This window comes from Amblyomma maculatum, chromosome 6, assembly GCF_055883805.1.
Source record: "Amblyomma maculatum isolate TAMU_Amacu chromosome 6, ASM5588380v1, whole genome shotgun sequence".
In the NCBI taxonomy this organism is placed as follows: Eukaryota; Metazoa; Arthropoda; class Arachnida; order Ixodida; family Ixodidae; genus Amblyomma; species Amblyomma maculatum.
The window spans coordinates 57,698,842-57,770,930 of record NC_139349.1 but is presented as its reverse complement, the minus strand read 5'-3'; the positions used below and the strand labels follow the sequence as shown (position 1 = coordinate 57,770,930).

Sequence of the window (72,089 nt, the reverse complement as noted above, 5' to 3'; positions counted from 1 at the left end):
ATGCTGCAGTATGTCAGAAACCGAGAAAGAGTGCCTCTTCTTCACTGGGAAATCAAGATTTTTCTTGTTTCAGCCACACATGAATGTGATGCCAGTGGCTGAAACAACGGGAACATTTTGATTTCCCAGTCAAGAGGAGGCACTCTTTCTTGGTTGCTGACATACTGCAGCATAAAAGGACATTAATATGGAAGAGAATTGCTTCAAGGAAATGTAAACTGCCACACATACAAGCTGATACGAGTGGGCTGCATCGCATGAGCGTATCTGATATATGTCTCTTTTAAATAGTAAAGAATTTATTCTAGGGACCTGCAATAGTTGTCTTTAGTAACAGAGTGTCTCTTATAACCATGTCTCGTGTAGGCAATGCTGTTAAAATGGCAAACGTAGGCAAACCAACCAAATCATTTTCAAATGTCTCTTATAACCCAGTGTCTCTTGTAATCATGTCTCTTGTAACCAGATTTTACGTTATTTCAAAAGCATATGAGGGAGGCATAGAAAGAAGCCTTCACTGGCGGGTAAGAGGAAACTATAGTAAATGCTGTTGCCAGTAATCGTATCTTGGCATCTAAAATATGCAGCGACTTTGACATCGAATTAGAACGTCTACGTGCTCTTCGGCGGCGAGGAGAAAGACGATACAGGCGAAGCAGGTGCTGTTACATTTGGTGGTCGCGTGCTCAACCCACCGCTGACGCCAGTTGTTAGGTTTGGGTCGCGAGCGCCGGGGTAGCGTACCGCTGCGGCGCGCGGCCTCTCGGTAGCGTTGGCCTGGCGGCTCCGTGGACGGCGGACGGCATCAAAGGTGCCAGCAAAGACGAGGCGTCTTTTAACGAAACAACCTTTACTGCAACATCATGAAGAAACGGGCAGTGAAGCTGACCCGGAGAGATTACAGACACTCTCACACAGCTGGTGTCTAACGTCGTAACAACGGCGCGTCAAAGTAGTCTCTGTCCCAGCGGAGTCGGCCGCTGCTTTTTATAGTTTTTCCAGTTCACAGGGAAAGGGTAAACCCTCACAGGAAAGGGAGAGCCAAACATGTTGGTTCACGACGAATGACTCAATCGCAGGTGTTCCGACCTCATCTCCTCCACTTCCTGCAGACAGGAGAGGGCGACGCACTTTCCCTCGATCTCCAGGCTTGGCCAGCTTGTGCACACACACGCACGCACAGGAACACGCTGAGACTTGTCGGCGGGAGGAAGCGTTGCGCGGCCGATGAACGGCGTCGAAATGGCCGATCCGCTCGCGGTTCTGCCTGTTGCTATGCGGTGGCCGCGTCAGCTGTCCCACTTCTCGGTGGAGAAACGTAACAGACTGCCCCGCCGGGGAAGGGAGATCCCGAAGGGCAGGGGACTGCATCCGCTGTCCGGAGGGATCGGGATGTTGCTGCTAGCCAGGGTCGTCCGACTCTGTTTCTCTTGAGCCAGTCAGCCTGAAGAAGTCCTTGGCAAGTCCGGGTTTCCAAGGCACTCTGCAACTTGTCTTCAGGAGAGATTTCTGACAACCTACAGCATCACAACCACGCTAAAAACTCAACCGGTCAGCCAGCAAGCACGGCACAAACTTCACTAAGTTTTGCCAGACTATTTCCCTCTTATGCCCCCATCAATATTAAAGGGCAGCTCAGCAGCACTTGGAACGCGTCCACAAATTTGAAAATCGCATTTTCAAAAACAGCACTTCAAACAAAGATAATGCAATACAAATGTTCAAAATCCTATGCCAGGAAGAAAAACACCGACTAGTGAATAAAGGCTTCTTCTCACGTTATGGGCTTCGACTTAAGCCATCGGCGTTACCGTTGAGATCACCTTTTTCACTAAAGCTTCGGTTGTCCGTTTCACGGAGCAACCTTACCTTCCTGTTTCTGTGCAAAGAAACGCATGAGCATAAGTCACTAGCTTTGCTAAACAACCTATCCCTCTCCTTACGCTTGGCGCACCAGTCACGCATTTTCTGGGCACGGGCGCATTTCTGCCTTTGGGATAGTCGCTTTCTCTTTCGCGATAGCTTCAACTTGTTCCATTCTTTCTCGCGCCTGCCTTTCCGCTTTTTTCTGCGGCAGTACTGGAACACATGCTTTCTGCTTTCTTTTTGCAGTCTTTGGAGTTTGCTCTCCTTACGATGGTAGCATTCTTCCTCGCGCCTGCCTTTCCGCGTTTTTCGTCGGCAGCACTGGAATACTAGCCTTCTGCTTTCTTTCTGCAATCGTTTGAGTTTGCTCTCCTTACGATGGCAGCATTCTTTCTCGCGCCTGCCTTTCCGCGTTTTTCGGTGGCAGGACTTGAATACTCTAGTCCTACTTTCTTTCGGCTCGAGCTCTGGCAAGCTAGCGGTAACCGGAGCTAGTAGGATACCGGTGTCGTCAAAGTGGTCAAAGTGCGGCGCCGCGTCTGATTCGCGGCCAGCAGCGCATGACTCACTTTCTGTCAAGTTCGAACAACAACCGCTAATGCCAGTCCCCAAGCTAGGCATTTCCTCTGGCGGCGCCGCGGCTGCATCGCTTGACTCACTTTCATTCAAATCCGAACAACAGCTCATGCCAGCCCTCAAGCTAGGCATTTCCTCTGGCGGCTCGCCACTCACGTTACACGGGTCCTCCGATGAGCCGCATCGCTCAGCGTTAAGCGGCGCACGATCAAGCTCCTTCGACAGCTGGGGCGCTTCGGATTGCGTGAGGGTCATGTATGCCACGTCCGCGTTCGCACTGGGGTTGCTTTCGCGAATACAACCTAGCGTGGTATCAGGGCACGAACGATTCTGACTCTGCTCTGGTCGCTCGCTGTCGCCTTCGCAAGTCTCGCTCTCTACAGCGGACGCACACTCCTCGTCGGTCTGCCCTGGCTGATCACAACTCGCGGGCTGCGCAGTTTCCCTGATCGGCACTTCGTTTTTCTGCGTGCCCTGCTCTACGATGAAGCTGATTTCGGAAACCGAAATTCTGTCATTTCCTAGCTGGTTTCCTTCTCCGCCACGCTCTACACAAGCTTCTGCACTGAGAGGCGGTTCAGCTATTACCAGTTCCCCACTCTCATGTGATGGAACTGTATCTCCTACAGCTACTTGGGTCGGCATGCAGTTCACCTCGCTTAACGGCGTCACTTCGGACTTCTCGCCGATTAAGCATGTGCTAACCGTCTCAGCTAGTGGCTCGACCAAGGTAACACGATGCTCTTCTGTTACAGCCTCGGTCGGCTCGCTACTGCGGTCACATTGCTCGGCCGCTTCCCCAAGCTGTTTCTCACAGTCCGATGCAAGTTCGATTTGCTCCGGAACTTCCGCACTGTCTAGCCATTCGCTTACAGCGGCTTTCAACTGATAGGCCAAATCAAAGTATGCCTCGTTACAATGTTTCTCGCTCTCATATCTCTTCCGAAGATCCTGAGGCGTTATCTGATATCGTATCAGCAATGACTCTTTTAGTTCATCGTAATTTTTCAAGCGGTCGCCAACCAATCGCTTGATTTCTTCCGACGCTTCAGCGGAGAGAAGAGCTACCAACATCTGCGCCCAACTATCTCGCTCGAAACGTTTACTTCTGCAGACATTCTCGAAGTCTGCCAAATACTCGGCCACATCCTCGGCAATGAGGAACGGTGGCGGACCATCTCGCGGTATTGAACCGTTACACTGAATGGCATTGCAAGCTTTAATCCTTTCCACGCTCATTCTATGTGCTGATATCTCCAGCTGCATCAGTTTCCTTACGCGGGCGTCCTCTTTCTCGAAACGTTCCCTACGTTCGCGCATCTCTTTCTCGTGACGTTCTCTACGTTCACGCATCTCTTTCTCGTGACGTTCTCTACGTTCACGTTCCTCTTTCTCTTGACGTTCCTCTTTACGTTCGTCAATGATCTCAAGGCATTCCAAAAGCTCGTCATCTTCAGCTTCCAACGCAAGAATAGCCTTTAACACTTCTGGTTTTCTGAGTTTGTCTGACAAATCCAGACCCAACTCCTCCGCAAGCTCCAGCAATTTCGGTTTGCGCAACGACTTCAAATCCAAACCCATGGCTGTTCCGAGTGCTGCCTTCTCTACTGCCCACTATTGCCTTGCTGCACTTAACCCAGCAACAACGACAACACAATTACCAGCTCTGTTCTCTACTTAACAAAAGCCTGGCAAAACTCAGTAGAAGAAAGTCCCGCACTCACCAACCTCGCAGCCAAGAATCCAACGCAGTCGTTCCGCTGCAGGCAACCAGTCATCACACAGGGCTCGTTGCACTGCTCCCGCCTTTCCGCTGAGCTGCTTTGATTCACGGGTCACGCCTGTGACATCTCCGCTCTTCCCACCAGATGTTGCACCTCGGTCAGGCCTGGCTCGTTTCACCGACCACGGTCACTGCTTGGTCGTCCTCGTCTCTCCGCTTTCCGCTGTTCACCAGTTGTTGGACGACGGTATCGCCTGACTCGTCCCTCCGACCACGGTTACGGCTTGGTCGTCGTCGTCCCACCGCTGTTCACCAGTTGTTGGACGACGGTATCGCCTGGCTCGTCCCTCCAACCACGGTTACGGTTTGGTCGTCGTCGTCCCACCGCTGTTCACCAGTTGTTACATTTGGTGGTCGCGTGCTCAACCCACCGCTGACGCCAGTTGTTAGGTTTGGGTCGCGAGCGCCGGGGTAGCGTACCGCTGCGGCGCGCGGCCTCTCGGTAGCGTTGGCCTGGCGGCTCCGTGGACGGCGGACGGCATCAAAGGTGCCAGCAAAGACGAGGCGTCTTTTAACGAAACAACCTTTACTGCAACATCATGAAGAAACGGGCAGTGAAGCTGACCCGGAGAGATTACAGACACTCTCACACAGCTGGTGTCTAACGTCGTAACAACGGCGCGTCAAAGTAGCCTCTGTCCCAGCGGAGTCGGCCGCTGCTTTTTATAGTTTTTCCAGTTCACAGGGAAAGGGTAAACCCTCACAGGAAAGGGAGAGCCAAACATGTTGGTTCACGACGAATGACTCAATCGCAGGTGTTCCGACCTCATCTCCTCCACTTCCTGCAGACAGGAGAGGGCGACGCACTTTCCCTCGATCTCCAGGCTTGGCCAGCTTGTGCACACACACGCACGCACAGTAACACGCTGAGACTTGTCGGCGGGAGGAAGCGTTGCGCGGCCGATGAACGGCGTCGAAATGGCCGATCCGCTCGCGGTTCTGCCTGTTGCTATGCGGTGGCCGCGTCAGCTGTCCCACTTCTCGGTGGAGAAACGTAACAGTGCTTAACTGATCTGTGAGCGGCTAGACGTATGCAGAAAGCAATCAAGCGAAGAATGAATAGACTGGCGGATCAGCACTGGAAATATTTCTGCCAGCAATCGAATCCCCGAAAGCCCATGTCCCTCCTCTGGCGGACTGTTCGAGGCCTTCGTACGTCTCCATAGAAAAGACAGCCATTCTGTGTGTTGGCTTTTTATCAAGAACGTGAAAAGATTGAGTTAGCAGTTGACTTCGGTAAGAAAATGCGGGCGCAACGACTACTTCGGTTTCCCAGCGTGTTCCTTCTGCCTCACGGAAATCAGCAATATATGTCATTTTTTCTCGGGAGAAACTCAACTCTGCTCTTGCAGGATGTCTTCACCAGGGCCAGATGGAATCACATACGCTGCGCTGTCTCATCTTGGCAACGACGCGCGAAAAGAGCTCTTAAATATTATAACCTTTGTTGGCTCGACGGTGTTGTTTCACAGGAATAGAAATCTCGTCGGCTGATACCCCTACTAAAACCTGAGAAATCTCTGCTCGAGCTCACATCCTACAGGCCAAAAGCTTTGGCCAGTTGTGTGGGAAAGGTGATAGAAAGAATGGTTTTGACGCGCCTTGAGTGGTACCTCGAGCACTATAAAATATACCCCAAAACAATGGCCGGCTTTCGGCGGGGTCGCTCCTCCATTGACAACGTCGTTGACCTTGTGTCCACGGTTCAAGAACAGAAACGATTGCAACGTCTGCCAGTGGCGCTCTTTCTTGATGTGAAAGGTGACTACGAGAACGTTGGCATGAAGCCATTTTTGATCGGCTGGAAACTGTGGGCATTGGCGGTTGGATGTTTGCGTAGAGTTATCTGAAAATAAAATACCTTTTTATTTATTATAAAGGTGGCCCGACTCCAGCGTATTATACCCACCGCGGTGTGCACCAGGGTGGTGTGTTCAGCCCTACTTTGTCTAATCTAACACTCGTCGCCCTCCCAGAGAACCTTCCTTCCACCATTTAGATATCATTGTGCGCTGATGACATCTGCATTTGGGCCTCCTCCTTGATGAGTCTCCACAACAGGAAGCACCACTAACTCCGTCTTATTTTCAAAAGCTAGGTCTCAGCGTTTAGCCGGAATAGTGCACGCTAGCGGCATTTACACGCAAATCTATGAATCAACATCCGGTATGCATCGATGGTCATGACATTTCTTACTAGCAAAACTCATCGTTTTTTAGGGATTCTGATAGACAGTAATCTAACATGGAGCCCGCATTGCACTCTATTTAAAAAAAAAAAAAAAAAACTAATATCCATCACTCATTTACTCTGCATTCTTGGCGGAAAATCCTGTTGCTCGTCGGCACAATCATGTTGCAGTTGCACAGTGCAATATGTTTAGGATTCCTGCGGTACAGTATGCCAGTACTTTCAAATACGTGCAAGATGTTTTTGCCTGCCCTCAGGGCAGTACAGGGTCAGGCCCTTCGCACATGCCTGGGTCTCCCTCAGAGCGCAAAAATACTGGAAAGTATTGCACTCGCCAATGACCACCCGCTTTCACCGTATATTGCTCTAGACTCTTTGTGAATGCACATACGACTTATTTCGAGGGTTGCACAACATCACCTTGCGCAGATGCCTCTGCAGAGACCACATTCTGCATTTGCAAAAATCAGAAACTCAACAGTCTTCCATCTTCGAACAGTTCACTCCAGCAGCACGACCTCCGCCGCCATTGTGGTGTCTGTAGCTCCCATGTGCGCGCCTTGCTATTCCGGGGATTTCGAAGAAATCAAAGTTATCAACGCTATACACCTTCAGCAACTGACACTATTCATGCTACACAATGACTATTCGGATCGTGTTCACATCTATATAGGTGGCTCGGTAACCTCTACTAGTTCTGCATGCGCCGTCGTCGTTTCTGAGAGACAAGCAAACATCATCATCATCATCATCATCATCATCATCATCATCATCGTCATCATCATCATCATCATCATCATCATCATCATCATCATCATCAGCCTGATTATACCCACTGCAGGGCGTAGGTCTCTCCCATATTTCACAACTTAACCCGGTTCTGTGCTAGCTGCATCCACTTGACCCCTGCGAACTTCTTACTCTCATCCGCCCACCTAACTTTCTGCCGCCCCCTGCTACGCTTTCCTTCCCTTGGAATCCAGTTTGTTACCCTCAGCGACCATCGGTTATCCTCTCTTCGCACTACATGTCCTGCCCATGTCCATTTCTTCTTCTTAATTTCCACTAGAATGTCGGTAACTTGAGTGATTTCTCTGACCCACTCTGCACGCTTTCTATCTCTTAATGTTACCCCTACCATTTTTCGTTCCATAACCCTCTGGGTTGTCCTCAACTTAAGTAGAACTCTCTTGGTTAGCCTCCACGTTTCAGCCCCATAGGTGAGTACAGGCAAGATGCAACTGTTGTATACTTTCCTCTTGAGCGATACCGGTAAGCTGCTAGTCATAATCTGCGAGTGCTTGCCAAATGCGCTCCATCCCAATCTTATTCTTCTTGTTATTTCCTTTTCATGGTCCGGATCTGCGGTTACTACCTGCCCTAAGTAGACATATTCGCCTACTACTTCCAGTAATTCGCTACTTAATGTAAACTGCTGTTCCTTCCCGAGGCTGTTAAAATTACCTTAGTCTTCTGCATATTGATTTTCAAGCCTACCTTTCTACTTTTTCTGTCTAGATCATCAATCATTATTTGCAGTTCATCCCCCGAGTTGCTTAGCAAGGCAATGTCATCAGCAAATCGCAGATTACTGAGGTATTCTCCATCTACCCTTATCCCTAACTGCTCCCATTCCAAGTCTCTGATTACTTCCTCTAAACAAGCTGTGAATAGTACTGGGGAGATTGTGTCTCCTTGCCTAACACCTTTCTTTATGGGAATTTAGTTGCTTTCTTTATGCAGAACTATGGTTGCTGTACATCCACTATATATATCTTTCAGCACTTTCACGTACGGCTCGTCTACCCCCTGATTTCGCAATGCCTGCATCACCGCCGAGGTTTCAACTGAGTCAAATGCTTTTTCGTAATCAATGAATGCTATGTATAGGGGCTGGTTATATTCCGAGCATTTTTCTATCACCTGATTGATGGTATGGATATGATCGATAGTAGAGTACCGTTTGCGAAACCCTGCTTGATCCTTTGCTTGATTGCAGTCTAAGGTTGTCCTGATTCTATTAGCGATTACCTTAGTAAATACCTTATACGTAACAGACAGTAAGCTGATTGGTCTGTAATTTTTAAGGTCCTTAGAGTCCCCTTTCTTGTGAATGAGGATAATGTTTGCATTCTTCCATGGTTCCGGTACCGTCGATGACACCAGGCACTGCGTATACAGGGTGGCCAGTTTTTCTAGCACGATATCCGCCCCGTCCTTCAGCAAATCTGTAGTTATCTGATCCTCTCCAGCTGATTTCCCCCTTTTCATAGTTTCTAGTGCTTTCTTGACCTCGTCTTTCGTCACTGGTGGAACGCCTGACTGTTTTTCCCTACCGCCAACCTCATTACGGTCCTGACTACTTTGGCTACTGTAGAGATCTGTATAGAACTCCTCGGCTACTTTGACTATCTTGTCCATATTAGTGATGACGTTGCCCCCCTTGCCCCTTATCGCATACATCTGGTTTTTGCCTATGCCCAATTTCTTCTTTACCGCTTTAAAGCTTCCCCCGTTCTTTAAAGCATGCTCAATTTTCTCCATGTTATACTTCCTTATATCGGCCACCTTGCGCTTATTGATTAGCTTTGATATCTCGGCCAATTCGATCTGGTCTGTTGGATTGGAAGCTTTCATACTCTGGCGTTTCTTAATCAAATATTTCGCCTCCTTAGACAGCTTACCGGTATCCTCTCTAACTATCCTACCGCCTACTTCTACCGCGCACTCAGTAATGATATCTCTGAAGTTATTGTTCCTTGCCTCTAGGGTAATGTCGCCATCCTCAGTTAGGGCTGAATACCTATTCTGTAGTGAGATCCTGAACTCTTCGGCCCTCCCCCTCACCGCTAATTCGTTGATGGGTTTCTTTCTTACTAATCTATTGCGTTCCTTCTTCAGATTTAGGCTAATTCGGGACCGCACCATCCTGTGGTCACTACATCGCACTTTCCCGATTACCTCTACATCCTGCACAATGGCGGGGGTTGAACACATTATGAAGTCGATTTCATTTTTAGTCTCTCCGTTAGGACTTTTCCATGTCCATTTCCGGTTCTTCTGTTTGCTGAAGAAGGTATCCATGATTCGTAAGTTATTGCGCTCTGCAAACTCAACTTGTAACTCCCCCCTGCTATTCCTAGAACCAATGCCATAGTCACCTACTGCCTTGTCTCCTGCCTGTTTTTTCCCTACCTTGGCATTGAAGTCGCCCATTAGTACAGTATACTGCGTCTTTACTTTTCGCATTGCCGATTCTACATCTTCATAGAAGCTTTCAACTGCCTGGTCATCATAACTACATGTAGGTGCACAGGCCTGTACAACCTTCAGTTTATACCGCTTATTAAGCCTAATTACGATGCCTGCAACCCTCTCATTAATACTATAGAATTCATCTATATTACCCGCTATATACTTATTGACTAGGAAACCTACTCCTAGTTGTCGCCTCTCTGGTAAACCTCGATAACACAGTACATGCCCATGCTTCAGTACAGTATATGCCTCATTCGGCCTCCTATCACTAAGCCCTATGACATCCCATTTCATGCCCTCTAGTTCCTCTAACAGCACTGCTAAACTAGCTTCACTAGCTAGGGTTCTAGCATTAAACGTTGCCAGGGTCAGTTTACCATCTAATTGCGCATAAGACTATACATATACTGATGCAGAACTGGCCGTAATATGTGCTGCTGTAAAGTATATTTCTGCACAAGCTCCCAAACAATGGGCTGTGTTGTGTGCTTCCAAACAAGCCCTAAAATGTCTTCAGTCGGTTTTGAGCCATGGCGATCATGAGCAACTCGTAGCGAAGGTTCGACGTTTGCACCACCAGGCATTATAAGAGGGTCACGAAATAATCTACCAGTGGATACCAGGCCATAGTGGAATTCTTGGCAACAACTGAGCTAACGGTGCTGCTCAATCGGCTTATGATAGAACCAAAATAGTCGATATACCATTGACAAGAGCCGATGAAGCAAGGCATCTTCGACGGATCGCCCGAAACCTGACTTCATGGTCTACGCCTGGAGGCTCCACTTTGACCAATTACTTCAACTGCAGGTACCATTCAGCCTCTCCCGCTGTGATTTTACAATGTTGTGTCGCTTGTAGCTAGGAGTGGCATTTATAAACGCCTATTCTTGTTTAATCTGAATGGCAGACTATTCAATGTGTGAGCAGTCCGGGTGTGTAGAAACTCTTGTGCAAATACTTTGCGACTGGCCTCAGTTTACGCGTGTGAGTGTCTTTCTGGCTGATACACTTCGCCACTTATACTCTCGCACTCAGTGTAGCTACAATTCTGGGCCCTTGGATGACTCCTTCATCACAAAGGAAATCAGTGAAGGCGCTCTTTTTTTGAAGGACTCGGGGTTTAGTTCCAGACTTTAAGTGTACGCTCTTATAGATCTTTTTAACAAAACTTGAGAGTGGGCTAGATGGTGCATTGCTTGACTAAAAATAAAGCGGACAGGAAACACACACAAGAGAAGCAGACACAGGACACCCGCTTATAGTCACGCGCTTAGTCTTATAAATCTCTAGACATGTGATAGCCTCCTTTACTTGACGCTCTTTCTTTTTTCTCCCTTTGTTCCCCTCCCCCCGTGTAGGGTAGCCTACTCGGCATAGCCTGTTTAACCTCCCCGTCTTTCTATTCCATTTCTCTTTCGCACTCCCTCTCTCTCTGTCTCTAGAACATTTTTATCTATCATTCCAATGTTCTGTTTTCAGGATGGCTAAATGTATTAGCCGCTCTAAATGTGTACTATACTGCGTTAAAAAACCGTCAACGCTAGACGTTAACAAATCATTCCACAAATTTCACCAATTAAAATATCAATAACATAATAAAATACTTGAACGTTAAAAATACCTACGATAAAATACCTGAACGAAACGTTCAACTCTTCGTATTCGTAAGTTGTGGAGTTTTAAATCGTACTTCACGAGTGTCAAAACAAATCTCCTAATTGATTTCGCTGCACAAGGTTCCCTGATGCGTTTAGCATTTACCTAATCGTAAGGTAGCATGACTTGGCAACGCAGAAACCACTCTGCGCTGGCCGAGCTGTGACCCAAATATTTGGGGTCCTGATTTATCCGTACCAATTTCTATATTTACAAAACACCCAGAGCACCATCCTGTCAAAACATGATTTGTTCTTAGACTATATCTATCCTTACACGGAAAAATTTCACTTTTCACACCTTCTAGTCACTCAAGGCTATACCTAGAGAGGTTAAATTTATGGCACAATTCCTTGCCAGTAATACTTAAGGAACAATACCACGTTGAACACTTCCAATTTTCAAAGTAACGCAAAGTTATTGTTTGCATTAGCTATTGCGTATAATAATTCGAGGTATAGCACAACGAATAAAATTGATAAAATATTTGCAACTTCTCCCTAAGGCATCTTTAGAAATTTGGCAAAGCATAGTAAAGAATAATATGGTGAAAGCTAAGAGCACGCCTAATGCAATCTAAAGCTATAGATGCCCCATACTAAACGTCGATATGCGAAAAACGTGTAGTGTAGAGTGCTTTTTTCTAGCATCAGTGTGACGGCACAAAGCAGAGTTTTTTAAGTAAATAAATTACCCCCTATTGCACTTAAATAAATTGCTCCAAGTTTGGCGTCTAAAACTGCGTAGCTGACGATCAGGCTCACATGGCAGGCACAATGTATTACCTGTATTGTGCAGCCCGCAGTTTGGTCAAAAGAGCGAAGAATAATGCATCTGCAAGCCAAAAAGAAAGAATGTGACAGGCATGTGCCGAGAACGTGAGCGGTATTGAACAAGTGCCCTCTTTCACTAAAAGCATTGCGCCTAAATGCACACACGGGCAGCGCGGCCACGATTTTCCCACGTGTGATACAAGGCATGAAAGTGTATGCGTGGTAGGAGCATTATGAGCACCTAAGTGTACTTTTATCTCAATCTATGACAATCTCCTTTCTGTCAATCAAGAATCGCCTTGTGATATTTTTCGCACAAGTGATGCGGATAAATCATATAGGATCATGGATGTAATTAAGCTGGTAGGGTAAAACTCATGATCATGCCTGTGTTTACCCTATCAACCGTCTAGATGTGCGACCTTCTATCGGCTCCACTTCACGCAAAATTCCTGTCTTATACAATCGAACTTGTATGCAACAATGTAAGCGAAAACAAGGTCGTGGAAAATATATTGAGAATAAAGGCGTAGTTGAATATTTAAAATTTAGTCATTATATTTCGATAAACATAACCATCATCATTATCAACAAATACGCTCTAATTTTATTGCTACTACCATCTTTATCACTAACTGAAGCGTCACTGTCATCGCTGTTGTCCTCACCGTACACAAGAAGAATTACGATCGGTTTCTCACGAGCCCGGTGTGAGGTAGCAATTTGCGGCTCGGCTAGGGATTCAGGGATGGTTGTTAGATTCTCAGTAGCGGCAGATTTCAAATGCAAAAGCCTCACTTGGCTCACGTTAAAATCTTCCATGGGGATGTCTATCCGAAGGATTCCTCCGCATATTGGAGGGATTCTGTCTAACCTTTAAGAAAAGCAAATCATTTACAAAAAAAAAAGCGAACTCCTGCTCTTCCGATCACTAGCCGGGCGTCTTAACCGACTACGCCATGCCACACCCTGCATGCGAAAAATATCTTAGTTCACCTTGTATAGAGTTCTGACGTCTCCAGGGCAACGCATGGGCGCGACGATGATGCCTGCATCGCGCTCTCCAGAAGGGTGCGTGGCCCACGCCATCCGCCGCCAGCTGTGGAGACCAAGCAGCGCGACAAGCGCGCGCCATGGGCGCCGAGTAGAGCTACTCACCTTGAATCGGCACGGAATGAGCTGCTGTGCTGCAATGTGTGATCGGCAGGGTTCTGTCAAATAAACACTACAGTTGAATCAGGTACAAAGTCATTCGCCTCGTCGCTTTTGAAGAGACTTAAGTGCCTCAAATAATTTTTGTTTTGTGGAGTGTAAGTTCAAGCGAACATTTCCTGCGAACATTTCTGCAAACACTTCTTGTGAATATTTCCGCAGTCCATGAGCCATAAAAGGCTTTCCCTTAATAACTGGATTAGTGTAGACTATATATTTGCTCTCATTACCATCTTCGGGATCGACTTCCAATTTCGCTAAAATGGAAGTGCTGATAGCTACCATGTTCACATAGTAAAAAGAGCACCGTAAGAGGATTAGGGCAATCACATTTAAAATTCCGGGGAAAGTGTAAAGCAGAGGTTAACCGAGATTTTGTCGGACAAAGAACCCATTGCCAAAGCACTTTCAGAGGTTATGGTTAGTACGCAACAGGAGCAGTCGCTGCTTGCCGCTTACAATACAGGTATAGTTAGAAGTCCTCTTATGAGACGGCACGCGGTATCCCTTTGAACAGGTGGCTGCAGATGGACCGTAATTCGTGCAGCAGCCGAAAGCAGGGGAAGCACATTCTGATATAGTGCCTCTACTTTGTACATCCGCGCTCGCTGGTAAGGTTAAAAGATGAGCTTGCCTTATGGCTGAAGCTAGTTAGTAACTCTCAAAATTAGCATTCATTAAGCAGCGGCAATAGTAACCTATGAACTTTACTCGCTTCAACTATCCTCCACATCTCCATTAAGACTTGAACTCGGCTGGGCCACAAACTTGCTTGCACCTAAAAATCCTCGCCCCTGTGAAGATTTAATTTATAGGAGCACTTTCGATGCCTCTACAGCATGAGCGCTTTGTGTAAAATTAAGAGTTTTTTAGCAATCTTACTTTCATTAAAAAGGAAAGGAGTGACCTACAAATTCGACTAAGAAACGCGTAGAGACAGACAGATAGACGGGGGGAAAAACAAAAGAAGCCCTTAATGGCAAAATCAAAGACTTTTAACCGGCGTTAACAAGTCGCTGGCATGCTAATCTGCATGGGAATTGGGGTTGGAAAGAGAAAGATGGTCGTAGGGTGGTGTAGAAAATAAATGGGTGAATATAAAATGCTGGTAATAAATGCGTACTAAGATGCATTGGCGACTAACGTTATAACATGAACTGATGAAGTGCATATTCCGGAAGATGGGCTGACAGAGTTCAATGCGTGCAGAAAGCATGAGAAAACATGAGAAATGAAATAAGAACTTGTTGATATGTCGCATGTCCTTTAACTATGGATATAAATATTCATCATATGTCTATGTTTCCCAAGGAAGGCTAAGCAACTTAAAACACTGTTCATTATTAGAGGCGCTAGGAAGACCTTCTCCATGCACCGCGTATTGTATGCACGCTCGTCAGTATGCATGCAGGGCCCTCAAGCAGGATGGGCTCCAGAGTGTCGATCAAGCCGCACTTTTCACAATGCAGATTGTTCATTTAGCCTAAGCGGCATCCCGAGTCGTTGTAAATGCAGCGTTCGGGTGAAGATATCGATAAAGACTTTCCAGATGGCGAGGAATTGTGGGTAGGAGTTTTGGTCTAAGATATGGGTGGGCCAAATGAAAAAAACAATTTCTAGCGATCTGTCTACAAGCTCCAGAGAAAAAATGTTTCTGTGGAAGCAAATCTGTCGGCCAGTTTGGACGCATCAGACTTTGTGAAGAGAGTCAGAATGTATCTCTGATGCTGGTAGCATTTATGGGTCTCCTCAGCTGCGTTTTCATCAGCCCGAACGACACGCAGTTAGCAGGTATATACACGGAAATATTATGCAGTCTACTGCATGAAACGAGGAGAATAAATGCTCAAATAAAGCGGGCTATAAGTAAGCTGGGCGCACACGCACATAAAGCACTTATAATTGGTCCCATTTAAAATCGGCTACAGATTATGTGAAAAGGTTATAAATGAAACACATATTTCCTTTTTTGTTGTTATGGTGACATACGTCAATCGGTACCAAGGGAAATTAATCCGAAGAAAAACAATATTATATCAAAGATTTAACAAGTTGGTAAGGAATATGATATGATTCACATAGAAACTCCAACCAAAAAAATAAAAATAAAAGCAGGCAGAAAAACACGCCGGGTGAGCTTATTTTCTACCTTCATCAGATTTGAGTGCGGGCGAGTTGCAGCTTGCCTTTTTTAATTTTCCATTAGTCATCCACATCATCACTGAACGTAGTCCATGGATGAGGGTGTGGCAATGGGGGCCAGGAATGCTAGGGACAAGTTTATAGCAGTAGACGCCAGACGCCGGGGAACATAAACCTGTCCCTAGGATCAATCCCTCGGCCCCCCTCCTCTCCCCGCTCCCCCCCCCCCCCCTTCCGCTCCTCTTTGCTTCCATGAGCTTCAGTGAGGGGTCCAAAAAAAAAAAAAAAAGCTGCAACTAGCCAGCAGTTACACCTGATGAATAAACCGAGTAGGTTCCAAGATGTGTTTTTCTTCTTTCCTTTTTTGGTTCAATGTTCAATAACCGGCTATTAGAGTTTTTCAGGGCATTAATCAGAGACAACTTGGAATTAAATACTGCGATCATGGAAACGATTCACTACAGAATAGGGTGTGCGCTCCTTTTTATGGCTTGCACACTACTTGATAGCCACCCCAGAAAAACACATGTATGTCTCTAAAAGAAAACAAAAATCAAGAAAAATAAAACGAGCAACAAAGCCGGAGAGCACTATCAATAGCGAGGTTTACATGAACTCAACAAGAGATGAGTCGCGTCCTTGTTTTCGCGGAAAAAGTTGAAACCAGAGAGGATTCTATAATCAGTGCTTAGTGCATTCTTGTTTGCATATGCCATCGTTTTGCTTTAACTGCGTTTGTACCACCACGCTAGAATCACCGCGTGGTGACTGAACTATATATAAATGAATAAATAAATAAATATTAAATGAAGGCAGTGAAGTACTAGTCAAGCATTTTCATCTCAAAAGTTGTGCTGTCCCTCGAATAACCAATTAGAACCGCATTCTTTTTTTCTCATATATAGAAAAATGCAATGGTAAGGAAGCAATAAATACACGCAGCATATTGCACGCTTAGAAAGGAGGTCGAGGGTAATAACTGAGTACTCGAGGCAATCAAGCTTCTAATTTCTATTAATATTATTTTTATGTGAAAGTTATTACAGGTGTTACTCAGTCGCAGTTGGTTTTACTTTTGCGGAACGCTTTAATCTACCAGTCACAGCCCTTCGCAAACTCATTTTGAACTAAAGCTCTGTCAGAATATCACCGCCAGTCAAGCTTCTCTTTACTCGCACAGATCTATGCGCTTGGACTGAAAAATACGGTGTGCCACTTGGTCAGAAAGAAACACGCAATTTTCATGGGTATGTATTCACGCTGTTTGTTTGCGTGAGATTCGGAGTTGGTAACTGTCACTCAACTTTACGATTATCGTTTCTGTTTTATTTCTAGAGTAGCGTTTTTCATCTAGCTAAAGTCCGAATAAAAGCCGAAGAAATACGGCGCTTTCTCTAATTATATTTTTTTTTCTAAATACAGCCTTATTAGTGTTAATTGTCAACCACTCCTCTCGGTTGCTATTCAATTTATATTTTAAGCGCACCTCGCTTTCATGCTCACAATTTTGCAGACTTACTGAAATAAACAGTCGAACGTAGAAAACCATAATTTAGGCTAGGATGCAGTATCGAATGCGCCGCATTGCGCACAAGTAAACGTAAAAATAAGCTTGAAATATAATCTGTGTCATCAAATAAATTTCGAACATACCTTTAACTGCCTTTGTTCTGTGCCCAAGGAAGGTTTTAGTTTTCTTTGTTTTTGTTATTGCAACCAGGAATATAATAAAAGGGTTCCGTGCGCACGCACGCTACACATGACCAGACAGTCTCGCTACTGCGCTTGAGTAAAACTAATTTCAAGCGTGCATTTCTGTGTCTGTGGTTACGAAGAACATTGTTCTTGACATCACAAGAGACCGAGCATTGCAGCAATTCATTAGTGGAAACATCATAATAAGGCACATCAATAAGGCACCGACCCGCCTGTTACACACACAAAAATAACTTCATACAAGAAACCCTCTCGAGCAATTTAGCAGAAAAGGTGTTTCTGATCTTCTTTTGTTTGTTCCTCTTAAACGACTAAACCTACAAGAAGAAACGTGACGACAGTCCCACAGTTGAAGGTGGCAGCAACGGAAACTTTACCTCATGTCGCTACATGCTTTCACCTCGGCAGTGATAATTGTTTAGTGAACCTCTCAGAGTGAACAATCGCGTCTTGATTTTTTCCTTTATAAATACGATAACACTGCATAAAACAAGTAATGTTTCGTTAAACAGGAAGGCGCGGGCTTATGCTCGAGGCTCTTGGTCATTGAATGATGCTTGAGCTTGGATTGTCTTGCATATTTCGCGCTGCGGTTGCGCCTCCTTGAGTTACCAAGCTTTTAGACATAAACACCAACCTAACATTTTTAATGACGACACCTACTGTATATGAGGCAAGGTCGACATGCGGAAAAGAACTGCATTGCTAAAATAAGCACTAATAAGGCCAAAAACATGCGTTCTACTTGATAGTGAGTGACAATGCCACATCTCATTACGAAGAAAAAACGCCAAGTTATTTTTTTTGTTCCATGTCTTCAAGGCTGACAATGCCTCCTCAATAAAGCGGGTTGGGTTGGGTTGTGGGGTTTAACGTCCCAAAATGACTCAGGCTATGAGAGACGCCGTAGTGGAGGGCTCCGGAAAATTCGGCCACCTAAGGTTCTTTAACGTGCACTGACATCGCACAGCACACGGGCGCCTTGCTTTTCGCCTCCATCGAAAAGGGGCCGCCAAGGCCGGGATTCGACCCCGCGTCCTTGGGAACAGTAGTCGAGAGCCGTAACCACTGCGCCACCCCTGCGGGGCTCAATAAAGCATTCCCATTATCCCACTATCACACTGCATAAGGTTTTAGGTAATCTAAGCGGGAACATGCCATGTGTGCTCCATGGTGATCACTGCGAAGTTTGGGTAAGTATTATAAATTTTATGCGAAAGTAAACAGGTTGGGCATCCCTGCTGATAACGATATAAATTAAATGTGTATTGACGTCCATGGTATACGCAGAGAACAGCAGAAGATCGCGAGAGGAGGCAGAATTCTATGAAACAAAGTATATATTTTTTGCCTTCATTATTCATCATTTCTTCATTCAGCGCTAATGACTTCAAGTATAAAGTAGTTATTTTCTATATTTTCTTCGACGCGCCGCAGTCAAGTAGTTAAAAGATGACTCAATAGAGCTGAGACCACGCGTTAGTCGATTGAGTGGTCTTAAGAAGCTTGGGTAAAAGTAAACGTTGTGCTTTTGCCGTTGCGTCCCTGTCTTAACCTCATTGCTGAAATGTAAGACAATGCAATAACTTTATAAAGCCTCTTCTATCAGTGCCTACAGCTGCGTTCTGTCATTAAGGTCAGGTCATTAAGCGGCAGATGACGCCTAATTGCTCAAAGCGGATTATAAACTCCTTGCAGCGACATGGAGACGGCTGCGCTGCTTAAAAAGAAGCTACACAATTCATTATTTGGCGCCATGGGGATCGACATTATCTGCTTTTGTAACTAGGTTGTCGACACAAAAAACGTATTACTTCATCGTCGAGCTTTAATGCTCTGAAAACATCACAGCCCCGATAAATGACGTTACTCTATGCGCGCCCTCTGCGTGTTTACGCATGCACGAGACATTTCACTGCCTGACATTAGCTCCAGGAATCCTAAACATATGCCTGCTTGGATGACCTTGCAAAGGGCGTTTCCTACTAAAACTACGGCTGCACCTTGATAGTTGGTTTTACGATACGTCCGCTAAGCGATGGCGTCCGTTTACGCTTATGTTCCCAGCTGTTCCCAGCTGTTCCCAGCCGGCAAGGATGAGATGGAGTACACCAAAGCTATTTCTTAGACTGGTTGGTAGAGTTTGCACACCTTCGGGAAGCCTGAAGCGCAAATAGGACACGGACGTGAGAGGCTCACAAGACAAAGCGCTCTGTCCTGTGTCTCTCTGACATCCCTGTCTTTTTTTCGCCCTTCAGGCTTCGCTAAATTAGTGACGGAGGAGTTCTTAAACATACAACAGCTGTGAAAAACTTTTTCAGGGCAGCACGAACTTCAGTGAACTTCAGGGGCTTTAGACAGGGGTTGTTTAAATTAAAAATATCAGTTTCACTTGCACCAGCCCATGTAATTTCGAGCCGAATCTTTTGGTCGGAATTTTACAGGTGTGATTGGAATAGATACTAAAGAAATCGGTGAGCGGATGAACGTCAATATATAGATTTAAAACGAGACATAAAACAGGATGGCCCTGCCGCGGTGGTGCAGGGGTTAGGACGCTTGATTTCTGTGCCCAAGGATGTGGGAGCGAATCCCGACCACAACAACCGCTTTTCTTTGGAGGCGAAAAACAAGGCACCCCTGTGCTGTACGATGTCAGTGCGAGTTAAAGAACCCCATTACGGTGTCTCTCATAGCATGAGCCGCTTTGGGACATTAGACCCAGTTAAATAACCCAACCAATAGCAGAGGATGACACTGGGGTTTACTCACAGAATACATTTCGTGCACGAAGCAGAGTATAACGTATATGTTTTATGCGATATGCGCTAAGGATATCCGTTTATATCCTTAGCGCTTTCTCGAGTTGCAAGCTTCAATGGGAAAGTTGGTTCGTGTACGTAGGTTAGAGCGTTAAGCCAAGTCCCCAGCTCATTTTTGGTTTAGTGTCGTCAATGTCGGTGTCCACGCCGGGATCCGCAGCGGAAATTGTAAAGAAGGTGATTCAGATGAAGTACTTGTCGCGCTTCTCAGATCGCCTGCGCATGATTATCCAGCGGAACATGTACCCATTTGTGTTTTCTGCTTGATCTCCATTATCTCCTCGGTATACTTGTGACCTTCTGATCATTGGTAAATTGTCAATTAAAACAAAACTAATTATAAAGACGATTACGATGCTCCCTAGTGCACAAGTTAAACGCAACGTTTTAAGCTTTGTGTGATATATTGAATAGTTTGATGATGTTTAACATCCCAAAGTGGCCCAAGCTCTAAGAGGCGGCTTAGTGGAGAGTTACAATTAAGTAAATAAAGTAAAACTTAGAAAGCTTTGTACCAAAGCAAATATAATGAATATTTTACGTTTTTTATGAATGGGGTAGGCAATTTTATTCAAACAAATAATTTTATTTTTAATTTTGCAGCACTCTTGTTGCGTCACCTTTTAATGTTGCATCGGCATTTGTGAGATTTCGTAGGCTTTGCTGGGTGCTTGCGAAGGACGTAACGAAGCAGTTTCTTATCGCTGCCCTCACGCTGTCTGCGATGGTGCTCCCGGTAATAGTATGAAGTTAGCTCGTTTGTATAAAAATAGCAGCGTTGATATGAATGCGACAAAGAGCGATCCTATTAACGTTCTGACACATCCCACTCATGTAAACCGGCATAATGATCCAGGAAAGCGCACCGTATTAATCCGATAGAAGGGGTAGATCGCGAGGGGGAATTCGACTTGCGCGATGCATTTACACCGAGTGTCGCATCGTATTTGCGGGCCAATGCTCACTTCCGATGAGGTCCGGCCCGCGCTGACGGCATACAGACGGGAAGATGCACGCAGGATGTAGGCGTACGGGGCGCGCGCTGGAGGCGTTCCCTTCTCTACCGAGGAAACAACCTTTGTCTCGATCATAAACGAGAATAACATCCGTCCGCTGTGCGATTCAAGACGGCAGCGCAACCAGGCGCATATTCAAGTCATCGAACAGAAAATGGAAGTGTTGGGTGGCAGCGTTGCGGTTGGCGCAACTGCGTCACATAACCTCCAAATTGTGCAAACAAAACTGGCTCAGCAGATGCGACAAAATGGAGGGAGGCATGAATCTCTCCAACACGTGGGGCATGCTCCGGCATCTGCTGAACCCAACAAATTCAAACATTCAATCGGGAATAAGATTGGCAAAAGTCAGACACGCCTTTGAAGGAGACGATGTGGGGTTTATGAATAAGTTAGTAAAAACGTACGTTGCTGACAACCAGCGCTCCCCCCTCCCGAGCTATGGTGGCACGCCCAACGAGGCGCTTGATGCCCCCCTCACGGAGGCAGAGGTAAGGGCGGAAATCGTAAGACTAAAAACTAGATCAGCCCCGGGCCCCGATGGGATCACCAATAAAATACTAAGAAATCTGGACGATGACTCTATTAGTCTTCTAACGGAATTCATCGGAAAAGTTTGGGAAACGAGCCAGTTGCCAGATCAATGGGAAACGGCAAACATAATACTAATACCGAAATCGGGAAAACCCCCGCAATTGGAAAATTTGAGACCAATTTCCCTAACCTCATGCGTAGGGAAGTTGCTGGAGCACGTAATACAGACGAGATTAACGTGCTCCATGGAGCAAAACAATCTGTGGCCGCACGAAATGGTCGGTTTCCGACCACACTTGAGCACGCAGGACGTAATGCTCCGACTAAAGCAAAATATCATAGACTCGCGATCGAGAGATGCCAAAGTGATCCTGGGACTAGACCTCACCAAGGCCTTCGACAATATCAGGCACGAGGCTATCTTAGAAGGGCTCGAAGTGCTCGGAGACCTCGTCCACAGGCCGCGTCAGCAAAATCGTGTCCGCAGCAGTTGTGAGTAATTGAGAACTGATAGAGGTTAATGAGTGGTGTCAATCGGTAGAGGGTGGCATAATATTGTGTCCGAAAAAATGATTAGGCCAATAAGTTAATTAGCTAAATAAATACAGGTGAAAAATGTAAACGTTGTCCGCAGCGCAGTTGTGAGTAATTGAGAAGCGGCAGTTGATGAGTGTGTCAATCAATAGAGGGTGATGTAATCTTGTGTCCGAAAAAATGATTAGGCCAATAAGTTATTTAGGTAATTAATTAAAGCTAAAAAATGTAAAAGTAAAGGCGAAAATGGTCACATTAGCCAATCGGTTGGCGCCACATTTGAATGTATAAAGTACTAAAATAAGTAATTTATACAGTCAGATAAGGTGGCGTCAAGGATGTGACGTCACGCAACCTGAAGTCGAGCCAAAAAAAGGGTATAGGAAGGGATTGGCGCGCAATATGAAGTTATCATAGACTAAAGTATTTAATTAAGGCAGTCAATTAGGGTGGCGTGAAGGACGTGATGTCATGCAACCGGAAGTAGAACCGAAAAAGGGCATAAAAAGGATTGGGGCACAATTTGAAAGTACCGAAGACTAAAATGGATAAACAAGAAGCGAATTAATGTGACGTCAAGGATGTGACGTCAGGCAACCAGAAGAAGGGCCGAGAAAGGGCATAGGAAAAGATTGGCGCGCAATTAGAAAGTACCAAAGACTAAAATGGGTAAACAAGAAGTGAATTATGCAACTAGAAGCAACTAGAAGCAACCAGCAGCAACCATCAGCAGCACCCATGCTTTGGCATTACTCCAATGCAGATTATGCACTGCTTTTTTTTTTTAGTCTAGTACTCTTCTAACACTAAGCTTTCTTCGCACTGTCGGGCATTGTTACAGCACTTTGGATACGCTTGTTCAAGCCTGCACTATATTCTTAGCCTGAATTGAAATCCATTCGTTGAATGTCCCCCTTAAAGAAAGACCTGTAGCACGCAAAGGTGCTTCGCCGCAAGCTCTCTATATCCAACGGCCCCGCTTTAGATTATTGTAGGTCATGGTGTATAGCAGGACGTGATCATTATTCCATGCCGCTAAAATAACAACAAAGGATAAGCGAAATGTTGTCGTTGGATGCATGAGCATGACGCTAGTATAGCAAGACTGACAAGACGTGCCGTCCGCTTCAGCGGGAGTTACCATTGTGCCGTGGGAACGTAACCGGAAGCTTTAGATCAGTTTCGATCTCACTCACAAATGCGACGCTCAGCGGCGCCCCCGACTTAACGCGGCACATGTACTAAACGTTAGCTAATTGGTTCATCGATATTCGCTAGGAAGTAGGATGCGAGACCGCTGCATATATATAAATGCGGCTAATGATCAGGCCGGTTGTTCAGTTATCGTCTTACATGCAAGTTACTTCTAAGTCATTGCTATTTGATAGGATGCCCCCCAGGCTTGTAAGACCACCGTGTTCTCGTTCTACGAACGGCCAGCTCTAGGCTTTGTTGCACTGTTGTGGCACTCTTTTCCTTTCTTTCAAAGTGCTTGGCGCCTACCAAACTATGCTTGAGGCATGTGGAGAACTGATGCGCAGCGCAGCAGTGAAGACTGTACCATCGGTGTCGCACTACATTGTTTCCTGCAGGACTTTCACACGAGAGCTACCGTCGGCATGTGTAGACTGCCTTAGTGCGCGTATTGATAGCTTACATATGAGGGGGTGTGGTGGCTTTGTTGTAGATTTTGTTGGTATTCTTTATCACTATGTTTGTTTGCGAATTGTGTGGTTGCACCAGCGCTTTACATTTCATGCTGTATAAGTATGCCGAGCCTGTCCCTTTGGAAGAGATGCTGGTTTGCTCCCTTCTTGTACCGTCTTCTAAGTGGCGGACTCGATTGCCAACTGTACTCAAACAGCAGGATTCGAACCTAATTGAAAGGCAAAGGTTGGCGATCTTTCAAAGGTGCCCTTCAAAAAGACGTCAGGGTACATCCAGAAAAATGCCACTTTATAATTCGCGAGAATGTTATATGTAGGCCTGACGTCATTCAACGTCACAACCTTTAGTTTGCCAGCCCCCCCCCCCTCCCTCCCTGCGATCTTTAGGGGGCACTGGAGCGCCCATGAGCTGCCGTGTTTTGAACGTATGGGCATCTATGGAGCGTTCGCTACCAGTGTACGTCTACCTCGGCACAATCGCCGAACGACTGCATAAGTATTAGGCTTCAATAATGTTTTGAGCGCCTTAGCTTTTCTTCCATTGGTCCTCAGTTCCAGCGCTGTTGGCACCTGGCCACCAGGACAGGGCTCGACACTACCCCCGTGTTGGGGTCATATTTCATAGGATAGCATGAAAGCCTTAGTGGAGCAAAACAAAATACACATTTAACCTTTAACCATTTCATAAAAAAAGCGATCCTCGGCTGGAAATTCCTATTTCTACCGTGGATCGTACGTGAAAGCGCATTTTACTGCGATGCGCAGATTGCTTGATGGGAAAGAAAGTTTGAACTAAATCACCTGCCTCAAATCGAAGTTCCAGATTCGAACCCACGCCGCCGCTGTTGGATCAGTTACGCTGGTCGCTGCATTAGACAGTCCCGAAATCGACGCCCTCAACTGCCAGATTTTAGAGCTCTGCTTTGATTTTGGTGTGTTCATCAACTGCTTTCTGCATGCAAGCCAGTCCTAAACCAAGCGTATGCGGGCACTTTTATACACGAGCCCAAGTTCTAACAAGTGGTCCGTTTAGTGGCAAGAAAGAAAAACCACAAGAAACGGCTTCTAACGAGGATACAGTGAATTACATAGAAATACACGCACTTAATATTGATGCGAACTGAGTTCAAAGATCTGCTGCAGTCACTCTATTGACGGGCAATGGTTATTAAGGGAGCTGCTATTGTTGACAGTTCTCCCGCCCAGCAAGCTTTCCATTTCGGCTGGTAGCTGCCCCAGCCTGCTGCGGCTGAATGTGTATAATATGAAAGCCGATAAAACGGCGCGTAAAGGGTATGATACATAAGGTAAAATGTGTTGCCGTGCATAGCTGTGTAGCGTAGTAGTTAAGCTTGTCCCCTTCAGAAAGACAAATCCGCGTCCAATGGCCTCGGCCGGGGAGTGACACATGTCCATCTTAAGTACGCAAATATACCGGTTCACTCAGCACAAACAAAAGCTTCAAAAGTTCCCAGCATGACAGGTACCGTCCGAGCGGTGGTTTCAGCTCAGCGGGTGATAGCATCTTAATATTCCCAGACAGAATAAACTTCACCGCGGGTGGGACAATGCAGCCTCAGTAAGAGCAGGAAGCGGAACAAAACAACCAGGTTTCCTACGTCGCAGCGATTCGTGGCAAACATATGTCTAATCTTCGATTAGCGCTTCCATTTCTCTATCCTGGTAAGGTTTCTACAGGATCGTCCAGTGCTAGCATGAACACGCGAGCTGGTGGTCGCCGTCTCCGAGTTTAAATGGCGTGCGGCCTGGCCGCGCACTAGAGTTAAGTGGCAGGCTTTGCGAAGCACCGCCTCCAGGCACTTTTGTGCCAGCGCCACTTTGCTTCTTCGGAACCAATGGTGATTTGAAAACGACGACCTTCTGAGATCACGTGTCTCACTGGAAGCGCATGATCCTGCACACAGCGGGAGCCAAAACTGGCCGCCCCTAACGAGACTGCAAGACTGTGTTCCCGCTGGAACTGTCACGTGCTTCGAATCTGCCGCTCTTATCAGGTCTCATATGAAGCGGCTCGTAGCCTGCAGATGGCACGCCCAGCGACAGGTTTCTAACGCACACTTACGCTGCAACCGCACGTGCTTAGATTGAGAGAAAGTACCATGCTCGGGAATTCGTAGCAGTTTTAAAGGCTCAGTAGTGCCGCCATAACCTGAGATTGTTTTGGAGAGAATACTGCAGAAACATTACTTGTTTTCACGCAGAGCCAACGCTGAAACTACATAACACACTGGCAACAAGCCTTGATTTCACACGGTAGATGGAAAGGCACTGTTTGACATATTATCAGGCGTCGAGGCCGTCGACGTTGTGAGCGAACAATCTTGGGCAGGATTCTGCCAGGTTGGAGTTGACAAGTGAACTCACGAAGCTATACAGCTTGGCCGAGTTGGTAGGCACTGCCAACTTAGTCTTCGTCTTCACGAGGAGACAATGAGTACGAAATCGAGCCTTCCAGGGCGCTTGGATCCCGAGTTAGACACGCTGGCCTGAATTCAGGCAGGTACAACGTTCTTACGGCTTGGTTAAAGCGCGGTTCTATATCTATATCGAACAGTATTTCACATAATACGGTAGAGAGAGAGAGAGAATAAAATTTATTTATATCAAGTAATAACGCGTGTCGTTCACCCAGGTCCCGGAAACCATTGGGGAACACGGCCCTTCAAGCCTGACCGATCAGCTGGTGCTTAAGGAGGAGTTCTGTGTGAGCCAGCTTCACCTCCGACTGCTCATGGTAAGTTTCTATAAACCGTATAATTTACGTTGTTCGCGACAGTTGCAAACCTTGTGCAGGATGTCGGACATCTCTCTGCAGGACAGACATGCATTTATTGGGTATAGATCGGGCCAAATCTTATCGTGTCAATGAATGTGGTATATTACAACGCTGCGTTGAGTATTTGTGGGAGAGTAGAGGGGCAATTAAAGGCTTAATGATTAGGAGGAAAGCGAAATCATGTAAAAGAACGGGGGTCCCCATTGAGAGCCACCAAAGAGAAACTAGCCTTAAAGGCCAAGCTGAAGTGTCCCTGTTTTTTGTTGGGATTTATATCTAGCGTAGCTTATTTCTGTCAATTAAGGAAACAAAAACGGCTAATAGGCTCCGGTTACGACTTCCATTTGTAGGAGCAGTGCCAGGTATTTGAAAAAAAAATTCCAGTAAGTTGCCAAGTGCTACGGTTCCGGTCTAGTAGCACTTGTGGTGATTCCGAAACTTTAGATCCGGCTTGTTGAGCGGCTGGTTTTCAAGCTTCGTACGTATAATTTACAAATACAAATGGACTAGAAACGTATACGTTTAACAAATGACCTTACTGCGGCCTGGCTACTGACAATTGTACTGAATTCAAACAACGCTTTTAACCTATTTCAGAAGGGTAAAAGCATTGTTAAAAACATTGTTCAAGTCTTATTCAACTAGGGGCACTTCTGAAATACATCTCGAAATTGTTATCGCCGCGCTCCAGTCAAATATTCCCGTGCGGCATTCTTCGACGTCGTCATGTTTCTTCCCTTTTGGTAACACTACACTGAACGTCTGTAGTGGTGATCGACGTGAAAATGATCGCCTTTCCTCGAATGTTTAGTGCTCTTGCGCTGACTCTAAAAAAATAAGCATCGCCAGAATACCATAAAACTTCGCAAGAGATGCGCTAAACCTTTCCCTGTTGCTTCAAACGGCGATGCCTAGAGGCCCGTAAAATCGCAGATTTATGTGCACAACGGGTCGCCGCCGAGCGTGACTACCGGGTAACGTCGGCTCGCCTAATTAATTTCGTGCAGCACTGAGAATTACAGGGCGCTTACGAGACATGTTCATCCTTATGTTTGACAAACATTCCCTCGTGGTAAGTCATTCAGCGTTATACAAAAGGCTGTTACGTAGAAAATACAGTTTTGCTAAGACCTTTCAACGCAAATACACGAGTGAGTGGTTAAAAAATCATATTCGGAATGCCTGTTACCCATTACGCTGAAAAAAGTCAACTATTTCTTGGTTCAACCATCCATTGCACTGCACATAAATGGTGCGTCGAAAAGCACATCCCCTCTTAGGTGCCTCGTAAAGGGCACCGAAGCATTTCCCGCACGTACGCTCTGTATACTACTCCGTACCGTGACCGGGCATTTATCGCATCTCACTACACGGGGCATGAACGGCATCGTTATGGTCGCCCCTAGCCACGTCGTTACAATCCCGCACCTAAATAAATTAAACGAGGAGAGAATACCGCACTTTCCCGCGCTTAAGGCACAAAATACAAAGCAGGGGCGCGTTCCACTCAACAAGTGAAACCTCAGGTGAAAGCCGATATTTAAGCCATACGCTATGAAAGATAATCAAGGTAGCCGAAGAGTTTGTGGCGTGTCATCGTTTTCTCGGCGAAGAAGACGACGACAGCCTCAGCGCTCTAGCCAAGCAAGGGTAGTTTGTTCTACGTGGCTACAGGACTGAATGCCGGCGGTTCGCTGTCCCTTTGCCGCCGGCATTCCTGTAGCCACGTAGAACAAACTGAGCGATCTTGGCAAGCGCGCTGAGCCTGACGTCGTCGTCTTCGCCGAGACGACGATGACATGCTACAAGTTCTGTACGAACCTATACAGTAGCCATAGTAGTCAGGGCAAGAATGAAATTCGTTGTAGTGAAGAGCAAGCAGGCATTCTGCCAGTAGCGAAGGACGAGGTTAAGAAAGCCTTAGAAGCTATGAAAATGGTGACAGCACATGGGGAGTATCAGGTAATTACATATTTGTTGAGGGATTGAGCGGATATCGTGCTATAAAATCTGGCCACCCTGTATACGGAAGAATGCTAACATTATAATAAATCTTTAGAAAGGGAACGCTAGGAAGAGAAAAATTGCAGACCAATCAACTTACTATAAGTTACGTTGAAGGTATTCGGCGAGGTATTCGCTAATACTATCAGGATAACCTTAGATTTTAATCAACAAAAGGATCAAGTAGGACTTCGGAAAACATCCTCTACCATCGATCATATCTACACTCAGAATATACACATCCCTTATACATAGCATTCATTGACTATATATATATTGTGAAAGAAGGCCAGGTCCAGACGACAAGGTTGTGAAGGCAAGGCAAGGTATGCCTTGTCAGCGTTTAATCTGCTGGAGAAAAACCCAAGCGCGCGCCGGAGCCGGCGCCGCGGGACAATTATGAGGGTATATACAAGAGGAAGAAGAAGATCATGGTGTGGACAAATGACAGAAGATCCGTGGAGGGCTCACTATATGTGTGTGTGTGTGTGTGTGTGTGTGTGTGTGTGTGTGTGTGTGTGTGTGTGTGTGTGTGTGTGTGTGTGTGTGTGTGTGTGTGTGTGTGTGTGTGTGTGCGTGCGTGTGCGTGTGCGTGCGTGCGTGCGTGTGTGTGTGTGTGTGTGTGTGTGTGTGTGTGTGTGTGTGTGTGTGTGTGTGTGTGTGTGTGTGTGTGTGTGTGTGTGTGTGTGTGTGTGTGTGTGTGTGTGTGTGTGTGTGTGTGTGTGTGTGTGTGTGTGTGTGTGTAAGACAGAGAAAGCATTTGACTACGTCGAAACCTCAGCGGTCATGCAGGCATTGCGAGATCAGGGTATAAGTGAGCCATATGTGAACGTACTGAGAGATATCTACAGGGGTGGCACAGCAACCATAGTCCTGCATAAATAAAGTGACAAAATTCCAAAGAAAGGCAGTGCCAAAGATTGTTCCAACTACCGCACGATGGCGCTTATTTCGCATGCTAGCAAGGTGATGTTGAAAATCCTCCAAGGTAGGCTGCAGCAGTATGTGGATCGGGAGCTTCCGGACGTGCAAGCTGGGTTTCGCAAGGGCCGAGGAACTAGAGACCAAATTGCCAACCTTCGCTGGATCATGGAAAAAGCAAGAGAGTTCCAGAAACCCATCTACTTCTGCTTTATTGACTACGCGAAAGCGTTTGACTGCGTAGATCACAGCAGATTGTGGCAAGCTCTTCAAGAGATGGGAGTTCCAATTCACCTCATCTGTCTCCTCAGAAAACTGTATGAAGGGCAAGAGGACACAGCAAGAACTGGGCATGGTCTTACTGATTATTTTCCGATTGAGAAAGGAGTGAGGCAAGGCTGCATACTGTCGCCTTGCCTATTTAACCTATATGCACAGTGCATGATGAGCGGTCTGGATGAGCCTTCAGCTAAGTGAAGATTGCTGGAAAACGTATCAACAACCTTAGATATGCGGATGATACCACTTTAATGGCAGAAAGTGAAGTGGAACTCAAGAGACTTCTGATGCGCGTACAAGAAGAGAGTGAGAAGTTTGGGCTTAAACTGAACAGTAAAAAGACAAAGATCATGGCGTCTTGCCCTATCAAGTCCTGGAGCATCAAGGGACAAGAAGTGGAAGCTGTGACAGATTTTCTCTTTTTGGGCTCCAAGATTACCCCGGAAGAAGACTGCAGCCATGAAATTAAAAGACGCCTGCTTCTGGGAAAGAGAGCCATTGTTAGCCTTGACCGCCTAGTAAAGAGCAGAGACATTAGTCTGCCAACCAAGATCCGTATAACTCGTGCTATGGTCTTTCCAGTTGTGATGTATGGATGCGAGAGTTGGACTGTGAAAAAGGCTGACCGCCGAAGAATTGACGCGTTTGAATAGTGGTGCTGGCGAAGACTCTTGAGAGTTCCTTGGACTGCCAGAAGATCAAATCAGTCGATATTGTCGACCATAAACCCTGACTGCTCATTGGAGGGTCAAATTCTAAAGTTAAAGCTCAGCTACTTTGGTCATCTGATGAGAGAAGAGGAGTCGCTGGAGAAAGATTTGATGTTGGGAAAGGTTGAGGGTCGCCGGAGAAGGGGTAGGCCGCGAACGCGATGGTTAGATGGCATCTTCGAGGCGCTTCAGATGAAGTTATGTGATGTTAGGAAGATAGTGGGAGACCGGAAAGCGTGGCGTGACATGGTCCATAGGGTCACGAAGAGTCGGACACGACTGAACGAGTGAACTGAACTGACTAAATAAGGAGACACAATCTCCCCAGTGCTATTCACAGCTTGCTTAGAGAGAGTATTCAAAAGCATGGAATGGGAGCAGTTATCCATCGGGGTCGATTCAGAATATCTGCGGTTCACTGATGAAATTAGTCTTTTTAAGTAACTCAGAGGACCAACTGTAACTAATGATAAATGATCTAGCTAGGAAAAACAGAAATCTAGCCCTAAAGATTAATATGCATAAAACTAATGTAATGGTGAACGGCCTGTGAAAGGAACAGCAGTTTAAAATAGGTAGCCAAGCATTGGAAGTAATAGGCGAATATGTCTACTTAGGACAGGTAGTGACAGCAGATCCGGACCACGAAAGGGAAATGACTAGGAGAATAAGAATGGGATGGAGCGCATTAGGAAGGTACTCAAACATTATGACTAGCAGCTTACCGGCATCACTGAAGAGAGAAGTGTATGACAGTTGCATCCTACAGGTACTGACCTGTGGGGCTGAAATATGGGGGTTAACGAATAGGGTTGTACTTAATTTGAGGACAACAGAGAGGGAAATGGAACAGAAAATGAATGTGCAACGTTAAGAGATTGAAAGCGTGTAAAGTAGGTTAGAGAAATAACTCAAGTTACTGAGATTCTAGACGAAATTAAGGTGAAGAAATGGACATGGGCAGGAAATGTAGCTCGAAGAGAGAATAACCGATGGTCTCTAAGAGTAATCAATTGAAATTCAAGTGAAGGTAAGCGTAGCAGGGGTGCAGAAATTTAGGTGTGTGGACAAGATTAGTAAATTCGCGGGGGTCAAGTCAATGCAGCTAGCACAGGACCGAGTCAATGGAAAGAAAATAGGAGAGGCCTTCACCCTGCAGTAGGTATAGTCCGGCTGATGATAAGTATAGTAAGAGTTCGCATTCTGCTTTTGCCTGCCGTACTGCTATAGTGCAAGGGATAGATTCCTTGTATTGGACACCCTTCACCTTTGTATGCAAGCATGCATTCGAATTTTTTTGATACGTGGCACTCCCAAATATCTCGTTTTTTTTTTCTACAATAAACTTTTTATATCATCCGGAGCGTCACCTCATAGCACGTATAGTTGTGGCGGTTTACACGTTTGAGGCAGTCACGGGGCGAGCCGAGTTTCACTCTACTCCGTCTCCTTTCTCAGTTTGCTCGCATGAGGAATCCTACTAGATTACATTGTCGTTATATACTAGACACGCTATTCATTACTGAATATTTTGCCTCACAGTCGTTCCGTTCACAAAACAACTTTATATTTATTCACATATTAAAATTAAGACAGCTCGGTATTTATTTATTTATTTATTTATTTATTTATTTATTTATTTATTTATTTATTTATTTATTTATTTATTTATTTATTTATTTATTTATTTATTTATTTATTTATTTATTTATTTATTTATTTATTTATTTATAGGTGCCGCGATCTAGTACAGATCATAGCAGGACGAGGGAACAATCAAAACAACATCACATAAGCTCACTAATATTCATAACATTTGCGAGCACTTTTCAAACATTAGTAGAGAATTCTGGGGAACAGTCTCGCTGGTAAGTTTATTCCACTCCGCATTTTCCTTAGGAAAAGATATTTAAAACTGTTATTTCGTGCGTTCAATAGAGTTTTTAGTGCACGTTTCTGTCTCGTGTTATAACCAGAGAAGCAAGCATATTAATTAGAAGTATTACCATTATATTGACCTTTTACAAACTCAGAGAGAAACTCATCGACAGGGACGATTGCGCTCACTCACTGGGGCAATCCGCTAAGTTTCGCGAGCTCACTGATAGGTAAGGATCTGGTTTCTGAAAGCCATTATGCGGTCGAAGCGCAGTACAAAGTGTGTTGTAAGATCTTGTAATGACCTGCACTAACGACAACTTTGCGTAGAAGGTATACCTATATTTGTTTTGTGTTTTTTTCTGTCAGAAAATAAGGTCATTGAACTATTCTGCTTTTGCTCAAAACATACGCCTTGAAGGCTGTGACTATTAACACTATTCAAAAGCCTGCTATTACTTAATAAATTAAGTGATAAAATGGGGCTAGAATTTCGGTTTACTCTGATAAACGCAACACGCCTAATAGTGACACTACCTACACGGTCCAGCTAACGAAACCGTGGAATTGCACGCCCTTCATACTACTGAGCTCCTTGGTCAAACAATATCAAAATTAGACGCTGGAAGGTATCAATGGCTCAAAAAAAAAGTCAGCAGTGCCGATTTAAAACAAGAGGTGACACGGAGAAAGATTTGGTGTTGGGAAAGGTTGAGTGTCGCCGCAGAAGGGCTAGGCAGCGACCGCGATGGTTAGATGGCATCCTCGAGGCACTGCAGATGAAGTTATGTGATTTTAGGAACATAGTGAGAGACCGGAAAGCGTGGCGTGACATGGTCCATAGGGTCCAGCGCACGGCATAGACACTGTCTTTCCTCACTCTATATGGGGCACTCACAAAGAATGTTGCCTATAGTCTCGTCGCAGCCGCGGTTTTGCCATACCTATCACAAAAGAATAACAGTTTGTGAATGCTACCCCAACCCACAGGCGGCACAGCAAAGTTTCTTCACGTCAGGGTAGTAGGCAAGGTGTAAGCCAGAACTTCAGGTCTAGGGTCCAGGGATTTTAAGCGGGAGTTCGCAAACTGGCCAGAATTCCACAAGGAGAGCGTGTGTTCCCACGCAGGTGCGCGAAGCCTGTCCGCTGCGTCTGCCCTGGAAAAGGGAATCAACACACTGTCGCTGTCTTGGTAGGCTGTTCGTGCAACCTCGTCTGCCCGGAGATTGCCCGCTATGCCGCTGTGTCCTGGAAATCATTGGCAGATGATGTCATGTCCATCATTTATGGCATAATGATGAAGTTGTCGTATTTCCGCGACTGGTAGCTCGTGGCCTCCACGGCGAAGAGCCGCTTTTAAGGCTTGCAGGGCTGCTTTTGAATCTGCGAAAATAGACCACAGCTGAAGGCTCTGCTGACTGATATGCCTAATTGCGACACGAAGAGCGGTTAGCTCTGCGGGTGTTGAAGAAGTCCAGTGAATTGTCCTAACTTTTATTTCTGTAGTAATTGCGGGTATGACCACGGAGCCCGAAGAACTCACGGAATTCACTGAACCGCCTGTGTAGACGCGCAAATGATTTGCATGGTGCTCATGGAAGTATTCAAGACTGACTTGTTTTAGTTCTGTCGACGATAGCTCGACCTTCTTCCTGATGCCGCGTATTGAAAAAAGCACGTGTGGTTGATGCAGGCTCCATACTGGAGAGGACGGTTAGATGCGGGTGTAAACTTGGACGGCAGAATAGCGCGATGCGCATAAACGGTCTCTGTAAGCGATGCACATGGCCTGCTAATAGGAATACTGGCCAAATGATGGCAGAGAATCTGGGAGATGTGTTGGAGATGTGCCCTCCGAGCGTCAACAGTTAGGTAGGTAGATATGAGATATTCCTGTGCAAATAAAATTGTAGCAGCCGTAGAGGCACATTTCGGCAATCCCAGGAAGGTTGCAGAGCTTAAGCTTGAACATTCTGTGCAATTTATAAGTTTGTTTTCCTGAACTTTCTAAGTGCAGGTAAGCTGTACCGAATAAATCCCATAAATAATGCATGGTACAGCTAGAGCATCGACTGCACGTACTCTCTCCATGACGTTTCCTGAATAAAGAAAAGTACGTTTGCAATTGCTGTCAGCCTCTTTTTCATGAATGAAATAGGGGGAGTGCACTTTCGGTCGATGATCACTCCCAGAAAGCGATGGCTGCTTTCGTAGGGTATTGTTTTACCATCAATGCATATGGTGTAAGGTGATATGTTCTTGCGTGTAAATTCAACTAGCGAACACTTTTGAGTTGATATCTGTAGACCTTGCAGGTGAAGGTATGCCGCACCTATAATTGTCAACTTTTGACGCGTCACTCAAACTTGTGTGCGCGTAACTTGTGTGCGCGGATACAGATGTCGTCTGCATATATTGAAAGTTGCGCCGACTGTGGATTAAGTCGAAAATCCCGACAAGAGTAAGATTTAAGAGCGTTGGGCTTAGTAATTCACCCTGTGGGACTCCACGCGAAATGAAATGAGAAGGTATTGGGCCATCTTCAGCCTGCATAAAGTGAGATCTGTAGGATAAATAACTGCATATCCAGCAAAAAACATCCCCGCCAAGCTCGACAGCTTCCAGGTCGTCCAAAATGGCCTGGTGAGTGAGGTTAACATATACGCTCTTTATATCCAGGAACAAGGCCGTAGGTAGATGCTTCAAAAAGTTTTGGCATTGTACAGATGATACCAGGTCCACCACGTTGTCCATTGAAGAGCGTCCACGTCGAAACCCGGACATTATATCCGTATATGCGCGGTAGCGCTCCAGATACCACTCAATACGTATAAGCAGCATTCTTTCCAGTGCTTTACCAAAGCAACCAGCCAATGCAATTGGACAGTGTAATGTCAAGTCCAGAGGCGATTTGCCACGTTTCAGGAGCGGAACTAAACGACTGCACTTCCACTCGTCTGGAACTGTACCCTCATTCCATGATTTGTTGTAATATTCCAAAAGACCGTGCCTACCGTCTTGTTCAAGATTTTCAAGTGCAGTGTGTGTCACACCGTCGGGATCCGGCGATAATGTCTGTCTGCAAGAAGTCAGAGCAGCGTCAAGTTCTTCCACGGAGAACGGAAGGTCTATTCATTATTTCCGTGAAGCTGGAACATCGTTAAAATGTAGCGTTGAAGTAGGCCTGCTACCATAGCACAGAAATCTTCAGCTACCTGGACCTCATCACGTCTTTGGTAGAGTGCGAGAGATTTGAATGGGTAGAGCTGTTGAGGGGATGTTCGGAGACCACGAATGGATAAAGGCTTGCGGGGATCAAGCGTTTCCCAGAATGACCGCCAACATTTTGCCTGGAGGGCTTGATTTCTGCGCTGAATTTTTATTTCCATGCGCCTTGCATCTCTGAGGTCGAGGCGCGACTTCGTGCGTCGGTATCTAAGCACTGCACTCCGTCGCAATGATCGCAGGCGCGGTAATGTCGTATCAAACTCTGTGTAGGTAGGCATTGGGGTGAAGAAATACATTGTGTAGAACAGCGCGAAAAAAACGACAGGGACGAAGGAAGAAAACAAGACTTTCGACTGACAAGTTTATTGCATGCCTGCATCCATATATATGAAAAAGTTCACACAATAAAAGAAACAAGAACAACTAAACAAACACCGGATGCAACATGCAATAAACTTGTCAGTTGAAAGTCAGCGCTCGTCTTGTTGTCTTCCTTCGTCCCTGTCGTTTTTTTCGCGCTGTTCTACACAATGGATTACCAACATGCCCAAGCTTCTGTTTTAAGAAAGACATCGCGTTTATCATGGCCTCCTTATTTTTCTCTTCAAAACCTGCAGAGAGGCCTGCTGTGCAAGCATCTTCCATAAGTGCTTGAAATACCGACCAATCGATGCGGCGCATTAAATCGTGACAGAATGCTCGAAGAAGGCACTTTCTTATAGGTGAACACTGGAGGCCCGCTGCAGCGGACGCATTCGCCTATTTTGTTGTGCTTTTACATATCCCAGATAATTTAGGTTGTAAGCAGTGATTGTTAGGAAGCTTCTGGTGAAGAGCTCGTCGAACTACAAAGCGAAGAGGTATTTATCACACAATGTGCAAGTTTTGCTCAACTCCCGCTATGGAATTAAATTATTCTAACCTTTGTGTACATATAGCCTTGACGTGTGATTAGATTGTTCTGCCAAGTGTGTGAAATATACTGTACATGACGTCAGCCCTAGAGAATAGTATGTTTTCTGCCTTAGAGTTGGCTATTTTAGTTGTCCATCATCTGAGCAGGGCGCAAGATCGGCGATCATTGCAAATGCCCTAACACAAGCATTGGGGATCTAAAGTGCTCGTAGAAGTACGAAGTACTGATTGCAATAACGTCGTCCTTCAAAAGGAATCAAAAACATTTTTTGAGCGTCTGTAAGGAAGTGAGAGAATAAAACGAATAAAAAAGTCGTAATATTATTACTGAACTCTAAGCCGTTTTATAGAACAAGAAAGACAAAATGACAGAGAACCCGTGCGAGCTGCTCTGAAAGTTTAGGCTGGCCGAACAAGTAAAGTAAGTGGTCTAAGTAAACGCGTTCAACGTTTGTTTCCTGACATGACGGGTTTTTCAGCTATTTTCGCTCTTGTAAAAACATGCCCTTGAGCTAGTCATGCTCCACTTGAGCTCTCAGATGAGCACGTCGGTTTTTTTTTCAGTCGAGCTGAGTAATACATAGAGTATATTTATCCCCCTGGGGCTTTATGCTGACATCCAGTCATTGTGTAAGATGGAGTCCAAAGTCAGACTCCTCCCGCACCACTAATGGATCGCGGGTAGAGAGCGTTCCGAATTAGCGATATAAATGAACATGTCCATGTGGACAAAATTTTAAATACAGAAGTAATAAATAAAAGGGGGAAGGCTACTACAGCGACCTGCAGCCAGGGGTACGGGCCCGGGGCGAAATAACAGAATGGGATGGAAGAATGGGAAAGGGGAAACAGGAATAAGAGATGGTTTACGGTAGTTGGGAGGGATCTGGGGACAGCGAGCTTTTGCCATGATTTTCTGATATTTATTGGCTCCCCGCAGGGCCTGTCTGGCCAGGACAGGTAGAGCACCAAGATCCTTCGAATATGCGACCCCGCCTCGCGGGAATGCTATTCGCTCACCGGGCGCACCCGGGCACTGACGCAGACAGATGAAAACCTAACGTGGGGATGGCGAATATGAGACCCTTCCAGAACACACCCGGTTTCATAGCCCGTACCAACCACGGGCTCGGGTCGCTGGTTCAGTCAGTTCAAGGGGATCGTTCGCTCCCGCGGCTACTTAGCGCACTGAGTGCTTTCACGGGTTCCAGCTCCGAGTTTTATGTGCGGTGATGCTTCCTCCTTAGGCGCAGGCCGGCGCAGGCAGCGCTACTCACCCAACGGGCATCACCTGGGCTTACCAACCAACCTCCTGTCTTTATTTCCTCATTTGAGCTTACTCAACGTTTAGCGAGGTGCGAGCGTTCATAGCCTGGCTGCTGGGTCAAACCACCATGAACCGGGCTCAGTCTGAGATAATCTCGAGCCTACTAACCGTTACTCCCTTAATTCGGCAAGTGTTTCACCATATCTAGGCAGCTACTAACCTCTCCTCTCCTCGGCGTCTCGCAACGGCACCTAAGCCGCACTGCTGGCAGATAGGGCCGCTTCTCCGAGGTGACCTTTGAAGTCCAGCCACCGTTTATAACCTCCCCCCCGCGAGGACCCGGTATCTGCGTTATCGGAAAACGCCACATTGGTGACTGGACGATACGCCCCGCGTGCCGGAGGGAGATTTCGCCTTTTTTGGCACTTAACGTTTTTTGTCTTGCCAGATTCCATGACTTCCAACCTGGAACATGCACGAAATACCCCCAGGTCTGCTTCCGCTTAGGCATCGCAACTCATGTGCACAGCTGACCCTCACAGCTGTGTGGGAGCTCGCTGCCGACTACCATGTGGTTTTGCCTCCCCAGAGGGTGGGCCTCGGGAATACCACCCCCACCGCTGGCTGTTAGTCATTGAGCAAAACCAGGTAGCCGAAACCACCCTGACCCACTTAACGTGCAGGGGGGACCCCGTGCGGGTCGCCAGATCAGATTTACCCCCCCCCCCCCCCCTGACATCCAGTCAATAGCACCTTTATGTACTATCACAAAACATTCACATTTGTCATCTGTCATATTAATGCTTTTTTTTTCTTTGTTGTGCACTCGCCGTACTGGCTCAGTTGTTTTGGCGCTGGGATGAGCAGTCTAAAGTAGCTCGATACAGTTCAGGTCATTTCAATACAGGGGAAGTGTCTGAAAAACTGCTCTGCATTAAGTAACGCAAATGAGTGTTCAAGAACACTATGCTGTCGGCCTGTCAATTACTCTATCTTTAACAACAACATTGCAGCTTGAGGACGTTAAATTGCATAATATCATACCAATCATTATATATTCAGTTTTATAAATCGTAGCAAAACAAATAATTGCAAATGCAACGGCAGTAATTGCCGCAGAGAAAAAAGCACGTTAATGAGTTGAGCTCTGTTAAAATAATTTGGGCGTCCATTTGACAAGCAGGGCTGCTCCTGTGACTCGTATATCACAGATCGAAAAATAAATACACAACAAAGTTTGCAACTCAGCGGCGGCTTCGAAGAATGACGTTGCTAAATAAGTAAGACACCTACTTTGTGGTACCCATGGGCATATCACCTTCTAGCTATTGTCACTGAATTAAAGTTTTCACCACCACCACCACCGCACACTCTATGAAAACAGAATTTAGCAACCGAACAGAAAAGACCAGGGAAAGATAGTAGGTTACCAAGTTTCTTCGTCCTAATTATGAACCTTTAAGAAAAACGAAAGAAAAAAGGCGAATACAAACGCTCAGTGTGGAGCCAGTCAAAGAAATTCACCATTCGCATGACAGGAAACAGCTAACCCTTTCCTCAACGCCGATGAGTAATGCATTCAAAAAGAATGAATGAAAAGAGAGCCCCGGGAGGCAGGCCAAATCAAACATTTTCAGACAACAACCAGGACCACGCTTTTTATTAATATTTTATTACTGGGTCCTCCTGCGATGTGAGTGCAAGAAGTGGCTGGGGAAGTAAAAAGAAAAACAGTGATGCGCGTTTTTCCGGGTTATTTTTCCCCTCAAAGGTACTGAAGAAAGGGCACCGTATGCTATAACGACGTACAGTTCTTTTTTCTTCCCAGTCACGCGAACGGAATGCACTTTCCATTCGTTCTTGTACCAACTCTCGCTGTCAGGTTTCCGCTGAGCGGTGGCGTTGAAAAAGATTCGGTGCTCTTTCCCCACACGAGGCGCTACGCCTTTTCTGTGCTCCTGGAAATGGATTCCCGAGCACCGCTTTTCGGCGCGAGCGTTTTTCTCCTGGACGCTCAACTTTCAGAAAAGTTGCGCGGTCGCTCAATTTAGGAAGCATCGGAGATAGCAGACCACCCTAGGGCTAGACTTTCCATCCAGCTTCTCTTCACTTGTCGCCACCTTCCCGAACCACCTACTTTGGAAAGCTCGAACAAAACGTCTTATGTGCCTAACCTCATCCGTATACGTTTCCTGCAAAAGCTTCATGCTTCCTTCGTTTAATAGCACCCATTGAAGGTGATATCAACTATATTTAATTATAGCACCCTTTGTGCAGGAAACACGCGCATGAAAGAAAATGACGAAGACTGGGAGACAAGGATAATGATATGAAGGAGAATGATGTAGAAGTAAGCTCTATAGCTTTGCCAATACGTCTACAGAGAACTCGTTTGAATGGAGAGCTTCACTCCTTCATATATCAGGCAAGGTCAATTTGAAAGGTCGCTTGACCTTCAACGAGCCAAAGGTCACTGTGTGGCTATATAGCTCGACCATGCTACCAAGTACGTATGGTGTGCCACTGCTTGACTTTTGACATTTGACTTTTGACCGTTGATGGCCGATACACCGTGACGTTTTATCGCTTGTAGTTACCGGCAGCCTCGACTTCATAGTCTCGGCAATTTAGCCGCTGCAAAACCATGTCTGCCCTTGTCTAATCTAACCAAAGCAACATCAATAAAAACGGCGCTTTCGCATCGCCTAATTAGGTTTAGCGGGGTTAAAACAACCATGTTAACTTTTCTCGGGTACCACACACAGCTCACCACTGGCGCGTATGAGCACAAGTTCGCAACTGAGTCGTAAGTCTCCATGATTTGAGTCAAGCGATGCATGAAAAATGGCAGACAAAAAATTTGCGAACAGCTACTACAGAAATATTCGTAATATTTTTGTTCTCACTCACTTTCTCAGGAAGACAAGAAGAAACCAGAAATGTTTTACATAAGCATTCTCTGCTGTAAAACAAAATGCGTTCATTTCCGCATTAAATTCAGGCTCACTGTAGCATGTGTGAAATAATTTTAGAGGTTGAAGGCTTCCGGTACATCATTTGGGTTTTGGCTGAATAATACGTTAATGCGCTTTCTCCTCGCGTATTCAGTTGTATCGCCCGGAAGTTCGCATTCATTAAAGCTATTCTTGGTTGGGCAGAAAGCGAGGCATCATGTAAGAATCTGTTTATCCCTAGTGTTTAAAGACTCAGAAATGTCAATCACGTGGCTATGATCTATGAGTCTGGCTCGTAGGTAAAACACGTTGCTGTTGTAAAACTGCAGGAGGTAATTCTGGCTTCCTAGGTGCATCATTACCTGGATGCAGCATATCTCCTATTACTATACGCGGATTTGTAACGAAAAGCTTTTGTTATTTTTTTGTCACGAATTCTTTTAGTGCTTGTCGATCGTCCAGCGTTAGTTTGTTGTTTCATCCAATCGGTTGGTAAGTGCATTTACCTGCTCTTGACAGTATTGTTTTAAAACCGCTATCAAAGCTAGTGACACGTAATCTGAAAATTTTTCCATGGAATGAATAGTTCAATTCGGGGCGTACCGAGAGTGCACCTTCACATTAATCCTAAATAATTTCGGTGTCATTGCTTTCGGTAAATATTGATTGTAAGTATGCAAATGCGAGATCTAGTTAGTAGGTTTTGCGGCTAATTTTTTAGCAAGAGGAAAGGGACGACGTTTTTTTCTGGGAGATTTCGGTGGTAGTTCTCAGTCATTTCCTCTTGTTCCGAGTGGACTTCCTGATAGGCTTTACTTATTTAGGGGTGGTTAACTTAGTACTGGTGTTGATGGCAAAGTCCAAGTCGGTGCCCGCCTGGCAGCTGGAGCTTTTTTTTAAATATGGGGTTGCTTGTGTGAATGAAGGTACTTGGTGTGTGTTCGAATTCGTGGGTGCGTGCTGTTACGCTGGTGTTGGTCCGCTGTGCATCCGCCGCAATATTACTGTAGGGATAAGTGTTCTTAGGGTTTCAGAACAGCTATAGTGGGCAGTTACTTTGATATCGCATGTCAACAAATGATGCTCACTGTTACAACATCTTCGTGGGCTGAAATTGACTGTCGTGCACTAGGCCATCACTCCCAAATCACTCTCATCATTTCGTGCAGTCCGCTTCCGCCAAATGGTACATCACAAAAATATGTCGGTACTACACTAATCCAAAAACCTTTAGGTGAGGTCTTCTCTTTCGCTACCCCGCTCTGATAAATCAAATCGCAGTCCTCAAGTATTGACTTCAGCTGTTAGACACCAATCGGCGATATGTGTTTATAGTTCCATTATCCATTAAAAAGGATACTGCTTAGAGCTGGTGGAATGAAGAATGCGAAAAAGCCTGTCGTCAGAGGAAAGCCGCATCGAAACTCCTCACGTAACCAGTGTCTGAACAACTAGATAAATAGCAATTTTTTTTCCAGCTTCGTATAAAAGAACAATATACAATCCTGAACACCTGTTTTTCTAACCCAATCAACCGGAAAAATATCCATAGATACATGAAACATACTAACGTGTTGCCCTCATTTCATACCGTCCAGTTCAGAGAAGAAACTAGAAGAAACAAATCAACTGGAATGCATAGTCCAAGGCCTTACTGAGCGTTTTCAAGCTCGCACTACCTTTCCTTAAGCCCCATTTCGTTTGAGAGCAGACTTCACTGAGGTGTGTGTATCTTAATTAGTATATGTAGTTGCCTGCCGTCTGCACCCCCTTCGGGACATAGTGTAAGTTGCCCTGCTGAAAACACTAACGCAAGACTTGCACTGAACCTCTTGGAGATTGTGAATTGGTCTCTGGAACAAGCGTAGATTCTACAAGATTGGAAAGAAAGGAACATGTTCGCTGCTGAAAGACCAAAGGAAGGGTTTTTATCTCGACAATATTGGGCCGATTGCTCTGCCTTCAAATTTAGGTAAGCTTGTAGAACGGGTAGTCTTCCTTTCCCTTGTCACCCTTGCAGGGTAGTCTTCAGCCGCCTCACAAATCATGTTCTGAATATTCAACGCTTAGCGAGGCTCAGATTTGTCTCCGACTTGGGTTTTCAATTTGAAGCGCGCAAATAGACTTGAAGAGTCGTATTAAGGTTTCTATGAGCCAAAACGAGGCATCGGTTTTAGTTACTCTGGATGTAACTAAGGCGTACGGCAGCGTAGAACAAAGCATTTTCCTTCCTACACCAGCTGGTCTACAACCTTCTTGGTACCTCTTCGCGTGGATAAAAAAATTTGTAATGGATAGATAATCATTTTGCATTAAGAGTGAGTTAAATTCTTACACAATTACGAACAGTGCAGACATGTGGTAAAAGTTTCCCTCCTCTCCCCTCTATTCTTTAACATACTAATGCGTGATATTCCTGTACACTCGGGCGTCAAAGTTTATGCGTATGCGGACAATATTACTTTCCTCACTTCTGTCACATATATTCACAACCTGTCTGATTTATTTGCGAGAGTATCTACATTCTCTGGAAGTCTCGCTGGTCAGCGTGAAGTTAGCTTGAAATGTAAATAATGTACAGTCCTCCTCTTCCCGAAGTCATTTCTTGTTAATATTTCTTTGACATATCATGCTATCCTAATCTCGCAGGCTGATTTCGTTAAATTCTTGGGTATAATATACGACCCACAATTCTATTGGCGGAACCAAATTAGAAGCCTTGTGCCTGAAGGTGAGTGTGCCATTGGTCGGTTGATAAGGATTAGCAACAAAATCCGATAAATGACGGGACACTCTGTTCCTTCTTTATGAGACCCAAGAACGGAAAATACTTGAATTCGGCTCCGTTCTCTTTTCGGGGCTTCAAAGATAAAAGCTTGAACCACTGTTTGTTTTGAAGCGACTCGCTCTCATCCATTTCTTAGGTCTGCCTAAAACAATGGCTAATGCTGTGCTGTACTTACGCAGATACCTAATCTAAATTCGCGATTTCAGCTTCTTACTGTGAGAACGTTTTTAAGCTTGTTGGAGCCTATTCCCGTATTGGTTAATTCTGGATTTCCAACAAACCCAAAAGACTTCTTTGACACTATTTGGCCTAAGTATAAGGTACCTCAGGTTGCGTTCACCAATTCCCTGGCATTGAAAATTTCAGTATTAGCAAATTCGTTAGTGCAAGCTAATCACCGGCGGCCCGATACTGTACTTTCATTTAACGGCATCCTTCCAGGGAATGCTAAAACGTTTCCTGCCAATGTATTAAACAGAGTTATAGGGTAGTATCAAGATAATTATCCTAACCATATTGCCCTTTTTTCAGATGCTTACAATGAGGGAAAATGCAACTATAGGCATATACTCCCGGGTTCTTGATTGGAGTTATTCATTTCGGGTCCCTGACTATACGCATATTTTGTCGCTCAGCTTCAGGCCATCGAGTTTAATAAAGATTGCTTGCAATATCTCTAATGTTGTTACACTTGCCGACAGTCTTGCGGACCTGACTGCGCTCGAAAATTCGAAGTGTGCTCCGTTCAGCTGTTTCCTTCCATTTTTTATTCATCCTCATATTACAGAAGTACGCTTTCACTGCGTCCTTGGCCACTGTGATATTACTCCTAAAGAGAGGGCAGATTTTTCACAGAGGACCGGCTTTGGTAGACCTATGATCCCGTACGTCACAAATACTGTCTACTTGACTGTAGCACGCTTTCAACGCTTCTTACGTCTCCACTACCTCAGTGATGAACATCTGCTTTCTGCAGCTGCATACCAACGCCTGAAATTTTCTCGAAGTGGGCGGATGTGCAGCTCAAGTCAATGTGAGGTGTCCATGAACCTCTTGAACTGCAGAATACCCCTATAAAATGCTTATTTATGTCGCTCGAGGTTACCTACAGCCAGCTTTTGTGAATGTTGTGTCGAAATTGAGTCCATAGAACAGTTTTTCCTCTCTTGCCGGGAATTCGCTTCTCTCTGTAGGATTTACTTGAAGATTTCCCTTGCTAGACTGGGGCTGCCTTTATCTGTATCGATTCTCCTCTCTTTGGGGAAAGTGCCAAGAAATATGACCTGGAACTAATGTGAGATTCTCTTCACAACTATATGATTACAACGGATAGATATCTCTGCTAGAAATAGAATTCATTTTGTTTTTTTTTCATTTTCAGTTTTTGCTTAAACTCTAGTTTGAGTCTGATATTTATCCAAATATTCCACTCCTTGTCCCCGAGTCTTTTGTATCTGCAATGTACCCGGGCTAATCCCATGGTAATTACGGTTGAGGATAACATCATCATCCACAACAACAACTTTTACACCTGAGAAAACGAGACTGCTTCGTCTTGTTCATAACGATTTGTACCAGATAAGTTCGGTTGTTGCCATAACAAGACATTATGGGCATGCGATTTTTCGATGTATAAAAAGATTATCTCTCAGTAGCATTGGTATTATGTTCTATTAAAAAGTTACTTATTGTTTAGAAGAGAAGTTTTCTCACACATGGAAAGCTACAACTAGCCCTACCAGTATTCTCATATATGTGTCTCCCAATACTGCACACACCCCGCCGGGGTGGCGCAGTGGTTACGGCGCTCGACTACTGTTCCCAAGGACGCGGGATCGAATCCCGGCCTCGGCGGCAGCTTTTCAATGGAGGCGAAAAGCAAGGCGCCCGTGTGCTGTGCGATGTCAGTGCACGTTAAAGAACCCCAGGTGGTCGAAATTTCCGGAGTCCTCCACTACGGCGTCTCTCATAGCCTGAGTTGCTTTGGGACGTTAAACCCCACAAACCAAACCAAACCAAACCAATACTGCACAAATTAGCTCGAAGAAATGAAATATATGCATCTTAATGATCTTTTATGGTAGTCGTAACTGCTCGTTGCGAGTACATAATACACCTCAGAAGCTAATTTTCGTAAGAATATATAACCGCAATAACACTTGCTTTCAACAATTGAAAAAAAAAAATATTTTAATAAACGAAGCGCAATATATTTCTGTAAGAGTTTAACATAGAAGATACATGTTGGAAACATATATTTTAATGAATACGCAAGTAATAATGTCTTACAATGATCATTGTTTCCTTTACCAATAAAAGATGTCACAAAAAGCTACATATGGGCGCAAGCAGCAGAAAAACTTGATTTTTCTGTACGCTGGAAGATTTGGCCAGCTATTCAATATTTCTCTCTCACTATCTTACAGTAACCCATAGTTAAATCATTATTGAAACGGCTGGATTGCTGAGGTCTTGTTTATCGCATTTTCTCTATCACAACGGATCTCGTAGAAACCGCGATGAGTAACGTCAGTAGTGCTAGCATGGGAGAAAACACCTCGCAATGATGACATCACAGGAATCATAAAACATCGACCCAATACCTGAGTGTATTAGCAATGCGCTGGTCTCACGTAGAGCCACATATTAACAACTCGCTCCCAGTACTGAGGGGCCGATGGTTGATGCTGCCTTGGACGTAGTTGCGTCATGTCTTTTGAAACTTGAAAAATAACAATACCGTGTCTTTGCGGTTGTGCGTACTATTTTGTATTTAACTAAGGAAGCCCTGTCATATATACCAGGCAAACATGGAAGTGAAATTAGTCGTAAAATCAAACATAATATAGTGCAGTGCCTATCCGGAAGGAACTCGATTTCAAGTAGTACAGCCTTACTACTATACGTTGAGAGTACAACTCGTATTGCTGCATCATGAAGAGAGCTTTTTTCCTGAATATACGGCGAGAAATCTAATACGACGCCACACTGTGGGCGCGCATTGTCCCCGCTTCTATAAAAGACCAGCATAGCATCTAAATAAAGGAAAGTTTGGGTGTGGTTGTTTGCAAATATAAATAAGGGACAACATTGGCACCATCGGACACGTAAAAAAAGAAGTCTCATGTCGCGTTCCACTGTACTAAGATGCACAGCTAAAAGCTATACCCCTCGCTGGGTTGGAGTATACGCCTGAAAACGGCATTACGAATTGACACCGCCTTGATGTTAGGGCTCTCCCCAAGCACGATAGAACGCGTAATATGAACAAACCTTCTGCGAAATAAAAAATAAAGATTAAAAAAAAAAAGGAAACAAGGCACAAGGCGTGAAGCCAGAAAAGAAAATAGACCACGACGACAAGCCCTCCCTTCCCGACGAATTTGTTGCGATGTGAGCGCCCGAAAGAGAAAACAGTCTCGACGGTGTCCCCGTCCTCGCGGGGAGCCACTCTGATGTCATTACGGTGCCGCCTGTGTGCGCACACACACTGCGGGACTCGCCTGGTTTGTTCACATTGCGAGCTCCCTGCCTCATGTCTCCTGTAATGGTTTGGTGATTTCTTTCTCCGATGCATTTTTTTTTTTATTCTTGCAGTGAGCGTTCATGTGCTCAGTTTCGTGGTCAGTGCCCTTTTCCGCATAAGGCGCACTTAATATTTATTTCAGACATCATAGGCCAGATGTGCCATCTAAGAAATTTATATATTCTTTAATATCATTCCGCAAATCTCGGATCAGGCTGTACTGGCTGATTGAGAGAGAACGCGCTTGTGGCATCAATTGTTTAGAAGCGCTAAGATTACAAGTTATCTTAATATTCTGCTTTTTTTTATTCTTCTGATGAGAGTACTTTAACTAGCGCCTGCAACATAAATTTCAGTCGCCAAGGGTAGATATGTGATGTCAGAACACAGGTGCTATAGGCACTACTCCGGAACATTTTAGAATGATGTCATCGCAAGAGCGAGGGGTACAGTTTCCTGTACCTCACCGCTATATTCAAGGGACGAGTTGGATAAAAAGCTGAGTTGCTACTGTCAGTGACGGCATGTTCACAGAGCCGAATTTACTGAGTGTCTGCATGTTCTGCAAGAAACATGAGATGCTCTCTTAAGACCACTTTGTGCCGTTTTGTGAGGTTATCGTTTATATCCCAATTACGTTATAGGACTCTACGGCCGAAGAATCTCACTCATTTAACAGCTACATACGGGTACGTTGTGCGAAAAGCGGAAAGAACAAAAATATATTGTGTTGCACGTGCTCTCGCTTCGAAGAGCAGGTTATGAGGAAAGGAGAGATAATATATCTGCCCATTGATGCGCGCTCTGCGCCCTCGTCGTCTTCGAATCGGCCCAGTCTACTGTTGCGAGAACTAATATGTTAAAAGGAAAATTTCTGCACCTGATGGGCGAAGCGCTGTGCCTCTGTCGTTTTGGGATTGTTAGAATTAACGATGTGGTTTAGCGTACACAATCGAAACAGCTCACGGGACAGGAAATCCCGGTTGTGCACACCGCGCAGATATTGCTAGAGGCAATCGTGAGCGTTCATCTACTGCTTCTTGAAGAAGTGCAGGTCCTAAATGAAAAATAAAGATGGATGGGTGTGTTCGGAAACCAGTACTCTAGACCCAGTTGTGCCGCTTATTTCACTGTGAGCCAAGTCTACAATGCTTCTTATAATCCGTATTATATGCAGCCACGCATCCATCTATGCCTTGTTGCCAACATAAAAAAAGCCCGCGAACGCAACCTTCATATTTGCTTAGCGTAGGTTTGCGGCATGTTCACTGTAGTGTTGACGCCGAATGGTTCGCGAAGTGGTTGCGGCGCAGAGTCAGAGCTTTCTTACCATTAACAATAACTGCGTATCAGTACAGCTACAAACTGTTGCGCTCGGTGAATGGTTCATCGCTCTGCAGACTATAGAAAGTCTACTGCATGAAGTACACGAGTGTGTAATTCCCGCCAGAAAATCATTGTTTTCTGTAACCGCATGCTAAATGCCACAACATCGAGCGAATGTGCTCTGCAGTAATCTTACACATGCTCGAGGTTGCTTAGAATAGCCTCTTGGAGGCTTTTTTCGAGTCCATGGTCGCCATTGTGGTTGCGGAGCGAATGCAGCCACACGTCCTTCCACATGTCCGTCTGAACGCCGGTAACAAAAAGGTCCGCCTCAGGTGAGGCTCCTTTATGCCACTTCGTGTCGATTTCCAGTTCTCCAGCGACACCCATCCGCACGGAGACGTTCACGTGTCCGATGTCGACGATTGCGGCCATATGCCCGGTCACGTACTGTGGCAACAGCGAGTAGTGCAGCGTGTAAAGGGAGGCAGAGTACAGCAGGCCCAGGTGCGTGCCGTTGATGAAGAAGGCATCTCCCTCGCAGTATGGAGGGAATACCGGGCCGCGGAAGAGGTCCCGAGGCACGAAGTTGACACCTTGCGGGTCGCGACCAACAGCGACACCTTTGGCCACTTTGCAATAGAACGATGGGCGAGTTGTCGTCTTCAAATTACGCTGCAAGGATGGAAATTGTATTTTTGATTTAGGACTCGATGTTACGCCTGAAGCCACTCGATTCAGACAAATTGCTACGTTCAGTCGGTTTTCCTTCAAGCAGCATAAAAAGCATGGACATGTTCTAAAATGCGGCTTCCGGATCGCGTTTCAGCGCTTGCCGCCTGTGGCAACGTAACTGTGAACGCCAAGTGCTACATCGTAGAGGAATAAACGCGGTACCGGCGCATTTGGTTAATTACTGTAGAGCGTGTACGTTTCAGAGAATCTACTCCTTTCTTCTATGAGTATTCCATTGTACAAGCAACGAATCCTCAATGTACGCTGTACTCAGACAAAGTTGTTACAATAGCGTAGATTGCGCCCATATAAGCCGCAACCTAATCTTAAAGAATAAGATATCTAAGTACAAATCCGTCACTTGAAGCCTGACGTTTTGTTAAAATAATCGGGCGGATGGCAGAATTTTAAACAAATATTTTAGCTCTCTGCCAATCTATCCCCTTCAGGTAAAAACCAACGGCGAAACACATCATCCTCTGAAGAAGACGAGTAGAAAATCATGCTAAAAGAAAAGAAAGCAGCATATGGGATACTACTGCCGCACTGTAACAGAAAATATTTGTTGGAGGCACTTAGAAGATCTCTCTTAAGTGCGGCTAGGCGAAAGCCTTTCATGCAAATGCTTTGCCCTCATTTGCTTTTCTCGTTTTCCTTTTCTTTTGCACTCCCTCTCTGCTTTGCTGTTTAGTTCTTTTTTCTTCTACTTTTCTCTCTTTAGGTCGCTTTTTTCTTTTTTCATGTTTTCACTCTTTTTTATCTTTTACTACTTTTCCCTTTTTTACTCTTGACTGAGCGTCTTTGATGTAGCGCATAAAAGAGGTCTGAAACGTTTTTGCACGTTGTTTTGCTCAATTCCGACGTCGGTGGCTGTTTTGACCAGTCTCCACACTATATCGACGTCCTTGGCTATTTTGACGTAAATTGAATTTTTGGCTTTTATTAATTAACGAATTGCTCCAAATAAACGAAAATTTTCACACATTTGTTCATCTTCTACCTCGTACGACCACTCTTTTACTCATCATATTGATTTCTTGACAATGACGGTATGACACCCTCCGCGGACGCACGAACTCTGTCCACACTCATGAGCCTATATAAAGGCTTTCGACTTAAGTTATTCGCCGTGTTTGGGCACCTCCATTCAAAAGCAGTGTTTTGTTTTTTTTTTTTTCGGAAAAAGCTAAGGAGAGCCGAGAATCGCTCTTACTGAGAGCACGTAAAGTTTGTAAAATCGAGTAATCGATTCACCGTGATTAATACCCCAAGTTTTAAAGCCTCTGTCAACTATTTCCGCGGGTATGTCATTCCTTTTTAAAAATCATTTCAGGTGAAATGTATTAAAATAAATAGCCTTGTTGGATCCGAACAATAATTCCAGAATCCACAGTCGGGAACACGTGATCATCAAATGAGCTATTAATACGGTGATATTTTCGTTTCTTTCTTGTAATTGGTAAAATTAAAAATATATTGTGAGAATTTTCCTCGCGCTGTAGCAATTTCCTACCGCAAGCAAAGTAATATTTGCAGGCCGTACCATACTACACCGCAAAGTGCCCTTCATCACTACCGTTATGGGGAAAACTTAGCGTTTGTTTGTGTTCCTTGATGAGAACTTAATTTTAACGTGGTAATTCAATGCAGGCCAATAACAAGCATACGCCCGTGAATGTATATACATAACTGATTCCCTGATATACTGTCAAAATGTTGGCTACCGAGCTAACAGAGAAATGCAGTATTTCCCTATGCGGATCCCTATGCCATATAATTTCATCCATGACGTACATTTAGAATCAGCCTGCTAGCAGAGCTTTGAACCATGCTACAGCTCGTCAGTAAGTCAGAAGTATTTCAAGCTAGTCAATTTTGCCCTCGTCTTCTAAAAACGTCGTAACCTGTATAACCGCGGACATTTCACGCTTGATGGAACGAAAATAGCCTAATTATTTAGTAAGCAATGCATAGTCAATTATGTTACGACACAATAACGTAATGTACGTCTTCGCTCCATTGAACTGAGATGTTTCTTGAGCCTTCATTGCTTCTAGCAGTTAACTGCGATGCGTTGATATTTATGGAAATCTAGGTTGATGCTCCGCAGAGCTTTGTTCCAGAACATAAATTTACATGATTATCGCTTTACGCACAGCACGGCGGGATGGCAGGGCGCGGCCATGTTTTATAACATATGCCTGTTCCGTAAGCCCGGCTTTGACGTGTCACAGGCTTCGAAATAGTATGCTTGCTTTTGCAATTCCTTACATGCACACTGTAAGGGATCGTCAAGGTGCGCGCGGGGGCGTACATTGCCCTGTAGACTGGAAGTCGAAAAAAAGAGGCTGGGGAGTAAACCGGCGCCTAGCGCGCAGGTGGTGGCGCATTGCTTAGTTAATCCCCTTCGAGTTCCTGAATGGGAAGCGGGAGCCGCTCCCTATCTCGTTCGAAGGGATGCACCGCAAAGCGTCGGCAGCGTCTCTTGTGTAGAAGCGAAGGAGACAGGTGTCGTCCGCGGATGGTCAGGCAGGTGCGTGCCAGATGCGTGGGAAAGAACATCTTCGCGAGTGCTCACAGGGTCAACCTCCCCTAAACTAAAAAAAAAGAAAAGAAAGGAAGCTCCATGGGTCACCTGCCTGTACTGTTTCAGTGTGGGAAGAGCGCTGCAGTCAGCGGTGACCGGGCACGGGGCGAGGGTGAATTTTCTTGGCTCAATCACGCCGCTTATGGCCAGTGATTGGATAGCTCGAGCCAAGGGGTGTGAACCCGAGGTGTAAACTGAAGTTGCCGAAGGTTCGTTAGGTGTTCTTGGTTGGATCGGGTCTTAGGTAGGTGCTCTGCACCATCGGCTCTGCCGAATTTGGGAGTCTCTCCCGGGAAGACCGACCAACAGGTTCCAGTTGTTGCCATGTCTTTGCAATCTTGTAAAAGTGTACATATGTAAATAGATGTACTACATAAAGCTCATAATCAAGTTCATCTGTCAAGACCCTTCAGTCTTGTGTTAAGATACCCGTCCCTGACGGAGCAGCACCGCTGGTGTGTGCAACGGGTCCCTGCCTGGAGAACGAACCAGTTCGCGCCAACCCCTGGTTGGGCGGAACGACGGTTACAAAATTTACTGGCGCAGTCGACAGGATGTCTCTACGAGTCAAGTAGAGGCAAAGGCAGCGGAGGAGACTGAAGGTGAGGGCAAGCAAGCTACAGTCATCGGAAGCTGAGACAGCAACAAGGACCACGGCAGTGAACCAGCAACGCGAGGCTGCAGGAAAAGCAGCGCTCCGGGAAGAAAGGCTCATCGGTCTCCGGCGAGCCACAACAAAGCGGCGACAACGAGCACAGGACCGGCGGCGTGCGGCAGCTCATCATAAACTGCGGTGAAGGTGGAGGCGGACGCCAACATCATGGAGCAAACAATGTGGACCGGCGCATCGAAACCGTGAGTTTCTTCAGTCGCATTGTTCGCGCCTCTGTGTGTGTTCGAGCCGGCAGGGTGGTCATATGCTAGGCATTATGGCGAGCCAGCTGGAAACAGAGAAGGCGCGCTTAAATGAGCTTTTGGCTCAGCTCGCCAAAGTGAATGGAGGGAAGGCGCTTCTCTACGAGAAAACGCCTCAGGACTTAGAGTTAGAACTCAGAAAAACAGTAGCAAAACGCCAAGAGCTACAGGTGAAGGTAGCTATGCTCAAACAGTTAAGAGTAGTCAGCGAGGTAGCACGGACGAAACGTTCCGAGGATAGATTACCGACGCTGGAAAACAACGTTCTACTGGGACAGAGAAATGCGCCACAGAACATAGCTCACTTAGGTGTAAGCAGAGCGCCAGGAGGCAGTAACACCTGCCCAGTAGCAGGAACCTTTGAGCACAGTGTCGCGGAATGCGGAGACGTCCTAAGTAACGCTGGTGTGGCGGGCGCCGAATTGGCACAAGTTTTAGAGGCGGACTCCGCGGAAGCGAAAGATAGCAAAGGAAGGTACCTGTAATGTGCAAATTCTGTAAACGTTTGGCGCCACCCCTAGAGGCTGGCGGCGGAAACGAGCTACCCAGTCACGAGGAACAGAAGGCCATTGAGACTAAGGAAGCTGAAAACAGCCATGACGGCAGTGACATGCCTGTATGCTCTTTTGCCGAGGACACGGTTGAGGCCTCCAGTTTGTCAGGGGAGCGAAAAGAAAACATCTCAGTGGAATACACCGCTAGTGTATTTGAGACAGATATTGCTCACCCTGTCTATCCAGTGGTTCAGGTTAGCGGTGTGATGGTAGAGGCCAGACGCGAGGGCACTAGTGCATCGTCTTTGGAGCTGAGCTGTACGCGTCAGCAGAACGAACCTCAAAAAGGGCAGGAAAATGTGCGTTGTGACGCACGTGACACTAACGTGAACAGGAGAGTGCTACCTGGCAAACGTCAGTCATCAGGCAACTGCAAGCTAAGCTCATACTCAGGTGATGCTATCAAGCCGGAAGGCGCAGGTAAAGCAGTGCGCGCCAATCGGAAGGTTTGTTCCGTCAGTAAAGGGGCTTTGTGCTCTACACCAGACAGAATGCCAGGGGACAGGCGCACTGCTCGTGTAGGGAAAGTCGGATTGCGGAACAGCGCTATTCATGATGCAAGGCGCAAATGGATAAAATCCAGCTGCACTAGTACGAACAGGAGGTGCGAGGGGTGTGCTACGTGCACGCCACTTGACTCATTCTTGCCGCGCAGCAGGGAGGACCTCCCCTCGGGTCAACTGCGTGATTCGGTGTTAGAACCAATGGTGGGCCCATGTGTTTTCGATCCGGGAGAGCACAAACCATCGAGTGTTCACCCCGTTGTGGCGGCGGCCTAGCGAGTAATCGCAAAGCGTTAAGTATGTCTATTCAGACTAGCACGGTGGCTCAAACGCACACAGGGGCTGTTGGTGCGACTGAGGGAGCTCACGTAGCTCTCAGATGAGTGCAAATGAGCGCTCCGGTCATGTGCGTGTGGTGTGTTCGTGAGCTGGACGTGCTTGCGCGTGAACTCAACACAATACGTGAACTCGGACTTCATTCAAGAAGCGAGCCGCTCATGCAACTTTGTGTATTTGAGTGTGCGCATTCTTGTTTTTGTTTTGGATTGTTGGGGCCAATTTTTAGTGTTTTGTTGCTGTGCACCCGCGATCGAGACGATGTCGTCACGTAGGCCGATCAATTGATTGTTTTAATTTTAAAGGTGTCATTTAGGCCCCTTGTAAAATCTTGGGGAGGGCCTGTAAGGGATCGTCAAGGTGCGCGCGGGGGCGTACATTGCCCTGTAGACTGGAAGTCGAAAAAAAGAGGCTGGGGAGTAAACCGGCGCCTAGCGCGCAGGTGGTGGCGCATTGCTTAGTTAATCCCCTTCGAGTTCCTGAATGGGAAGCGGGAGCCGCTCCCTATCTCGTTCGAAGGAATGCGCCGCAAAGCGTCGGCAGCGTCTCTTGTGTAGAAGCGAAGGAGACAGGTGTCGTCCGCGGATGGTCAGGCAGGTGCGTGCCAGATGCGTGGGAAAGAACATCTTCGCGAGTGCTCACAGGGTCAACCTCCCCTAAACTAAAAAAAAAGAAAAGAAAAGAAGCTCCATGGGTCACCTGCCTGTACTGTTTCAGTGTGGGAAGAGCGCTGCAGACAGCGGTGACCGGGCACGGGGCGAGGGTGAATTTTCTTGGCCCAATCACGCCGCTTATGGCCAGTGATTGGATAGCTCGAGCCAAGAGGTGTGAACCCGAGGTGTAAACTGAAGTTGCCGAAGGTTCGTTAGGTGTTCTGGGTTGGATCGGGTCTTAGGTAGGTGCTCTGCACCATCGTCTCTGCCGAATTTGGGAGTCTCTCCCGGGAAGACCGACTAACAGGTTCCAGTTGTTGCCATGTCTTTGCAATCTTGTAAAAGTGTACATATGTAAATAGATGTACTACATAAAGCTCATAATCAAGTTCATCTGTCAAGACCCTTCAGTCTTGTGTTAAGATACCTGTCCCTGACGGAGCAGCACCGCTGGTGTGTGCAACGGGTCCCTGCCTGGAGAACGAGCCAGTTCGTGCCAACCCCTGGTTGGGCGGAACGACGGTTACAAAATGTACTCACACCCACCCAGTAATCTTCGAGGGCTACCGCGTTGGCAAATACGGTGTCGTTAGTGTGGATGAAGAGACGCAGCGGCCGACCCTTGCCGCAGCGGTTTTCCACCCAGCGCATCATGTCCAGCGTGATCTCGACCGAGTTGTTGGCTTCGGACTTGAAGGCGGATATGAGCACGTCCCCGTAACTCGAAACTTCGCTTATGACGGAGTCCATCCTGAAAAATGAAAATTGTTGAAAGAACAGAGTGGAAACAAATTACTGGTGAGCACTGACAAATCTCCACGGGATGGTATATTATTGAGTATCACGCATCCTATTCGTAAATCGGTCCATTCTTATTGCTGTTTTCTACACTACTTGTATGCAAACTTCTACCTTGCAGATTATGTTTTTAAGCAAGTTAAGTAAAGTCCTTTGGCTCCCAGAAAAGCTATAATTGTATTACCACTCCAGTCTTTATTGCCCTTTTATACATAGAATGTTATAGTTTTGCGTAAATTAACCTGAAGTCAGAGAGTCGTTAGTAACACCTATTAGTTACATTTAGTCACAGATGTTTGGAACTTTACCACCTAATTCAGCCTAAAGGGCAACTCCGATAGTCTTTTAACCATTTTGAGTAATTTATTGCATTAGATTATTCGACGTGTCCTAACGCCGACAAAAAAAAAAACTAGTTTCGAAATTTTAAGTAGATTTATATTTAATATACAAGAACAGCTAATCGAAGCCGACATTAGTTTCATGGTCAGACGATGGTCTATTTGAAAAAACGGGGACGAAATATACGACATCGGAAAAACACTCACACGCACGTTGGATGGAGGAGATAATGCCTCAAAATTATGAGGCAGTGCATATAAATGCCTACGATATCCTAATACAGGCCTCAATATTTCATGATCACGCCGGAGAGTGTGTTTGTGACGTCACAAACGCAGTACTGCCCATAGAAATCTTCTGACGTGAACCAAAAACAACTGCGCATGTTAAAATCTAGTTACGCGCGGATGATTTATCGCAAGGCTGCTTAAATTAGTAGAATGCGTCAGGGCACACAGGAAAAGGTGCATAAAAATTTTAACAGAATGTGCGAAAGGGGGGGGGGGGTTCGAAAAGCCGGCGCAGTTGCCTTCTAAGGCTAAGAGAAACATCGTTGGCAAATGTTCGGTGTAATTTTAACCAGTTGGAACTTTTTAACGCACACTCACATTGTACAGCACAAATGCGACGAACAATTCCTCTATGCTTGCAAAGAGAGACATTGCATTGCCATGGGCAAAATTTTTCTATGCAAACTGAGCATGTTTATTTCAGTTGTTTGTGAAACTTAGACATTCGCAATTTCGAAGATCGTTCGAGTTGTGCTATAAGCGATATCAAAATGACGACATCTATAGGTGGAGTCACTTTGTTTTAGCTGCCTACTAGAGCTCAAATATTGAGTTTTAACACTTGAAACTGTTCTATACACGAGGTTTAATTACTCAAAATAAGTTTTCAAGCTGAAAATGAAGATTGTGTGTGTGTGTGTGTGTGTGTGTGTGTGTGTGTGTGTGTGTGTGTGTGTGTGTGTGTGTGTGTGTGTGTGTGTGTGTGTGTGTGTGTGTGTGTGTGTGTGTGTGTGTGTGTGTGTGTGTGTGTGTGTGTGTGTGTGTGTGTGTGTGTGTGTGTGTGTGTGTGTGTGTGTGTGTGTGTGTGTGTGTGTGTGTGTGTGTGTGTGTGTGTGTGTGTGTGTGTGTGTGTGTGTGTGTGTGTGTGTGTGTGTGTGTGTGTGTGTGTGTGTGTGTGTGTGTGTGTGTGTGTGTGTGTGTGTGTGTGTGTGTGTGTGTGTGTGTGTGTGTGTGTGTGTGTGTGTGTGTGTGTGTGTGTGTGTGTGTGCGCGTGCGTGTGTGTGTGTGTGTGCGTGCGTGCGCGCACACACACACACACACACACACACTAATTATTATGCATACCTGCGCAGATAGGCCTGCAGTCAATAGGGCTGACTGACAGGTCCTATATATAAAGGTATCTGACACTAGATGCTCCATTTCTGTGGCCGGTGTGCATTGGTGAAGCATAATTTGTGAAGCACATTGCAATTGAGGTCCACTTGTTAGTCAATTGCACTCCTGATACGACGAGAAAATTCAGTAAACAGGGTTTTATTCAGCTCCTACCGCCCCAATGGGAAACAATGTAAAATTATTCTCCTTAAGTATGCAACGGCTGTTGACAACGCACTGACTTCAACAGGTAGAACATTCACAGTGAATCTAGCAGGTACCGTCTGTTGCAGAAGTTTGCAGCCCAACGCGCCGGGCGGAGGAGCAGTATCGCTCCCGAGAGGCGGCGCTGCCTGGTGACATAGCTTTAAAGAGTGAGGAGGCTTGTTCTCTTCCCCTCATCCAGCGGTTGATATCGCACATCTTTGCTCTCAGCCGCAGGCTGAGGGGAAGAGAACAAGCCTCCTCACTCTTTATAGCTGCGTCACCAGGTAGCGCCGGCGGGCGCAGCGCCGCCTCCAGGGAGCGATACTGCTCCTCCGCCCGGTGCGTTGGGCTGCAAACTTCTGCAACAGACGGTACGAGCTGTAAAGCTCTTAATGGTTTTAAGTAAACCGTTGCTACTCTTATTTTGGCTGATGACTTATTTAGGACATATTTGTTAAAATCAGGAATTAGTTTATTGGTTCTAAGTCTCGCTGACACTGAGAATGTGATGCACTGATTCCTGAAAACTGAATACGCGACATTATGAATACTAAAGAACCGACACCCGACCAGTCAAGTCTCGGCCTCTCATGCAGAAAACAAAATTAGATTAAAAACTGTTCTACATGAAAAGAACCTATGCCCTGGTATGCCCGATTGTAATGCATTAGCAAAATTTTGTTGTTCCTTCATTCGATGCAGATTACTTCAGTAGAAGCAGAATGCGGAATAAAAAGACTGGATTCAATTATTTGGCTATGAACTGCTAGTTGTTCCAAACTAGATGCAAGAAATTTGATTTTTTTCTGGCACAGCTTCATTCGCGAACATTTGTAATGAAGAGTGCGGAGACGTGCCAGCTAGGCGGATATCTGCATTATCAAACGGAAGCGCGCTTATCTGTAACCAGCATGCACTTTCTACCCAGCCAGTCACTAATATATTACTATATAGCTAGTGGTTTCACGGCCTCTATAATGACGACCTGCGGGGCGAGTTGGATCATGACTCGAAAACACTACTGCGCAAACGCGACAACAAGAGAAAGCATGTGGTGTCGTATTCTTTCTTGTACTGTATTTGCGCCCCCCCCCCCCCCCCCCCTCCCCTTCTCTTTTCTTCCGCCAGTGTTTTCAAGTTTTCATTTCACGGCCTCTTTCGTACGATCTCTCAGGGCCCGAGTCAAATGAAAACAGAGACCGCTTTCTTTACTGCGCTCTCCCTTTCGACATGAAGCAATCGCTAAAACATTTCCCTTTTCTCGCTTCCACGAGCTTTGCTCACATGCCCAAGTTGTCAACGTAGCCCATGTAGAAGAGGAACGACCAGCCGGGCAACGCTGAACGGACGGCAGCGTGTGTCATGCTGTGCCGAATGGCGTGGCGCCGCATTGTATGTTCGGGCCACGTCCGAATCGCGAGAACAACCTCGGTAGTGTTTCGGGCGCACAGCCATGGTGGGTAGTGAGAGAAGAAGGAAGCCCAGGCGTTTCCCTTCCGGCATAGGAGCGCAAAGCAGGCGACGCTCAGCACGCACAGGAGCACAAATGCGCGCGGCGAGCGGCAGAAGCGGATCGCTGCCACTAGGGTCCTGCGCATCAGAAATTCAAGAAAGGACGCATGAAACAGGATAGGTATCCAGCCCCAATACATTGTGAGCGTGTTACTTCTGAAAAAAGGACGAAGGCGTTTATAATGGGAGATTCGGAGGCTGTTATTAAGCACTGTGTACACTGAATTTCGACCATGAAGACATGTCTCGGACCTAACTACAGCCTTTAAAATGCCTGATTTCTATTGTGTATAATCAATTGGTTTTGTCACACTTGTTGTAGCTTACAATGTATCTGTTTTCAAATGTGCTCCCTCACGGCGCGTTTTGACAAAGTTGTCTCTTTAACTGAAATGAAAATATTAGGTGTCTTTCAGCAATGATATGGTTTTGTCCCTAACGCTTAGTACTTGTTATTTACGACAACAACATTGGGGGGGGGGGGGGGGGGGGGGGACTTGCAGTAAATACCGGCAACGAGATTACCACAGACGTGTTAATAATGGTAGCCCTTATCGACCCGACAAAAATGCAGTCTAATTCAAGCTATACCTAGATTAGCCAACTGTAGTAATGTATGCATGTAGTTTAAATTTCTGGCCCATACATACATACCAATTGAACAACTAGAGAAGGCTGTCACTAAAAAGTTATTGTGCATACTTTTCAGTATGCAGCGATAACGTAGCTGGCACTACACTGAGTTTTCGAATGTGATCGGAGTCATGACGCAGGCATTATTTTTTTTTTACTATGCGGCGGCGTATTTCAGGTGAAGTAGATATGGTAGATGTAAGCAAAGAGGAGATTACAGCTTTGACAAGCGCAGTTATGGACATGTCATGTACGCGGTGAGGGAACTAAACAGACAAAAGTTATCACGTACCAAGGAAACAAACGCGGCCACTGCAAGCTCTTGCAAGCGCGGAGAAAAGTTCGCGAGAGAAAAGCTACGACAGCGCGCTTTAGTGCAACAGTGAACGTATCACGAAGAAAGGCCCCCTGCAGGTTTCAGACAGATAAAAAAAGTGATGTTTCAAAAAGAATAAAACAATACTCCGGTAAGGATAGGTTGTCTTCTTATAGAGAAATCCCGCAGCATTCAAGGCTTGCCAGAGTAAGATTCACCTCTGTAGACAAAACGCTCTCCAAACACCAGGCCCAAGCTTGACATACAATTTAACCTAACGCCGTTCCAAATCCCCAATTATATCGCCTGTATTCGGGAGGACTCTATTCATCAAATGCAAAAATTGTGACACCAAATCCGATCTAAATCGGATTTCTAGACTGCCCCGATCTAAAATACCCACAGTTCTTACCCGCGAGCCACTTCACACGCGAGTCTGATCACCAGGAGACTCTATTGCACAGCCAGGACGCGGGCAACGAAATCAAGCTCATCGAGCTGGATGAAAATACCGCCGTTGCCGTGGGGACAGCGGACGTCATTTAAGCGGGGGGCGGCTATTAGTGTCGCTAATCTGTATCCGCTGGTAATCAAGTTTCAATTCCACCGCTGATTGAGCATGGTCAGGCCAATTAAGAAGTTAGCGCGCCAGAACTTATGTATTCACTTCGATTTCAAGTAACACACTTTAATTAGCATACAGTCGTAATATACCACATTACTTGAAACACCACCGAGCGTATATTAAAACCGCGCTTCAAACAATGTGGTACGAGCGTGCCTTCATGGCGTAGGGTTAGAGTACGTGAAGCTAGATTCAAGAGTAGCGGAGGATTCGATCTCTTAAAGGCCCACTGTCCACCCTCCGGTCGAAAATATTTTCTTCCCCTGTGAATGTGAGACTTCGCCCCTGGAATGCAAGGCCGCAAAATGTTTTTGAAAAGAGTAACTAATAGCGCAGTTACAGCCACCGCAATCACCCGATTCTATCCTGCCTCTCTCCTTCCGTTCCCTCGCAAAGGTTTTTCACTCTCCTGCCCGAGGTCGTCTAGCCTCCGCAATACAAATTCCCCTTCCTCCTCCGCGTTTGGCGGGAGGTGGGGCGTGGCTCTCCGCGAGCGCGAAAAAAAAAAAAAAAACGGTCGAGGGAGCGCGCGCCGCTGGATTCAGTCTGCCCGTGGCGAGGGAAAAGCGCGCTGCGAGCGGTAGACACCCATCCTTCTCCCGTCAGTCAGCGAGACGGACCAATGGATGTCGTTCCCGGTACGGACGTCATTATCGGGGCCCGTCGGGCCAGCGCAGGAAGCGGTGAAGCTGGCTTCTCAAAGGAGAGCATGAGGGAGCTTTGAATTGTATTTTCGATGCTTTGCGGCGCGCGTGTCGCTGTAGAATTTTTCACAGACTATCTCCGGTACCTGACCGAAACACTGGGCTCCTTTTCTTAAAAGGGCCTTCCCTGGACAGTGGCCCTTTAAGATATACTCAAATTGGTAGCAGCTACTGCCAAATCCTCCGTGATTTCGTGACGTCACTCAAACCGCTGAACAGTAAGTATCCGGCAATGTCAACTATCAGCATCTGCAAATGGCATGCTAGTCAGGAGGATCGGAAAAAAATCAGACATAGCCGACATTTTTTCAACAGAATGAAAGCCCTAGTGATAACGCTCTAAAAGTAATGTTTTTAAAGAGCCGCTTTCTGATCATATCACGAGGGTGTTGTGCATACATAAAATGATCAAATATATCTCCGGCCTGATGCCTTGTTTAATAATGTTTGCGTAAAAATTGGATGCGATTCTATTATCAGATCCATGCCCTCCAAATTGCGCATTTAGTTCCAATTTCCACCCAAACCCTAATTATTCTCTCTTTTGATCTAAGTTAAGTTTGTTTGGTTAAAGCAACCTCTTTGAGAAATTTGGTGTAAGTGCAGATGTCATTGAATTTTTCTTAAAATTATGTCGCCCAGATGAGAGAGTAATTAGGTCTCGATGTGAACGGATGATTGGACAGAGACAGGAGGATGGAAATACAGCCTCTAAAGAGCATTCCTGCTTATATAGGTTGGTAGTATGACCATACTAAAGTTTAACGGCTTTTTTATTGCTTCATACTTGTTTTGCCCAATACCCAGATGTTGAAGAAAACTACTGTGTGCCCAGACAATGGGCTTCTTGCACCACAGTTGGAGTGGTTTGGATTCTTGTCTCAAAGTCCGTGCCCTGTGGCATCGTTTTTGCCGAAAATGGGAGTCTCTCACAAGTAGACAGTCCAACCGTTTCCGTGTTGACTGTGGCTTTTGAATATGTTGTAAAATATTCACTGTAACTACGTTTTTTGCATAAAAGTCATTAATTTCTTGAGATGACCCAACCGTTCTGTATATCGCTCAAGATATCCTTCGATGACGGAGCAAAAGAGGCCCACTGCCTGGATACCACAAAATTCTCGTCAGCCTTTGGATAATGAGTGAAGGAAAAAGGCAGAAACGAAATAATAGGTAAAATTCAATATCACGAACTGCATACTAGAATTGTGATGAAGCAACCACATGCAAATTCAAAATTTGCTACTTATGCACAGCGAAAAAAATCAACTTTGTGCATGAAGCGTCGAAAAGCATCATCGCACTGTAACATGAGAGTTAGGGTGAATTGGCCAAATACTTAGAGGAATACCACAAGGTGGAGCATAATTGTAATAATAGATTAATTATTCATTGACATCCACCCAATGGCAGCCAAACGGCTACAATGAAAAGCTATACAGCTTCCTCAGAAACTTTGTAGTTAAAGATAAAGTATTCCTAGTCCGGCAATTTTTCATTAACCACGAAGTTTCTGTGAAAGCTGTATACCTTTCCTTGTAGACGTGTGGCAGCGCTTGGTTGGATGCCAATGAGTAATTACTCCCGTACTGGAGATTAAGGGTGCAAGATTACGGCTTGAAAGATTAGGATATAGCCTATTAGCATACTGCCACTGATAGTGGGGATAATGGGGCCTCGAAAACAGAAGTTCGCTTTTTCTTACCGCGTTTTCGGAATTCGTCCGTACGCTATCTTTCTCAGTAGAGTTTACCAATTCATATTTGCAGAAGACACTCTTGTGCTCCAAGATGTCCATTAATATCCTCATTAATTGGTTTATCGGAAAGGAAAGGCGCAGAATCTGTCACAATTCTCCGCGGACGCCTGAACTGCGTCATAAAGGAACAAAAGAAGGTGGGAGTGAAATTGAGGAAAAAGATGTGCCGTAGCGGAAGGCAACGAAGTAACATCGGTCCCCTGAGGGTCTTTACCATGCACTGACATGGCGCCGCCCACTGACACCGTTTTGTTTCGCCACCATCGAAAGGCAGCCGTCAGTATAGTTGGGATCTAACCTGAATCCGGGTACTCCAGGTCGGTTGCCGGGCGTCTAACCACTGTGCCACCTGCAGCCGGCTTTCAGAATTCCGGATGCCTCCTCTACGGCGACTCTTCTTTTCCATCTTCCAAAATTTCAATCTTCCGGTGTAGTACAGGGGTAGGACGCCCGACTACTGTGCCGGAGTACCCGGGTTCGAACCCGACCTCGGCGGCTGCGTTTCGATGGAGGCGAAACGAAGAGGCGTCGTGTGCTGTGCGATGTCAGTGCACGTTAAAGATCCCCAGGTGGTCAAAATTACTCCGTAGCCCTCCACTACGGCTCCTCTTTCTTTCTTTCCACTTTCACTCCCATCTTCCTTCCTTCCCTTACGGCGCGGTTGCGGTGTCCACAGAAAAACAAGTGAGACAGCCCACGCCTTCCCCTTCCTATAAATGAATCAGTTTTAGGTATCCACATAACAAGTGTGACGAATACTGCGCTTTCCCTTCCTTGAACCAATTATTATTATTATTATTATTATTATTATTATTATTATTATTATTATTATTATTATTATTATTATTATTATTATTATTATTATTATTATTATTATTATTATTATATTATTATTATTATTATTATTATTATTATTATTATTATTATTATTATTATTATTATTATTATTATCATCATCATCTCTTCCCTGCAGGATTAGGTTCGGTGGCCACCGAGAAGTGAGATTATGCACCTCATTCAGAACACATTTATTCAATAGCTTTCGGTTCCTGCCCGCGGAATGCGTGACCGAAAGACAGATTCAGAGCCAGTCCAATACAATCGACATAACAAGCACAAAAGACAAAGTACCAAATCCAGTCATGAATACTTGGCGATAATGCATTAATGACATCACATAATGCCTAGCTGCCTTAGTCGTAGCCCGCGTAAGAGTCGTATCCAATAATCCGATCCAGAATCCACATATCAAGGCAGTAGCGAATCCAGTTCTGATTACTTGGCTATATTGCCTCAATGACAAATTAGTCACATCACGAATTCAAATCATAGCCAAGAATACAAGTCATAGACAAGAATCTAGTCCATCATCCACATAACAAGCCAATTAGTCATAGCGAATCCAAGTAATATCCAACAATGCAATCCAGAATCCTCATAACAGGACAGCCAAAGCCAACGGCAGACGCTAGACGTCTCTGTGTGCTTTAACGTTGCAGAAGCTTCAGCTAAGGACACGGCGTGTGAACAAGCAGCCAGAACTCAGGCGGACGGAAGCGTAAACGGAGCAAAGTTAGTAGGATCCGCGTTGCCGTTCTCGGCCGAAGAAAGAGGCTGAAACTAAATGTGAGGCATGTGCGATCCCATGGCTAAGCCAAGCTGTTGTTGTTGCGTCTGTAGGAAGAAGGAACAAAAATGCACGGGCCTGCTACTGGCTCTGTAGCTAAGCCACCTCCGCTGCCTATAATAATTGGTTCACAGGAAGGGAAAGGCGCAGTAACTGTCATACTTTCTCTGTGGAAACCCGAACCGCGCCGTAAGGGAAGGGAGGAAGGTGGGAATGAAAGTAAAAAGAGAGAAAGAGGAGCCGTAGTGGAGTACTACGGAGTAATTTCGACCACCTGGGGATCTTTAATGTGCGCTGACATCGCACGGACGCCACTTCGTTTCGCCTCCATCGAAACGCAGCCGCCGCGGTAGGGTTCAAACACCTCCACCGCCTTGTGCAGACAGAAGAGATTTTATTTATATAGGAAGGGAAAGGCGCGGTAACTGTTTCACTTGTTTTCCGTGGACACCGCAACCGCGCCGTAAGGGAAGGGAGGAAGATGGGAGTGAAAGTGGAGAGAGAGAAAGAGGAGCCGTAGTGGAGGGCTACAGAGTAATTTCGACCACCTGGGAATTTTTAACGTGCGCTGACATCGCACAGCACACGGACGCCACTTCGTTTCGCCTCCATCGAAACGCAGCCGCCGAGGTCGCGTTTGAACCCGGGTACTCCGGCACAGTAGTCGGGCGTCTTACCACTGCACCACCCCGGCGGGGCTGCAGACAGAAGAGAAACTAGAGAAGAAAGAAAAGGAAGAGGGAAAGACGTGCGCCGCAACAACAGCCGTCGTCCACCACCTAAGCGGTGGCGGGTGCACTGACGGCCTACAACAGATGAGAACTCGGTGGCAGGCTAACTCCGCGAAGGTCAAGCTTGGCAGCGAAATCATCCTGCGCAGGGCTCGGCGCGTCGACCGCAGCCGTTAGAGACGCCAGGTTCCTCTACTTCGTTTTCCTGTGATAGTAGTGCGCCAGTTATAACTTTGCCAGGGTAACAAGGTTAGTTATAATTCAAAAGCATAATTTGGGAAATAATAATTCGCAATAAATAAGAACTGTATGGCTGCCAGCGCTTATTATTCGCTATACTAGAAACCTGTGGTGTGGCAAAACAACTATCGTGAATCGACCTGGTCGGCCTTCGGACGCTTCGAGCACTGCAGTGTGCATTTCTACTCGGCGGCAGACCCAGCGCTGGTTTAAGATTAAACGCAGAAGCGACGTTACATTACCTCTGCGATATGCAGATCGCCCTAGAATTTAGAACTTGCACCTGTCACTACAGGACATGTGACCTAATTGGTGAGGCTCCAATCCTAAAACTTCAGTATTGGTTGGTTCACAGGAAGGGAAAGGCGCAGTATCTGTCACACTATCTCTGTGGACACCTGAACCGCGCCGTAAGGGAAGGGAGGAAGGTGGGAGTGAAAGTGGAAAGAGAGAAAGGGGAGCCGCAGTGGAGGGCTACGGAGTAATCTCGACCACCTGGGAATCTTTAACGTGCGCTGACATCGCACAGCACACGGACGCCACTTTGTTTCGCCACTTCAGTATTGAGTTCTTCCTTTGCTCTGAGATTAGCGGAGGAGAGGAGGAGGAAAAACTTTAGCCCTATATTATTTGGCGGTTTTTGGACGTCTTCAGAGAATGCTGCTTGTATCCACAAGAGTCTTCTCCGTCGACTTCGTCCACTTTTTTACAATGGTCGGTTGCCATCAGTCCAGGGCTCCGCTGGCTGCTGCCGCCCGTTGGGCTCGCTGTACCAGACCTTGCTGGTCTTCGCAGCGGTCGCTGGACAGCAGTCTCCCATTGCTCCGCACTCGGGTTTCGAATTTTGGGGACCTCATCTATGTTTTGACATGCCCATGTGATGTGATATAGGGTTGGTTTTTCATAGCACCACTGACATCTGTCAGCGTATATGGTAGGGTGCATTTTGTTTAGTATGTGTAGGTTTCGGTATGAACCCGTCTGTAATTGTGGCCATATGACAGTTTCCTCTCTGGTGAGAGAACTGTGCGGTGGGGGATATCGCATTCTTCTTCCTCTATAGTTTTCTAGTATGGCCGAGTATGCCTTGGGTGCTGGCAAAACTTCCGCGGACCCGTCGGATGCTCAGAAAGTAGTGTATGCTCGAGCTATCCTGTCAGCCTCTTGGTTCCCTTACACCCCCATGTGCCCCGGTACGCATATAATTTTGTGTCTGGTCTTGTTTTCTTCGTGGTTTTTAAATCTGTCGCTCGCTTCGAGGAGTATACGAAGCGCGTGACGACCAATCCTGTCATTCATGAAATTTCGACAGGCTGTTTGAGAGTCCGTGAGTATCGTTAGCGACCGCTCTATAGCCCTCCGCCACCGCTAGAGAAATGGCTACTTCCTCGGCCTCTGCTGCTGTGCAGTGTCGGATAGAGGCGCTGGTCACTTCGCTTAGGGACGAATTGACCACCGTGGCCACTGCAATTTTGTTCTGTCCTCCTCTCGAGGACGCGTCTGCATACACAGTCGTGTCTTGAGGAGCGTATGTTTTTTGAATAAAATTGGCCCTTGCTTCTCTTCTACCTTGGTGGAGGTTAGGGTCCATGTTTCTCGGGATTGGAGCTACCTTGAGGGACTTGCGAAGTTCGTCGGGGATCGTTACCGTCCTCGCTATTTCTCGCATCTGCTCACAGTATCCGAGTCTTTGTAAGAGCGCTCTTCCAGTCGTTGTCTGCAGCAGCCTGCGTTTTTGCGACTCAAGCTGCGCCTCGCGTAGTTCTTGGTTGGTTGGTTGGTTCATAGGAAGAGAAAGGCGCAGTATCTGTCACACTTGCTCTGTGGACACCTGAACCGCGCCGTAAGGGAAGGGATGAAGGTGGGAGTGAAAGTTGATAGAGAGAAAGGGGGGTCGTAGTGGAGGGCTACGGAGTAATTTCGACCACCTGGGGATCTTTAACGTGCGCTGACATCGCACAGCACACGGACGCCACTTCGTTTCGCCTCCATCGAAACGCAGCCGCCGAGGCCGGGATTCGATCCCGGGAACTCCGGCACAGTAGTCGGGCGTCTTACCACTGCACCACCCCGGCGGGGCTCGCGTAGTTCTTCGAATGTGTTTTGCAATCCAAGCGCCATGAGCTTTTCTGTAGACGTGTTGCGCGGTAATCGGAGCGCCGTCTTATACGCCTTGCGTAGCAGGGCATCCGCTTGTTGTATTTCACTCTTGTTGAGGCACTGGTAGGGCAGGCTGTACATAATTCGGCTCACTACCAGGTTTCTAACTAGTTTTAGTGTGTCCTCTTCGCGCATGCCTGTTGGTGATGCGGGTGATCATGCGTGTCACTTGTAGCGTTGTTGTTTTGAGCATGGTAAAAGTGTGACTACTACGTTGGTTCGATTGAACCCACATTCCTAATATTCTTATTTTTGTCTTTTCAGGGATGAGTATTCCTTCCAGGTAGATGTTGAGTTTCAGGTTCTCACTGGTTGGGACGGTCCGGCTTTGTTTGCCTCTCCACACTCGAATAATAATAATAGTTGGTTCACAGGAAGGGAAAGGCGCAGTATCTGTCACACTTGCTATGTGGACACCTGAACCGCGCCGTAAGGGAAGGGATGAAGGTGGGAATGAAAGTGGAAAGAGAGAAAGGGGAGCCGTAGTGGAGGGCTACGGAGTAATTTCGACCACCTGGGGATCTTTAACGTGCGCTGACATCGCACAACACACGGACGCCACTTCGTTTCGCCTCCATCGAAACGCAGTCGCCGAGGTCGGGTTCGAACCCGGGAACTCCGGACAGTAGTCGGGCGTCTTACCACTGTACCACCCCGGCGGGGCACCACACTCGAAGCAGTTCCGATTTCTCGGTCGAGCATGCGAGTCCTCTTTCTCCGAGATATTTCTGTACACAGGAGGCCGCTTCCTGTAGTTTTTCTTCCTTCTCCCCGAGGGAACCGGTGTTCGTCCAGACTGTTATGTCGTCTGCATACATGGCGTGCCTGATGCCTTCAATCTTCTCTAGTTTTCGTGCTAGACCTATCATAGCTATATTGAAGAGGATAGGTGAGATGACTGATCTTTGTGGTGTTCCTTTGTTTGGCGCGTGAATTTTGTTCGATCGAAGGTCTCCCATGCCGATGGTGGCAGTTCTATCTGACAGGAAGGCTTTGACGTACCCGTGGATTCTGCGTCCGCAGTCCAGGTCGTCTAGGCCTCTAAGGATCGCTTCGTGACTGACGTTATCAAATGCTCCCTTGATGTCAAGGGCCATTATGACATTTTCACCTGTTCGGGGTACGTTGCGGAGCACATCTTGTATTTGAAGCAGCACGTCCTGCCTCGAGAGTTTTGCTCTGAAGCCGAACATGGTATGGGGTACATGTTCATTATCTTCCATGAAATTTTGCAGTCTGAGCATCACCACCCGCTCGTAAAGCTTGCCGAGGCACGACGTGACCGATATGGGCCTGAGATTTTCAATTTGGAGCTGTTTGCCAGGTTTAGGTATCATAATTACTTCGGCGTGTTTCCAGTCTTAGGGAACCGTCTCCGCCTCCCAGTGTTTGTTTAGAAAGCTTACGAGCTCTTGTATGAGGTCGTCACTCAGGTTTCGGATCAGGGCATTGTCGATTCTGTCGGCTCCTGCTGCCGTGTTTCTGGTCGTATTCCTTATGGCCGCATAAACTTCGTCTACAGTTATTGGGAGGTCGAGTGTCTCGTTTTCGGCTCCGCGATAGTTTCCTTGGTATCGTGAGGGGTTGCGATCACCGAAACATTTTTTTCGTGCCTTCTCTAAAAGGTCGGTGTCCGAACCCTCGAAGGAGTGGATGAATCTGTGGATGCTTTTATTGTTTTCTGATTTTGTTTTGGTCGGATCGATTAGTGCTCTTAGGAGATTCCAGGTTCTGGCCGTACCTAAGGTTCCCTTAGGCGAGTCGCTGAATTGTTCCCAATTTTGTCTCGCGAGTTGCGCTGCGTATTCTTCAGCTTTTGCCGTAATTTCTGCTATCTTTAGTTTTAGTTTCCTGTTGTGTTTTTGCTTCCGCCATCTTTTGGTGAGACAGCGTCTGGCTTCCCATAGTCGCAGAAGGTGCCCGTCTACTTCGGGCGTTGTTGTTGTTCGTCTTACACTTTTTGTGCATTTGTCTCGCGTTTCTGTCAACATGTCGTTCCAGTCTTCTAGTGATTGAATGCCGCCTTCAGATTTTTTGCAAGCCCCGCGGAACGCGTTCCAGTCCGTGAGTTTTGCTTGTCCGATCCGGCATCTTACCCTTTCCGATGCTATTCGTGTCCGGAGGATAAAGTGATCGCTACCTAGGTTTTCCATCATGTTGAAAACATTTGTTTACAATTATATGATTTGGGAAGGAAGGCGCGTTTCGTTGTGGAACTTTCCACAACGAAAGTTCTATTGATCGATGCTATTGATAAGTGCTATTGATCGCTGCTCCGCCCAACTTACGAAACCGGTCGTCGATGAAGACATCGAAAGGGCGACTTAAAGAGCCCCTTTCACAGTGGACTGAAGGTGGGCGGCCACTGCGAGATCTCACTATTTGCGCAATATTCCTTACGTAACCGCAGGATATATAAAGTATTTTTAGTCACTTCAATGCCCTCAGAAACACATGGTCATATGATCCGGTGCACACCTTATCTAAATGCAGCCCACGAGTATATCTTTGCCGGTGGGCATGTATGCGTGAAATTATTACTGGGTGCATATTTACCCTTGGCGTCGGTAAAAACTCCTGCACAGATGCCGCGGCTCTAGTAATTATAGAACGGAAGCAGCCATATACATGTATTGTAAAAAGCAGTTCTTCAGATATCAGTGTAGTCCTTAGGTTAATTATGTTTTACTTTCCCAGCTTTGTTCTTACAATACCGATATGCAAAACTGAATATTCAATTATATAAAGAATGATTTGGCTTCCATTTTTGTATGAACGATCTAGCAGTTCATCGTACAGACGTATTTCGTTTTAAAATAAACCACGCAACCGGGACGTCATTGGCCGCCGCCGCTGCCCGAGCTCTCTGGACCAGGACACGCTGGGCCTCCAGGTCCGAGCTGGACAGGGCCGCCTCCCAGCCCTCCCTAGTTGGCTGCTTTATGGCTTTTCGTTTTGTATTTTGCTGACAGGACCACACCATGTGGTATGTGTCAGCATACTGCCCGCAGTATTTGCACCTACGCGTGAATGTCTAGCCCATGTGGTTTAGTATGGCGGGATTTAGAAAACACCCGGTTTGGAGCCGTCTAAGGTGGCACTCTTCAGATCTGTCAAGACCTTTGGCGGGTTCCGGGAGCGCCCTCCTGCAGAGGCGTAAATGATATGTAATGTCCGCATAAGGTATCAGCGGGGTTGGTATGGTTGCCTCGGTAGAACCGGAGGATTGAGCGGAACCCCGGGGGAAGAACGAAGGATACATTCAATGCGTGTTATACAGCGGGGTAACACGTCATGCTTAACCTTTCATACAAAAACTCTTCAAGTGTTCGCACAGTCCTGTATTTTTCGGCGCTAAAAATACGCATGTAAACTTACATGCACGTTGGTTCCACGTAATGTATATTTTATAAATCGTGCAGTTTACCATTCCAAAGCCACATGTGGGCTACGAGGGTCGAAGTAGTAGAGGGCTCCTCATTAATTACAATGAGTGCGTCGACTCTAGACGCCCCGAATATACCTTCGTGGAGTTTGCAAAGAACATGTCTTACCTCATGGCTGAATCAGTCCAGGTTATGTTGCAAAGCGTCAGGGAAGTTGGGGGCCTCACAACGGTCCGCGAACAATCAACCGCATTCTTCTTCCTCTTCTTGTGCGCCTTCACTTCTTTTCTCTCCCTTATTAGCGAAAGTAAAGTGGGGCAAACATAAGTGACATAGAAAGAATAGTCACACATCCCTGAAACAATTCGCCGCTTATACCAGTTGCAGTCGGATTTAACGATTTACGTATCCTCTCAACTCACATTCCCACCTCTGCGAGAGAAAGAAGAAAGGCTGAGAGGTTAACCGACAGAAGAAACCACTTTGCTACTCTACACTTTGCGAATAGGCATGTGTGTTTATAAAGGGTATAGGAGAAAAGGAAGTAAGATAGTGAAAGAAGTAAAGAGGCGAAAAGCACGTATCACAATGCCACAGCCTGTCGTGCAGGCTCTACAGACACCGAGCAGTGCCTGGCAGGCCTTCAAAGCTGATGCTCGCCGTGGCCACTGCCTGACAACATTCATCTCCTTCAGCGGAAATGGGTCAAGACTATGCATTCCACGGCGTATGAATGTCCTTAGACGTTATAGTTAGGACATTCACAAATAATATATAAAATGCTCGCATTACCGATGTGCCGATAACAAAGGAGTAGACGCTGATAAATGCAACATGCTACACGCGGCAAGGTTCCTTCTTCTCGGGTTGGCCAGTCGAATTTCGGCGCTTCAGGTCAGGGTCCAGAGATAGTAGATGGCGGTTTGAAAATTACCCAGCATTCTATGAGGAAATTGCGATCTCTCGCACCAATCCTCAAAGCCTATTATCTGCGTCCTGTTAAAAGTGTGAGGATACACGCACGCTCTTGTTGTGGG

The 72,089-nt window shown here is 46.1% G+C and overlaps 1 protein-coding gene across 1 annotated transcript; it reads right to left on the bottom strand.

Annotated features, from left to right (window-relative positions):
• Nucleotides 1-48,462: 48,462 nt before the first annotated feature.
• LOC146185829 (beta-1,3-galactosyltransferase 1-like) lies at nucleotides 48,463-71,225 on the bottom strand. Its single transcript, XM_084607926.1, has 4 exons — nucleotides 71,221-71,225; nucleotides 58,644-58,949; nucleotides 55,171-55,375; nucleotides 48,463-49,016 (listed from the first exon to the last, which is right to left on the bottom strand). Exons 1-4 carry the CDS (start codon nucleotides 71,223-71,225, stop codon nucleotides 48,534-48,536), a joined length of 999 nt encoding a protein of 332 aa, XP_084464052.1. The 3' UTR covers nucleotides 48,463-48,533.
• Nucleotides 71,226-72,089: the final 864 nt, after the last annotated feature.

Excerpts from the sequence above, each read along its gene's own strand:
- LOC146185829 (XM_084607926.1), bottom strand. Across the intron at positions 55,376-58,643 it reads TACGTTGACAACTTGGGCAT|GATGGACTCCGTCATAAGCG; the intron begins GTGAGCAAAGCT and ends TTCATTTTTCAG. Across the intron at positions 49,017-55,170 it reads TAGCCCTCGAAGATTACTGG|CGTAATTTGAAGACGACAAC; the intron begins GTGGGTGTGAGT and ends CCATCCTTGCAG.